Source organism: Gossypium hirsutum, chromosome D13 (genome assembly GCF_007990345.1).
Source record: "Gossypium hirsutum isolate 1008001.06 chromosome D13, Gossypium_hirsutum_v2.1, whole genome shotgun sequence".
Lineage (NCBI taxonomy): Eukaryota > Viridiplantae > Streptophyta > Magnoliopsida > Malvales > Malvaceae > Gossypium > Gossypium hirsutum.
This window is the reverse complement of record NC_053449.1, coordinates 49,479,183-49,551,271: the sequence shown is the minus strand read 5'-3', so window position 1 is coordinate 49,551,271 and position 72,089 is coordinate 49,479,183. Positions and strand designations below refer to the sequence as shown.

The following is a 72,089-nucleotide window of genomic DNA, read 5'->3' as shown; positions in this document are numbered from 1 at the left end:
AGCAGCCTGAGCTTGATTTTGCTACTGAGTTTGTTCCCTTCCTTTGTTCTTGCACACCTTAATATGACCAGACTGTTTACAGCTCCTACACTGAATATCAGGTCTATACCAGCAGTATCTCTCCAAATGTGTGGACTTTTTGCAGTGAATGCATGGTGGAAATCTCTTCTTTCTTGCATCCCTCTTTTGGTTTCTCCCTTTTATCAAGCTATGGTTTCTTCCCTTTGTAGCTCGAACTTGAAATTTCTTTGGCTTTTGGTTGGAAAGCTCCTTCTAGATGCTCCTCCAGCCTGTTGGTCCTTCTTTGCTCAAGTGCATATAGAGAGTTTATCAACTCAGACAATGAGATGGTTGATAAGTCTCTCGAGTCCTCCAATGAGGAGATCTTTGACTCAAAATTTTCAGTGAGAGCAGAGTTGTTATGATACCATTTGTTGGTGTTTTTATAGAAAACAAAGGAGAAATGAAACTAAGAACGAATGCTAAGGAAGATTGAACAAGAAGAAAACTGAAAAAATGATCCCTTTTCATTTCATTAAGTTGAGAAACATATATGATACAAGATAATTACCTAATATGTACCTACTCCCACTAATATTTGACTAAAACTAGGCTTAAATTACACACAAAAGAAGCTGACATATCAGCCATTACATCAAATTCAAATCAACAACAAATCTTACTAACTTGAAGTCAAATTACAAAGCAACCAAGGCAAGTTACAAATGAACAAAATGAACAAAATGCTGCTGCTCCACTGGTTCAGCTTCAATGCAGGTCTGCTGTTGCATTGCAGGCCAAAGCTTAACAACAGTGATAAAAAAATACAGGCATCGAAAACCACAGGCTCTCGGGTGTTCTATGGAAGTAGGGCATTTTTCTAAGCTTCCTTTGAACAAAGGAAGACATACAGGTGACTTTAGATTTAATGGTGTGTAACATGTATCATTGTAATGTATTGTGTTTCTTTGTACATGGTTTAGATGAGTGGGAAAATCATGACTTGCACTGTTAACTAGCTTTGTACCATTGCAACTGCTGGTGTATATGGACCTTTTATAACATGTCTTTGTTACTTACTACTGATTTCAACTTTTTCAATAATTGCAAATTACATTGCGTGTATGTAAACCATATCCAAATTATGCATGTTATCATCTACTGTAATAATTGGACCCACTTTCATATGGTGATTTCAGGCACATAAAAAAGGGGGGATGTGGTTTTGGTGGTGGGGGACCATCCAAAATTTTGCTTTTGCCTGTTCTGCATAATTAGAATTCAAGATATCAGTGAACCTATATTCCTTTAACAAAATATTACAAACATGACACAAATACACGATCATATAATGTAGGCCACAAAATATTCAAGATAGATGGCTTATTGAACTTAACAAGGAGGGGCTTCTTCCTGCAAAATCAACGAAATGATAAGATTGTTCCGGTGTTGAAGGGAGAATGGAATATAAGAACATACTGAAGTTTCTACTAACAATTTGATCCTGGAGTATCCCAAGTTTCAGGTATGACAGTGTGAAGTATACAGCAATCTGGGTGGCCTGATTCCCAGGAAGACATCGAAGAAACCGAACGATCATCGTGTGCAGACAAAGCCTCATCGATTGTTTCCAAGACCTCTGATGTAGTTGGTCTATCTAGTGGTGAATAAGATGCACACTTCAGAGCAATATTTAGCAAAGGAAATGCCCACTGCAATGCGGTTTCAGTGACCTCCTTGTCAAAAACCTCTCCAGTCCATTCTTCCCTCACCATCGACTTCACCCACTTCGGAAGGTCTACTCCGGTTTTTTCCACTGTCTTACCAGTTAGTAACTCCAGTAGGATGACTCCAAAGCTGAAAACATCGCCTTTTTCCGATAAACTTTTCTCGGGTGCTGTATAACCATTGGAGAAAAGGGAATTCTTTTTGGGGTCTAAAAGCCTTGAAATCCCATATTCACTTATCAATGGTTCCATGCTGTCACCCAGCAATATGTTTGAGAGCTTTAGATTTCCATGAGGAATGATCTCGTCTGCATCATTTGGATTCTGATATATGAATGCCAAACCCCTTGCAAGTCCACTTGCTATTGTCAGTCTAAGTCTCCACGGAAATTCTCTTTTCCCTTCAATGTAGCCTGCAAGTTAACAAAAACAGTTTTTAAGAGAGAATTTCAATAGAGTAACCATATTGACTAACATTGGAAGTCCGAAACTTTGGTCACGAGATGACTGGCAGTATAAGTTTCTCGACATACCTTTTAGCAAGTTTAGGAGGCTTCCATTGTTCTGATACTTGTAGAACAGAAGCTTTTCTTCATTTGTACAATTGTAGCCAACAAGGGGTAGGATATTTCGATGCTTCAAGTTCCCGATCCGTGTCATTGTTTGGCTGAACTCTTCAAAAGACACTTGCAACTTCTTCAATCTTTTGACAGCATAAGTGGCATTGTTCTTAAGTATTACCTTGTAAAGGCTACTGCAAATTCCCTGGCTTTGTAAATCAGCCGAGGCTTCGAGGAGATCATCTAATTTAAAGCTTTGATGGTCCTCAACAAAAAAAACAAGCGCTTGGTTTCTATCCTCTTGCTTCACTTCCTGTATAGCATTGATCGGAGAGAGTTTGAGCGGTGTTTCTTTAAGCACCTTTTGTGCTTCTTTCTCTTTCGCTATTTTATCGGCCCTCTTTCTCATATAGTATAAGAACACAAAGAGGAACCCAAAGCCAAGATATAAAGGGATCAAAACAACCAATAGATCGATGGAATTATCTTCACTGGAATCTTTTGAGGCACCTGCAGCTTGTTCATCCTTTCTTCTTGTGTTTAAATGACCATCACTTTGTAATGAAACTGGTTTCTTTAAATACTTATTAGAATGGTCGAATTCCTTTCCAATATATGGACCGATGTTGGTAAAATGATTGTTAGAGATGTCCAAACTCTTGAGATACTTCAACTTGGTTAGAGTGTGAGGAACTCTCCCACTTAACGAATTGCTGCTTAAGTTGAGATACCTCAGCCTAGTGCAGTACGATATCGAGCTCGGTATCGTTCCGTGTATAAGATTCCTCGATAAGCTAAGAACTTGAAGCTTTCGAAGTTTGCAGAGGGCATCTGCATCTATTACACCACTAAGATTCAGATTTTCAAGCCTTATTTCTAATATTGAGGTAGCCTGCAGATTGCACTTCACACCATTAGGCTTATGCAAGCATGGATTTTGTGACAAGTGGTTCCATTGAATCCCAAGTTCGTTTTGTGGATCAACAGATCTAATGAAGCTAAAAAAGGATTTGGATTCATATAACTCACCTCCCATACAGGTTTTGATTAATGCAGAAACAACCGCAATGCATGTTAGCCAGTTGAGAAACAGATCAAACCCTCCCTTTCTCTGCATTTTTGTACAAAGTTTCTTCAAGTCAATGGAAACTTGTTTAAAAGTTACTTCAAAGGCATCATTGTTCCTTCCTCCTTGTTTTTGATATATCTGAAAAAGGACATTTTTTTCTGTCTTAGTTTCCAAAGCTCCCTATTAAATTATACAAAAAAAATGTGGATGAACTTCGAGTAACTCGTCATCTTCAATGAGATGCTACACTCGTACTGGAATTTATTAAGCTATGTTACTCCTACCGTTCTTTTTTTTAAAAGTATTCGAGCTCATGTGCATAACTATAAAGGATACATATATTCACACCCAAGTCCGTGACCACTCCAATATCATGCTCGCAATATCAGTCTTGTTTTCAATAAAGCTGCAGACAAGAATCTAAAACTATTAGTTAGAGTGATTATTTTGGGTGAGGAAATCTGTGAGCAACATCATAATGAAGGAGTAAGTGATAAGATATTGGGACAAAACCTATGTTTGGCGGCTTCGAAGCTTTTCTTCATTTTGGCCACATTCTGTTTTTCTCACCATGACAACAAAATTACGTTGATAACCACAAAGCAACACTGAGTCAGCCGTACACAACCTAACTTTGAGTTTATCCACTTCTTACTCCTAAAACTCTTAAGTGAAAAAGTAGAAATAAAAGCAAATTACAAAAACTAGACCCTCCCCTCTAAAGGAGAAGTCGCAAACAGACAACCTGTAATCTCGATGTTAGACCAATTTGATCAAATAGTCAGCTTCTTAATTTTCCTCTCTACAAATATGCCTGATATCTCATTGTTTAAAACGCGATAGTATTTGATGAATACTTTGAACCAATACAGAGTGGAACCTTACAGAAGATCCATTTTAAATAGCTATAACTGTTTCAAGACAGTCAGGTTAAATTAATCCACTTTCATAAAACTCTTAACTTTAAACAAACTTACTTAGAACTTTTGGCTACTAAATTTACACTATCTTATGAATGTAAATATAAATCATCTTTGCAGTTCAAAAATTGTTAAAATGTGCCAACAATATGATTTTATTAAGATAAAATTTAAAATCATGGAAACTTCGTTTCTACACCAAACCCTATCAAATTTATTTTAAATTTGCTCCCTCGAAAGTCTTACTAAATTGTCTTTATATGTTCTAATTTGATATTATTGTGGGCCAATCCTGCCAGGGCCCATAAAAAAACTAAAACCCAATACAACCAATTACAAACTCAACAAAAATTAGATAGGCCCAAAACCAAAATTTCCCAATTCAAGCCCAATTAGCCTAATACCCAAAAAAATAGAAAAACAAAAGAAACCTTAGTCCGTGCTGCCCCTAACTCCCATAGATCTGCCACCGACTGTGCCACCTCTGCCACCTTTGTCAGCACCGCCCTCCACTTGCACCACCACCTACAAAGACCAAAATCAAAAGTGACAGCAAATATACAAAAACAGATTAAAGTTTTGTAAAATGGCTACATAAGCCATGATAAACCATTGTAGTTTTTTTCCCAGGGGGATTTTTCTTGAATACAATAAAAAACAGATTCAAGTATAAAAACAACAAAAAGCATCAAAGCAGATTGAAGAAAAAAACAAAGTAGAAACGTGCAAAGGTCATTTTTATTTTCTTTATTTTCTAGTTTTTGAAACTGTTCATATTAAAAAATTTCTTTATTTTCCTTTAGTTTAAAAAGAAAAACTGTATATATATATCTCGTATATATATAGAAAAGGGAGGACGAAAACTTACCTGGGGCGTTTGACCACCGTCCACGGCGGAGGGGCGGCGGAGCCACAGCGGTCCCCCTTGCCGGATTCTAGGCTTCGGCCAGAGGGAGAGGGGAGAGCTTTTTCAGTTTTTTTCTCTAAAAACAAAGGCTATATGATTTTTTTTTGTTAAAAACCTAACTTATATAGGCCCCCAAAACGTCGTCGTTTTGAGAGTGGCCTCAAATGCCCAAAACAACGTCGTTTTGGGGTGCCCGATTACCTGACCCATTAACCCCTGGGATCCGCGTGTTTTTAGACGGAAGGGTTAATTGCGCCTTTAGCCCTTTCATTTTTTACTGTTTACAATTAAGTTTCTTTCATTTTTAATTTTTGCCCTATAATTTATTTCGGCTTTCAATTTGGTCCATCTTGAAGCTATGCGTTTTGGAGGGTGGGGATTATTGCCCATTTTGGTCCCTCCTTGTTATTCGCGCGTTCTACTTGGTCATTGTCCTTTTTTATTTATTTCTAATTTGCCCCAAATTTTTGTTTCAAAGTTCAATTTAACCCCCTTTTTTGTTATTTTTGCTATCTTATTATTATATTAATTAATTTAACATTATTATTACTATTATTATTTTCCTTTTTATTTATTTACTTGTTATTATTATCATATTATTAAATTAGTTAGTTTTGCATAATTATTTCTATTATATTTCTTTTTATATTGATTTACCTAATATTTTAAATACATCTATTCTATTTTATCATATTATATTTATTTATTCATAATCTTTTATATGATTCCAAACCTTAGATTATTCATTATTTATTATTTTTATTATCATTCATATTATTCTCATTATTATTAGTATTATTATTTTGAAAACTCTTTTATATCCCATTTATTCATATGGTTCTTTACTATAGTTTTTTATTTTATTTTTTTAGTTTGATTGTTATTTTTCTTTTATCTGTAATCAGTTTGTTTGTTTCGTTAATTCGTTCTCATCTTTCTTGATGTTTCTTAACGCATTTATGTTGTTACGCATATTATCATCGTGATTTATTTTCACAAAAAAATTTGATACATTAATTTTACTCGATACATAAATTATGATTTTAAAATAAGTAATACCTCGTATTTTGAGATTCGAAAGGTCGTGCCCTAACTTACAGGGTTTTGATTTTCTCAATAAATCTGAATAAACAAACATTTTTAAAAAAATTGAATTTTGAATAATCTCGGGAATCAAGAAAAAATCATGTTCTAACTTACAAAATATGATTTCTTTCTAAAACCGAGATAATCGAATATCTTTCAAACTAGTGAATTTTTCGGCGTTTATTCTCGAACGGGAATTTAAGACATTATGTCCTAGCTTACAGGACGTAATTCTCTTTCTCGATTAATGTAAAACATGCCCCTTTTTCAAAAACTTTTCAATATTTTAACAAAGGATCGTATTTTCAATCTCTTCAAGATTTTTAATTCTCGGCACTAAAAAACATGAAGTAATCAACTAGGTACCAATTTTAGACATTACGAGGGTGCTAATCCTTCCTCGTGCGTAACCGACTCCCGAACCCATCTTTCTAAATTTTGTGGATTAAAATCATTATTTTAATAAATCAAACCGTTAATTAAAAAAACACTTTTCGATGTTACCCGATCCTACCTTATCAAAAATGATTGGTGGTGACTCCCATGTTCGTTTTCGTTTTCAAAATGAAAGTCGATCCCTTTTACAAAAAAAAAATGGTTTCGATAGCTTGGCGACTCCGCTGGGGAAAGGTGAAATAAAAGAGTCAAGCCACGAGTTGATTACTTTTTTTCTTTTTGGCGAAAGTGAAAAACTTGGTTTAAATTTACGATCCTTTCGTTGCATTTCATTTGACTTTGTTGCGATCTTCATTATTTTGAATTATAATTGCTTTACTGGGTTGAGTTTTTGATATATTTCTACACATTGCATCGCATAATCAGTCGATTTTACCCTTTTAAGTGGGAGTGAGAAGCTATTTCTTTATGAGATATTCACCTCCATATAGGATAGTGGATCGCATTCGAAATATGTAATGGCCTAAATTCAAGGTTATCGGAACAGTGGTTTTAGGACCACAAATTCGATGAGGAAAAATTTAGTTTTCTTATATTTTTATGGTATACAATTTCACAAAATGATTTCGTGAAAATTTCGTTTGAAAATTTCGACGTTTGGGCACTCAATTTAGTCAAAAGGACTAAATGTAAAAAATGTAAAAGTTGAGTTCTACATGTTAGAGGTGTCCAATTGTTATGAAAATTTAAATTGGAGGTCCTTATATGGTAATAGACCATTGGTTAAGTTGGTAGACAAAAATAGACATGAGATAAGTGAAATAGGAAAATTTTAAGTTAGAGGCAATTTGGTAATCTAGTAATAAAAAGAATTAAAAAGGGAAAAAGATGGCCAAAAATATCTTCTTCATAGTGAACGAAATCAGTAAGGGGGAAGCCATATTTAGTATTTTTCAAGGTTCCAATCTTCATAGTAAGTGATTCTAAGCCCCGTTTTTAATATTCTTTACGTTTTTAAGATCCAGGTAGCTTAATTTTGCTTATTCTAGCAATAATTTAACCTAGGGTTTATATTTGGAAAAATACCCTTAGGTGAAAAGTATTCATTTTGATGTTTTATGATATAATATGAAGCTAGAAATTATGTTAAATAGCTTTTGCTAGTCGATTTCAAGTGAAAACGAGTAAAACCCCAAAATCGGTAAAATACCTAATGTTCATAAATACATGTTAGAGTGGGAATTTGATGTTATCATAGAAGAGAAAAATGTTCAGCATGTTATAAAACATAAGAATAAGAGATGAAGTTTAAGTTCCGAGCCTTGAGGAAAAAATGTAATTATGTAAAAGTTTAGGGGCAAAATCGTAATTTTGAAAAGTTAGAGTCGATGGCTGTTTTGATGAATGTGAGTATTAAGTAAGGTAAATGTTCTATTTTAGATCAAGAAGAACGAAACTCGAGGTTAAACAAAGGGAAAAATAAAGTTGAAGACTAAGTTGGTGAATTGGGCTATATTTGGTACCGAGGTAAGTTTACGGTAAATAAATGAAATATTTCAATAATTATTACTAATGCTGTCATTTTCCTGCAACTATGAATTTATTCCATGAATTTATTTGATGTTGATTCAAGTATAAAATGATAAAGAATTTAATATTAAAAAGTCCCATTGATACATAAGGAAAATACTGGATACGAATGTCATGACATTTAGGTAAAGAGATCCCATGTAAGATCATGTCTGGGACATGGCATTGGCATCCTTGAGGTCATGAGAGGTCCCATGTAAGACCATGTCTCAGATGGCGTTGGCACCGAGATGAGAGGTCCAATGTAAGACCATGTCTGGCACCGAGATGAGAGGTCCCATGTAAGACTATGTCTGGGACATGGCGTTGGCACCGAGATGAGAGGTCCCCCGTAAGACCATGTCTGGGACATGGCATGGGCACCAATATGAGAATATCCCATGTAAGACCATGTTTGGGACATGGCTTTGGCATGTTATGATCAGAAGAGACCCAAGTATCCTTATTATTCCAATGTGGCTCAACGGGCTAGTAAACGAATCATGTACATGAAAGTTTAGTTAAAAGCAAAAATGGCAAGCTCAGGTGAGTTATAAGAGTTAAGAATTTATTAAATTAACAATTGATATTCAACGATTTAGCAAGAGAAGAGTAAGTTATGCACACAAGTATACTAAGTAAACAAGCAAGAGAACTAGAATGAGATTAACTAAAGAGTAAACTAGAGATATTGACACTTGAGTTTAACTATTTGTGTTTAATGTGGTTATTTATTTGCTAGTAAACTTACTAAGCTTTATGCTTACTTCTTTTATTTCTCTTTCTCTTATAGTATTGCAAAGCTACTTCAAGGATCCTAAAGAAGTCGGAGATCGTCCACACTATCAACCACAACAACTCGGTATTTTATGATGAACCATGTTTGGGTTATGACATGTATAGGGACTTAGTTATTTTGAATGTTGTATTATTTTGCTAAAGAATATTATGTAAGTATTTTATGATGACTGGTTGTTAATTATTACTAAGTATGAAGGTGTTTGTTGTCGCAAATGTCTAGGTGATAAATCATGCATAGAAATCATGAAAGTGTAAAATTTGCAAAGAAACAGATTTCAAGCAGCAACAGTGATGTGACTTTGAAAAATCACCTAGGATAGTATATAATTAGTTAGAAGGTTAATGATATATAGATTCAAAGATTATTGAGTCTATTTTCATGGAAAATTAATGGTTTAATAAAAATAATTTTATATTTGGATATATGTGAATTTTAGTGAGACAGGGTCAGATCTATTTTTGGAGTCCCCTGTTCTGAGTTTAGAAAATCATTACAAATTGTAAAAAAATGTTTATGAGTTATAGTTTATATGTATAGATTCCTTATTGAGTATATTTTCTGTATAAACAAGTAATAACTTCATATGAAAATCCTACAGTGAGAAAACTTATTTTTAGTGGCAAGAGGTTAGAACAGTTAAGTGGTGAAACATGGGAGACTTTAACTAATAAACTGTACTAATTGGCTAAACCAAAAATTCTAAAAATTTTATGGTAGGAATATATATAATTCTAGTTTCAGGGAAAATTTCGGAATAAAATTTCAAGTCCCTTAGCTCGAGTTATAATCAATTTAGTAACTACTGCGTGATTGGAGAGATTTGCTGTAAATAGTGAAATTAATTTTCAAAACAAGTTTTTATGCTTCGAATTAGTAGGATAATCTAAGTAATGCCTTGTGCTCGACTCCGAAAATGTTTTCGGGTAAGGGGTGTTACAAAATACATCCGTACCCATGTCTTCGTGAGATTCTCATCTCCGTATAGCCATAGGGAAATGTAGTTCTCTGAACTGAACTTGGTCCATTTGAGCCTATAATGGGTAAGGATCGAGGAATTTGGTAGTTCAGGTACCTTTATGTTAGAACCAAACCCCATATAGCGGACCCTAAGAGCCCACCTTAGGTAGAGCCATACCAAACCCTAGTGGTTACCCGAGTACGTGCTTTATTTATTATTCTTCGCTTACTTTAAACTGTGTATGAAGTACTGACTTGTTTTACTTTTACTATAACTACATGGCATTTTTATAAAAAAAAGTGTTGATTCACATTCGATTGCTAAATAGATAACTTGTCATGGAAAATGGGTTTCTTGATAAAGTAGAGGATAATGCGGTTGTCCGGATATGGGTCGAGACAACGCGACAAGAGAAGGGTGATAGTCTTACAGAGGGGTTCGTGTCAGAGTTGTGGGATTTTACTCGTATTAGCGTAACCCAAAATAATCTTTAAGAGATGAAAGAAATATGGGATCAATGGGATGACGAGGTCAAGCAAATATTCTACTGTAATTATGGTAATTTGCCTTATCTATTCGATATCAAAGTTGACAAGTACTTATTCGGAGCTCTCGCCCACTATTGGAACCCTGCTTATAGTTGTTTTACTTTTGGAAAGGTGGATTTGGTACCTACTGTGGAAGAGTACACGACTTTGTTCCGTTACCCGAAGATTCAAATTGACAAAGTTAATTCCAGAGTTGCCAACATCCTAACGTTCTTAAAAAAGCTGATGAACATCACGGGAATAAGTGAACAGTAGGTTACAGCTTGGATCAAGCAGAAAGGTGATAGTAAGTGCATTCCATGGAGAAATTTGAGATATTTGATCCTAGCACATCCCGATGTGAAGAAGAGGGTTGATGTCTTCGCGTTAAACATTTATGGATTGGTTATCTTCCCTAAGGCTTTAGGGCATATAGACAAGGCGGTCTCCGATTTATTTGATCGAGTTGATAAAAGGGTCACACCTGTTCACACAATTTTGGCCGAAACTTTCAGATTCTTGAACACATGCCAAAGAGCAGGCGGAGAGAGATTCATCGGATGTGCACAACTCTTACTAGCGTGGTTCCATAGCTACTTTTGGAAAGTGAAAAAGGTTTCATATCGAATCTTCTCCGAAAGCTATTCTCCGCTGAAAGAGTTAGTGGTTACGCCGAGACAGGATGATATCATGAAGAAGAAATGGATGATAATTCTCCAAAATCTGCGAGACGAAGATGTCGAGTGGAGAGCCCCTTGGATGGTCCCTGACGGGATTTTATATTGGTGTAGAGATTTTGATTGGGTTCCCCTACTTGGAATATGAGGGCTGTTGGGTATACTCCTTTGCTCGTGTTAAAACAATACAGATCAAGACAGTTTACACCAGTAACACAAAGGTTAGCTCAGTGTGAGTTTGTATACAAGGGAGATAATTACAAAAAGAAAGTTCGTGGAATATCAAACGCGTGGAACCGAACTCGCAGAATGAAAAGGTTTGTTGCTAACCTGATGGTTACCCCTGAGTACGACCGGTGGTGGGGTTAGAGAATCAACGACAACATCTCTATGTCAAACCAAGAAAACACTCGTTCAATAGAAGAACACTTGCAAGTGATCCCGTCTGAGCTAGAGATCATCAAATAGGATTTTGAGAGAAAGTGTTCGGAACTAGGAAAAAAGATAGAGTAATTGGAGGAGGAGAAAATGCAGCTGGGACTGGATGTCAACGTCTAGAAACTAGAAGCTGAGAAGCTTAGAAAGGGGAAGAATAATGCTGAAGAGGATTTGGATAGTTTGAAAGCGGACTACAAGAATTTGCGTTTGTCAATAAGAATTACCGGACTGGGAAAAATGTCAGAACAATGGCGGCAAGAAATTAAAGAGGAAAAGAGTAGAGCCAACCAATGGGAAAGGAAATTTTGAGATGCTCAAGCACGAGAAGATGTTATGCAAGGGAGTTTGGTAGAAAGTCAAAATGAGAAGGTGGCGTTAAAAACTCGGGTGTTAGAGTTAGAAAGATCCCTACATCAGTATCGTAGTCGTAACTTTGTAATTGAGTTGATGGCTAGCCAGAGCAAAATTAAAGAGCTAAAAGGAAAGATAGAAGAACTTGAAACCGTGCTACAAAACTGTGAACTTCGAGTTGACTCCTGGAAGCAAATAATGAGCAGTGGCAGGAGCAGCTTCATCGATCTCAAGATTAGGTCAGGGATAGGGATTACGTTATGGGTGCAGCTTTGACTCAAGTACGAGAGGTGATTGATCAATTACAAACCTTAGCAGTCCAGGCTGATGTACTGAGTCTGAAATACGAGTTAGAGTCAGATCGAGGCTGAGAGTTTGCTTGGCTTCTTAGAAAGGTCAAGGCCTTAAGTATTAGGGCGAGGCCGTATATGTAATCCATTTTATGTAAAGAATTCTAGAAAAGTTACTCTAATGAAATTGAATCAGAATCAATGTTTTTTTTGCATGCATTTCATGCATTCGCATTACATTGCATCATATGCATTAAACCTCACAAAGACACCTTAAAATCATGGCAGTTCCTGGAATATCGTTACGATACATGAGGGAAAACTAAAGAAATGGACCAAATATTGGAATGATTAGAGAAAATGCAAAAAGAAATGTAAGATCAGCTGTAAATATAGATGAAAGAACAATTGGCCAAAATTTAACAAGGTATGAGGGAGCAGATGCTAGAATCCAAAAAGAATATGATGAGCCAATTAACCCAGTTGCTGACTGGAGGGCTAGAAAAAAGAAAGAGCCGTATGCTCAATTTCGGGGACAATAACGAGGACTCTGCTTATCCTCCAAGCTTTACCCCAACAAACACCCAAGCACAACCAAACACATATCCACAAAGGGTGTTCGTTAAAATTAGGCCCCAATATCAGACAGGTACCTCGACATCGACAAGCTTCTCGACAGGTTCAGGCTCCAACCTAGGAGACAATCTAGCAAATCCCGTTATCCCTGATCTTGATGATATAACAAAAATAAAAAAGGCGAGAGTGGAGCTCCCAAAGCAACTTGAAGACTGATGTAGATGTCTAGAAGAGAAAGTCAAGGCATTGGAAAGCGTTGATTACCATAGTGGAATTAATGCTAATGACTTGAGCCTGGTTCTAGATCTAGCGCTCCCGCCCAAGTTTAAGACCTTGGAGTTTGAAAAATATAATCGGACCAGCTGCTCCAAAGCTCACATTACAATGTTCTGTCAGAGGATGATAGGATATGTTAATAATGGTCAGTTGTTAGTTCACTATTTCCAAGACAGCCTGACCGAGGCTGCGGCCAAATGGTATAATCAGCTAAGCCATACCTAAATTAATTCATGGAAGGACCTGGCATAGGCTTTCATGAAACAATATGGCCACGTAACAGATATGACACCCGACAGAATCACATTGCAAAATATGGAGAAAAAGCCAAGCGAGAGCTTCAGGCAATATGCTCAAAGGTGGAGGGAAGTCGCCACGCAAGTCCAGCCGCCTCTGCTAGAAAAGGAAACGAAAATGCTCTTTATTAATACCCTGAAGGCTCCATTCATTAATCACATGCCGGGAAGCATAACTAAGAGTATCTCAGACATAGTAATGTCCGGTGAGATGCTAGAAAATATAATAAGGTGTGGAAAAATAGAAGCCGGGGAAAACACTAAGAGAATGGCCCCGAGAAAGAAGGAAAATGAGGTAAATAATGCGAGTGTGTATGACAAGGGCTATTCAAAGCCGATTACTATAAGCCAGCCTAGGGCAGTGGCTACTAGCCATCAAGTCCCCACAAGGCAAGAATCCAAAACAAGCTAAAATACGGAGAAACTCCAGTTTACGCCCATCCCGATGACATATAGGAAGTTGTACCAAAATTTTTTGATGCACATGTAGTATCCCCTTTCTACCTAAAACCTATGCAACCTCCATTCCCTAAATGGTACGATGTGAACGTCCAATGCAAATACCACGTGAGAATCACGGGACACTCGATTGAGAACTGCACCGCTTTTAAAAAGTTAATCGAAAGACTCATCAAAATGAGAATTGCGAGATTCGATGATCCATCTGGTGCAGAGAATCCGTTACCCAACCATTCTGACAAAGGGTTAAATGTGATAATCAAGAATATGGGGAAGAAAATCAAGATGAATATGGCAGAAGTGAAAACCTCACTGAGAGGGGTTTGGAAGAAAATGGTAGAAAGTGGATTAATCACACAAGATTTAAGGGAGAAATCCCGAGAGGCAAGGAACTATTGTAAGTTTCATAATGAAGAAGGTCATGAGATTCAAAGATGCAGTGAATTCAGGGCCCTAGTACAAGGTCTGATGGACAATAAGGAGCTAGAATTCTTTGAGTATATCGAAGGTCTAGAATGAAAAAATGTGTGCGCTTTAGAAGAAAAATTGACAGAGAAGGTCTATAGGGCCAATCACCCGGTGGTAATCATCTCACGACCAAGAATCAATGAAGCCGGAGCACAAATTGCACCAAGGGTCATAATCTAGAAACCCGTAGCTTTTCCCTATAAAGACAGTAAAAGGGTTCCTTGGAATTATGACTACAATGTAATGACCCCGGAGTAGGAGAACCTGGTTAAACCTCGGAAGAAGGACAAGACGTGGGTTTCTCTACACGCAGCAGAAGGCGTTATGATACCCTGAACATAAAAGCTGGACTTGTTAAAGGAAAATCCTTGGGTATTGAACAGAAGAGGAGAAGCCGGCCAAAATTGAATCGCCTGTTAATGAGTCGGTAACTGAGAAAGAAGCTAAGGAATTCTTGAAATTTCTAAAACACAGTGAGTATAGTGTCGTAGAATAACTACGCAAACAACCAGCTCACATATCAGTAATGGCTTTACTCTTAAACTCAGAGACACATCGTAGCGCGTTGATAAAGGTATTAAACGAAACCTATGTCACTGATGATATTTTCGTAAACAAGCTAGACCGTCTTGTCAACAACATAAGTGCTGATAATTTCATATTTTTTAATGACGATGAAATACCGCTAGGAGGCATGGGATCCATAAAGGCTCTACAGATCACCACTCACTGTAAAGGGTATACATTGCCAGAGGTATTGATTGACAATGGATCTGCACTAAATGTCCTGCCCCTGTCCACACTGAATAGGTTGCCTGTGGACAACTCTCATATGAAGACGTGCCAAAACATAGTGAGAGCATTCGACGGTACTGAAAGGAAAGTAATGGGAATGATTGAGATTCCTCTCTTGATTGGGCCAAACACATACGAGGTAGACTTCTTGGTGATGGACATCAAGCCTTCTTACAATTGTTTATTGGGGAGGCCTTGGATTCACTCAGCAGGATCAGTACCATCATCACTGAACCAAAATCTAAAGTTGGTAAAGAAAGGACGACTGGTAATGATAAATGTGGAAGAAGACATTATTACGTCCGTTACCAGTGATGCACCATACATAGAGGCAGATGATGAAGCGATAGGATGTTCCTTTCGATCACTAGAATTTGTAAATGCAACCTTCATCATTGAAAGAAACAAGTTCCCAATACCCAAAATATCCAAAGCTACGAGGATGAGCCTACAACTGACGGTAGGAAAAGGAGCGTTGCCAGGAAGAGGACTTGGGAAATACCTCTAAGGAAGAGTCGAGGTACCAATCTTGATAGACAAATGGGATTGCTTTGGCTTGGGGTATAAGCTAGATGCAAAGCAAAGGAAGAAAGAGTTGGAAAAGAAGCAAGAGAATAGAAGAACACGATTAAGCAGGGCAGAGGTCAAATGGGAACCAATGACCTTTCCCCATATGTCTAGAATATTTGTGTCAGGAGGAATTATTCACCCTGAACGGACGATGACAAGAAAAGAAACTACTGAAGAAATGATGGGAAATCTAAACATCAACACCATATCTAAAAAGGGAATTTTGGAAGGAAATTTATTGGGCATTCGCCCTTATGTACCTGGAAGTGTTCAGAACAATTGGACTGCAGAAGAGATTCCTGTAGTTTTCAAAGCTAATTCAGAATAATGTTCAAAACACACTTGTTACTCTAAGCTTATGAGTAATAAGAATCCTTTTGTGATATAGACATATGCCTAACATCTTTATTTCAACAAAAAGCATCTTTGCGTATCATTTTGAGCAAATATTCTTTTATGCTTTCATTTCATTCATAATCATACCATACAGATAGTTATTCTTAGATTCTTTTGTTCTTTGGATCTTCCTTCATTCCTATTATAGGTCTTCAGGTATCAATGATATGAGCGACGCTCCTAATGACCCAAAATCTCCTTTTGAGTGAGATTTGTGTCTAGAGGAACCTCGGGACTTTGGAGATGACAGAGATTGTAACCTATCTCCTGATTTGTTAAGGATGATAGAACAAGAGGAGAAACAGATTCTACCTCACAAAGAGTCAATAGAAATTGTGAACTTGGGAGACGGACAAGAAAAGAAAGAAGTGAAGATTGGAGCTTTCATTACCACAGAGACAAATCGGAACCTCATTGAGTTACTTCAAGAATTTAAAGATGTCTTCTCATGGTCGTATCAAGACATGCCTGGTCTAAGTACTGATATTGTGGTACACCGACTCCCCATAAAGGAAGAGTGCAAGGCAGTTCGACAGAAGCTCCGAAGAATGAGACCCAATGTGGTGAAAAAACTAAAAGAAGAAGTTAAGAAGCAATTAGATGCTAGTTTCTTACAAGTGGTTAAATACTTAGAATGGGTAGCCAATATTGTCCCTGTCTCTAAAAAAGATAAAAAAGTATGAATGTGCATAGACTACAGAGACTTAAACAAGGCCAACCCAAAAGATAATTTCCCATTGCCTCACATCAAAGTTTTAGTGGATAATACGACAGATTACTCACTGTTCTCCTCCATGGATGGCTTCTTAGGATACAACCAGATAAAGATGCATCCTGAAGACATGGAAAAGACTATATTTGTAACCATGTGGGGAACATTCTACTATAAAGTAATGCCATTTAGGCTAAAAAATGTGGGAGTGACATATCAGAGAGCCATGGTAACCCTATTCCATGATATGGTGCACAAAGGAATTGAATTTTATGTCAATGATTTGATTGCCAAATCCTGAACAGAAAAAGAGCATGTACAAGTTTTGAGGAAATTGTTCTTAAGATTGAGAAAATTCCAACTAAAGCTCAATCCAGCAAAATGTACCTTCAGGGCTAGGTCAGAAAAGTTGCTAGGCTTTATAGTCAGCGAAAAGGGGATCGAAATCAACCTGGATAAAGTCAAAACGATACAGGAGTTGTCTCCACCACACACTCAGAAAGAAGTCTGAGGTTTCCTAGAAAGACTAAATTACATTGCCCAGTTTATTTCACAACTGACTGAAAATGTAACCCCATATCTCGTCTTCTCAAGAAACAGAACCCAGGTGTATGAGATGACGAATGCCAGAAAACTTTTGACAAAGTTAGACAATACCTGTCCAATACCCTAGTGCTGACGCCACCTAGTCCAGATAAGCCACTGATACTGTATTTGATAGTATTTGAAAATTCCATGGGATGTGTGCTTGTCCAACACGATGAGTCAGGGAGGAAAGAAAGGGCGATATACTACCTTAGTAAGAAGTTCACTGAATGTGAGACAAGGTACTCACCGATTGAAAAATTGTGTTTTACCTTAATTTGGACAACTCGAAGACTGAGATAGTACATGTTGTACTACACAACTTGGCTCATCTCGAAACTGGACCCTTTAAGGTAGATGATAGAGTCGACTGCTTTGAATGGAAGGATGACCCGATGGCAAATTTTGCTTTCCGAATTTGATATAGTCTATGTGGACCAGAAAGCTATAAAAGGGAGTGCAATAGCAGATTTTCTAGCTAGTAGAGCTTTAGAGGATTACAAGCCCTTGAACTTTGATTTTCCAAATGAAGATCTAATGTATGTTGCCACCACTGAAGAAGACTCTCAAGAAAGTCGTCGTTGGAAACTAAACTTCGATAGAGCCTCAAACGCTATGGGTAATGAAATTGGGGCAATCTTGGTATCCCCAAATGGAGATCATTATCCCTTTACTAGTAAATTGGATTTTGATTGCACAAATAACATGACAGAATATGAAGCATGCATTATGGGTATCCGTGCAGCCATAGAACACAAAATTAAAATACTGGAGGTATATAGGGATTCTGCGCTGGTGATCTATAAACTTAAAGGTGAATAGGAGACAAGAGATCTCAAGTTGATCGATTATCGAAGGTTGGCCCTTGAATTAATTAAAAAGTTTGATGATATCAACTTCTGCTACCTCCCGCGAGAAGAAAATCAGATGGCTAATGCCCTAGCAACTTTAGCTTCCATGATCAAGGTGAACAAACAAGAGGATGTAAAACCTATCCAGATGAGTATTTATGAGGCTCCAGCTCATTGTCACAACATCGAAGAAGAATAAAAGGATGATCACCCTTGGTACAATGACATATTGCGGTATGTGAAAAATCGTGAATATCCTAACCAAACAACTGAGAATGATAAAAGAACGTTGAAAGGGTTAGCCAGTGATTACATATTAGATAGGGAGATCCTATACAAAAGAAGAAAGGATCAGGTGCTACTAAGATGTATAGACGCTGTCGAAGCTAAGAAAATCTTAGAGGAAATCCATGAGGGTGTGTGTGGAATGCATGTTAATGGGTTTATGTTGGCCAGGCAAATCATGAGATTCGGGTATTATTGGTTCACAATGGAAGGGGATTGCATCAGTTATACCAAGAAGCGCCATAAGTGCCAAATTTATGGGGACAATATTCATGTGCCTCATTCACCTCTTCATCTTATGACTTCTCCATGGCCTTTCTCTATGTGGGGCATGGATGTCATTGGGCTGATCTTGCCAAAAGCTTCTAATGGGTATTGATTCATCTTTGTGGTCATCGATTACTTCACAAAGTGGGTAGAGGTTGCTTCATACGCCAATGTTACAAAGTCGACAGTCAGTAAGTTCTTAAAGAAGGAGATCATATGTCAGTATGGCATGCCAAAATGGATCATATCGGACAATGCATTGAATTTGAACAACAACATGATAGGAGAGGTCTCAGTCAGTTCAAAATTAAACACCACAACTCGTCACCATATCGCCTAAAAATGAATGGTGCAATTGAGGCAGCTAATAAGAATATCAAGAGGATTGTAGGAAAAATGGCTGAGACTTATAGAGATTGGCATGAGAAGTTACCATATGCTCTTTATGCTTATCAAAAATTAGTCAGGACCTCTACTGGGGCAACTCCTTTCTCCTTAGTTTATGGAATGGAAACAGTTTTACCCATCGAAGTTGAGATTCCTTCTCTTTGAGTCTTATCAGAGCTGAAGTAGGATGAAGTAAAATGGGTCCAATCCTAATATGATCAGTTAAATTTGATTGAAGAGAAGAGGTTAAAAGCTATCCGTCATGGTCAAATGTACCAAAAATGAGTGATGCGAGCTTACAACAAAAAGGTTCGCCTTAGAGAATTCCATGAGGGGGACTTGGTATTGAAGAAGATCCTTCCCATACAAAAAGGCTTCAGAGGAAAATGGATGTCAAAGTGGGAAAGACCTTATATGGTAAAGAAGACCTTTTCTGGAGGAGCATTGATATTGGCCGAGATGAATGACAAGAACCTACCTAATCCAGTGAATTTAGACTCAGTCAAGAAGTACTTCACCTAAAAAAATAGAGGAGAGGCCAAGGTGAAAACTCGTAAAAGAGCACCTTGAGACCAAAGGGGTTTGGAATTGAAAACCCGTGAAAGGATAATTCAAATTTTGATCAAAGATAAGGCATGCGGTAGTCTTAATTTCTCTGAATTAACAAGGAGAGATGCTACATCTTAGGGCATCAACAAAGTGCTCTAGATTCGCCAAACACATGTTGAACTCAAAATGGTCTTCAAGAAATTTGGGTAGAGAAGCTCATGATGCTATATTTGTGGCACCTATTTTCTTTTTACTCATTTTGCATTTCAACAATGTTTGCTTTCTCTGATTAATTTATTCTTCTCAAATTCTGTTCCTGATAAATTTTAGTTTTGTCCATCATTATGATCTTTTTCAAGCATTTTGCGTTGAAATAACGATTAATGGGCTAATAATACTTTCATAAAAGGGTTTTGCATATTGCTCTGAAAAGTGTCCTAAATAGTACAAGAACATGAAATTGGACAATTGGTCAGGACAACCAAATTCAAGAGTTGGAAACATATGGGGAAGAATAGCCCAAATTGCGATTATTTTTTTCAGTTTCCTGTCAAATATACCAGCTGAGCAAGAAGGCAACGTAATATGTCAGTGATAAAACCTCAATGAACAACGAGCAATGTCAACTCAAGCGTTAAAAGGGGATCATCCTCGAAAAAATGACATTCTGCATTCATCATGCATACACATCTAGTTAGGAGCATTTGATTCATTCTGATCATAACATCCTAATCATTTGCCACAAAATAGGCTCATAAAATGAATTTTACAGGTCATGTTACCCAGAGAATAGTGTAACAGATCAATGAAGTTATGAATCCCATACCCCTAAAGTTGCAGTGGGATAGATTGAAGTCATTATGACGAATCTTATCTCCCTGAAGTTGCAGTGGAGCAAGTTGAAGTTACAAGTCTTATCTCTCTGAAGTTGCAGTAGAGCAGACTAAATATAGCAAATCTTATCTTCCTGAGATTACAGTGGAGCAGATTGAAGATACGAACCTCATCTCCTTGAAGTTATAGCGGAGTAGATTGAAGTTACAAGTTTTATCTCCCTGAAGTTGCAGTAGAGCAAATTGAAGATAGTAAATCTTATCTCTCTGAGGCCGCAGCGGAGTAGATTGAAGACACAAATCTCATCTCCTTGAAGTTGCAGCAGAGCAGATTGAAGTTACAAGTCTTATCTCCTCGAAGTTGTAGTGGAGCAGCCTGAAGGTTACAAATATTGTCTCCCTGAAGTTTTAGTGGGGTGGATTGAAGTTATAGATATTATCTTCTGAAGTTGCAGTGGAGTAGATCGGAGATAGTAAATCTTATCTCTCCGAAGTTGCAGTAGAGCAGATTAAAGCTATAAACCTTATCTCGTTGAAGTTGTAGTGGAGCAGGTTGAAAATAAACAAATCTTATTTCCCTAAAGTTGCAGTGGAGTAGATTGAAGATAAGCTCCAAATCTTATCTCCTTGAAGTTGTAATGGAGCAGGTTAAAAGCTGCAAACCTTATCTCCCTAAAATTTCAATGGAGCAGTGTAGCAGGTTAAAAATAAAAAATCTTATCTTTTTGAAGTTACAACAGAGCAGATTAAAGCTACACACTTTATCTCCCTGAGGTCATAGTGGAGTCGATTGAAGACACAAATTTCATCTCCCTGAAGTTGCAGCGGAGCAGATTGAAGCTATAAGTCTTATCACCCTTAAGTTACAGTGGAATGGATCGAAGCTACAAGTCTTATCTCCCTGAAGTTGCAGTGGATTCAATCGAAGCGACAATTCTTATACCCCTGAAGATACAGTGAGTTGGAATGAGGCTACCTGAAGAAGATAAGCACCCAAAGAAGTCAAGACTCGGCAAGACCAGACAAAATTGACCCTTCAAAATTTTTTGCTCCATTCCCGTTACACGATAATGAGCAAAGAGGGACAACTATTGTAGGCCAATCTTGCCAAGGGCCTATAAAAAAATAAAACCCAATACAACCAATTAAAAAACCTAACAAAAACTAGACAGACCCAAAACCAAAATTTCCCAATTCAAGCCAAATTAACCCAATACCCAAAAAAACAAAAAAAAAACAAAAGAAACCCTAGCCCGTGCTGTACCTAACTCCCCTAGGTCTGCCACCACCTCTGCCACCTCTGTCAGCACCGCCCTCCACTTGCACCACCACCTACAAAGACCAAAATCAAAAGTGACAGCAAATATACAAAAACAGATTAAAGTTTTGTAAAATGGCTACATAAGCCATGATAAACTATTGTAGTTTTTTTCCCAGGGGGATTTTTCTTGAATACAATAAAAACAGATTCAAGTATAAAAACAACAAAAAGCATCAAAGCAGATTGAAGAAAAAAAACAAAGTAGAAACGTGCAAAGGTCATTTTTATTTTCTTTATTTTCTAGTTTTTGAAACCGTTCATATTCAAAAAAAATTTTATTTTCCTTTAGTTTAAAAAGAAAAACTGTATATATATATATCTCGTATATATATAGAAAAGGGAGGACGAAAACTTACCTGGGGCGTTTGACCACCGTCCATGGCGGAGGGGCGGCAGAGCCACGGCGGTCCCCCTTCGCCAGATTTTAGGTTTCGGCCAGAGGGAGAGGGGAGAGCTTTTTCAGTTTTTTTCTCTAAAAACAAAGGCTATATGATTTTTTTTGTTAAAAACCTAACTTATATAGGCCCCCAAAACGTCGTCGTTTTGAGAGTGGCCTCAAATGCCCAAAACAACGTTGTTTTGGGGTGCCCGATTACCCGACCCATTAACCCCTGGGATCTGCGTGTTTTTAGACGGAAGGGTTAATTGCGCCTTTAGCCTTTTCATTTTTTATTGTTTACAATTAAGTTTCTTTCATTTTTAATTTTTGCCCTATAATTTATTTCGGCTTTCAATTTGATCCATCTTGAAGCTGTGCATTTTGGAGGGTGGGGATTATTGCCCATTTTGGTCTCTCCTTGTTATTCACGCGTTCTACTTGGTCATTGTCCTTTTTATTTATTTCTAATTTGCCCCAAATTTTTGTTTCAAAGTTCAATTTAACCCCCTTTTTTGTTATTTTTGCTATCTTATTATTATATTAATTAATTTAACATTATTATTACTATTATTATTTTCCTTTTTATTTATTTACTTGTTATTATTATCATATTATTAAATTAGTTAGTTTTGCATAATTATTTCTATTATATTTCTTTTTATATTGATTTACCTAATATTTTAAATACATCTATTCTATTTTATCATATTATATTTATTTATTCATAATCTTTTATATGATTCCAAGCCTTAGATTATTCATTATTCATTATTTTTATTATCATTCATATTATTCTCATTATTATTAGTATTATTATTTTGAAAACCCTTTTATATCCCATTTATTCATATGGTTCTTTACTATAGTTTTTTATTTTATTTTTTAGTTTGATTGTTATTTTTCTTTTATCTGTAATGAGTTTGTTTGTTTCGTTAATTCGTTCTCGTCTTTCTTGATGTTTTTTAACGCATTTATGTTGTTACGCATATTATCATCGTGATTTATTTTCACAAAAAATTTGATACATTAATTTTACTCTATACATAAATTATGATTTTAAAATAAGTAATACCTCGTATTTTGAGATTCGAAAGGTCGTGCCCTAACTTACGGGGTTTTGATTTTCTCGATAAATTTGAATAAACAAACATTTTTAAAAAAATTGAATTTTGAATAATCTCGGGAATCAAGAAAAAATCATGTTCTAACTTACAAAATATGATTTCTTTCTAAAACCGAGATAATCGAATATCTTTCAAACTAGTGAATTTTTCGGCGTTTATTCTCGAACGGGAATTTAAGACATTATGTCCTAACTTACAGGACGTAATTCTCTTTCTCGATTAACGTGGAACATGCCCCTTTCTCAAAAACTTTTCAATACTTTAACAAAGGATCGTATTTTTAATCTCTTCAAGATTTTCAATTATTAGCACTAAAAACCACGAAGTAATCAACTAGGTACCAATTTTGGGTGTTATGAGGGTGCTAATCCTTCGTCGTGCGTAACCAACTCCTGAACCCGTCTTTCGGAATTTCGTGAACAAAAATCATTGTTTTAATAAATCAAACCGTTTATTAAAACAACCTCTTTTCGAGGTGACCTGATCCTACCTAATCAAAAAAGATTAGTGGCGACTCCCATGTTCGTTTTTGTTTTCAAAATCAAAGTCGACCCCTTTTACAAAAAAAATAGTTTTGACAGATATTATTGTAAGTAACTATAATGATTAGAGTTGAAAGAGTTTCGGGAAGTATATACTCTTTTAATGGGTTTATACAGATTGATCACTGAATTTATTCCAGAAGGAAAAAAAGTTGAAAGAGCTCTCAAACCACTAATTAGAAGCATAGTGTCATAAAATTAAACTATGTTATTTAAATGAATTTAATTAGTATGGTTTCAACAATTATAGTTTGAAAAATTTAAAGGTTACGATTTGCTTTAGAATTTTTGGACTTTCGTATATTTGGAATTTAATCTCTAGACTTTTATTTTCAAGAATTTAATCTCTTTACATTTCAAATTTAAAAATTTAGGTTTCTTTGTTAACACTACTAGAATTCTTTTGTGTTGGTGTGACATTTTGAAAAAAAAAACACTTGACATCCACGTAACAAAAAAAATCGTACCAAACTTGAATTTAATAAAGAATTTTAACAATACTAACAATTCTTAAAAAATCACATCATCATTTTAATTAGAATAAAATATTTAGACTAAGTAATGACATTATAAAAAGTTAAGTCATTAAATTATGTCTAAATTAAAATATATAGATTAAATATCAAATTTGAGCAAAATATAATGTTAGCTTGATTAATCACCGGAAATAGCCAAGAGGAGGGGGTGAATTGACCTTTAAAAAATTTGTGGAAGCTTGAAAGAAAGGATTGAAAAATTGAACATAATGATTTATAGTGGTTCGACCCCAATTGCCTACTCCACTACCTTAGCTTTCCACAACTACTGGCTTTCTCAAATTCAATAATTTGACAACCTTTGAGGATAAGATTTAACTTCACAACTTCCTTAAGATTTCTATCCAAATCTTAATGTTGCAACTCTCTTAAGGTTTCTACCCAAACGTTAAGACTCAACCCTCTCAAAGAGAATAACAAATAAGAAAACTAAGAAATAATCCACACAAGATTAGGATGTTTTCCAATTAAGCACAAATACAAAGAAAAACACTTGAGTTGAATGAATACAATGAAAACTCACAAGTTTTTACAAGAAGAAGATAAAGAATTGAAGCACAAAGTGATTGGTAATGGATTTTTTGATGTATCTTGAAGCACTTGATCTATTGTAATCTCACTTCATGTTGTAAGACCTTTAGAAGTTGGAATTTATACCCTCTAATTGATTTCCAACTATTGTGGTTGTTGAAGAATTAAATAGAGCCGTTGGAGATGAAAATATTATATCATTAAATTCACCTGCAACCACGAGTATCGATACTTGCTAACAAAGTATCAATACTTTTAACAATTGATGCAAAATTCAGTGAATGTTGGAGCTAGAGATATCGATACTAAAGAAAAATTATTGATACCAAATAAAAGGTATCGATATTGGATTGATACTTAGCTAGATTGTTTGAAAGTTAGAATTTCAATTTAGTATCGATTTTTGGAGAGGTATCGATATTTTAGAAACTATCGATACTGACCAAAAGGTATCGATACTTTTTGACTTGGAGCAATACTGCCTTGTTTTAAAACAACTTTAACTTGATTGAAAATGTTTAACTTTATTGAAACCATTTTAACATAATTAAAAGTTGATTCAAAAAGTTTTCTAAGAGTTTAACATAGTTGGTTCAAAATTATATCTCTTAGACATAATTTGAAATACAATTTTGCCAATTTTTGTTCAATTTTAACTTTTATCCAAACATATTTTAATTTGTCATATCAAAACACATTATCAAATAAAGCTTGGTTTAACAATCTTTCTCTTTTTGATATAACAAAATATTTGGTAATTTTGTTTTTGAATAAGTTGCTCCCCATTTCTAAAAGTCATTTTCAATTTAAGACTCGTTTTTATTTTTGAAAAACTGGTCACAAAATTGTTGAAATTAAATATATTATCAACTAATAACCAATTTACCTTTTTTTCTCCCCCTTTGTGTTATATCAAAAATAAATAAATAAAACTTAAAAGGAAAAGAAAGTTGTTAGTCCAAAGATAGATTTTAAAAATAAAGAACAAGTGAACTAACATTTGCAAAATAATTATTAAAGTATCTCAAAATACCAAATAAACATTAAGGTGCAATCACATAGAAATAGGAAAAGAAAAATAATTAAATGGATGCAATCACTTTAACAATTTCTAATGATTTCATACAACTAATTGTATAGAATTAAAGCATGATGTATATGAATCATAAAATATGAAAAAATTGAACATTTACATAAAATAAAGTCTAATTTAGCATACTCAAAGGCATTCAAAAATTTGTATACTACACCAAATAGGTCAAAATAGATTAAACATGCAACATTAACTCCCTTAACTAATTGCATATAAGAGCCATAGAAATTATTTGTTCTTGCTTTTTTAGTCAATTTTAAGTCATAAAATATTTTGAAAACATCAAAGTGTATAAATTAATTTGAACAAAAAATCAAGGCAAGATAGTAATACCTAATTCTCTCCTAAGTGTCCAAAATCTTTCTTTATCTAAAGGTTTTGTAAATATAAGCTAGTTAATGCAAAGTGTCTACATACTCTAGAACAATATCACCTATTTGGACATGATCTCTAATGAAATGATGTCTTATTTCAATGTGCTTAGTTCTAGAATGTTGGATGAGATTTTGAGTAAGATAAATAGCATTGGTATTTTCACACTTGATAGAAATAGTATCGATATAAATTCCATAGTCCTTAAGCTGTTGTTTCATCCATAAAACATGAGTATAACAACTACCAGCTGATAGGTGCTAAAAGTAATAGATTTTAATCTCATTCTTAATGCGTTTTTGGGTGATTATTTGATGTTATGGCGAAATTTATGCTCCTAATCATTTAAATTCATATTTTTATACTTAGGAGAACTTTTGGGAGCAAAAGGAGTGAAAAACGAGTGAAAATTGGAAAATTGGAGCAAGTTGCAAGAGCCACACAGGCTGGACCATTTCATATGGCCATGTGGCAGGCCTTGTTGATTTCATGAATTGCACTCTAAACAGTGAAAAACATGATTTTCATGGTTTTTCAGGTATTCAAAGACCTATATATGAAAAAGAATAAGAATATACGAGAGAGACATCATAGGATATTCAAGAAAACAACTCGAAAAATACCATTGAAGCGATTCTGAAGTAGATTTCCATTAAGATTGAAGATTCCCTTTTGATTTATTTGGAGATTATTATGAGTTTCTTTGTTTCTTGTGGTTATACTGTATTTTGGATGTTTTTATTTGCTAGCATGAACTAAATTTGTAAATACCTTCGTTTGATTTTTATTTTAAGCAATAAAAACTTAGATCTTGTTCTCAATCATGTGTGCTTAATTCTTGGTTTAATATTTCTAGACTATTGATCCATGTTTGATGTGCTTAAATCAAAGAAGGAATAGACCCTGTGTAAGAGTAGATCTAGCGTAATTGTGTGGAGTTGCATGAAATCCTAGAAATAGGATGACATAAATCTATCGGATTAGAGTTAAATCTAATAGGGGAATCCATAAATCAAGTTAACACGATAATAGGGGTTTTAATTAGAAAGAAATTTCAATTAATAAACCTAGAGTCAATTACTATTATTCTTGAAGAGAGATATTAGCATAATTTAGAGATTTCTATGGATTAAGATACTAAGTGAAAAAATTGCGTAATTTAGATTGATAATGACAGATGAAATCTATGTGAATTCTTTCTTGGGTATTGTTTCACTTTTTGGTTATTATTCAATTATTTTCTTGATTTGTTCTTTGTCGCATTCATAGTTAATTAATCTAGTTAATTTGAGTTTTAACCAATCACTAGAATTTATCGGTTAAATAATAAAAGACAATAATTACTAGTACTTTTAGTCTTCATGGGAATAATATCTTTGCTCACCGTAGCTATACTATTAATTGATAGGTGCACTTGTAGCGCCTTGATTTATTAAACCCTGTTTCTATGAATTTTGACATAAGTAAGTATATACTTCAGTGGTTAAGTGTTGTTGGTGTGTGTTGGAGGTCTTGGGTTCAAGTCCCACTTTTGAAAATTCTGTTATTTTTGTTCCTAGCTTTATTCTTAATTGCTGGACTTATATTATATTTTCGGTCAACTTATATCAGAATGAGTCTGCTAGTTCAGTGGTAAGGTGTTAGCTTATTCTATGGTCTTGTGTTCGAATCCCTGAGTGTACGTTTGGCAATAATTTTTGCTTCGATGTGTGTGTTCCATTTGTGTAGTAGAAGTTGGATGGAATTGATATTCTGTGGTAGTTGGAGGAGAATTTTGAAGGGTTGGGTGGTTAATGAGGATAGTGGAGAGTTGAGGGCATTATCTTAAAATTTATTTATTTTTTCGAAAATTCCCTTCTTTTCCACGTTTGTCTTTCTGCCAAATTCCTTTGACGTTTTCTTTTCTGTCTTCCTTTACCCTATTCTTTTTGTTTGCTTTCTTCAATTCTATCATCTTTCTACTCGATTGAATCACTGTGGTCAGGATTCTTTTGTTTCTTCTCGCGGTCTGGTAAGTGGGGTTTATGGGGTTTCGTTCAGTTTAGGGATAATTTCAAAGTTCATTATGGAATCGGTGTTGTTATCTTTTTGTTGATTATATTATTGGGTTGGTTGACAGCGGTGAATCGTGAGGATCGAAACTTCCTCATTGTGGATTAGTGGTGTTAGGAATCGTTATGGAAGTTGGGTAAGTGTTTGAACGTTTGAGATGTTTATTGTGGCTAGTGTATTATGTTGGTTAATTGGGGGAAATGTGGCTAATTAGAATGTTTATTACTGATTTTAGGTACTGGTGGTCTCGTAGTTGCTTCCGTATCAAAATCGAGCCAGGTGTGTAAAGAAAAACTCGAAAAACGGCGATTGATGAAAGTCGTAATTGGAGCCTATCGACGCCACACGACTATGTGGTTGGCTGTCTGGTAGGCCGTGTGTGACGCATGGCCTAGACCATTTTGGACTATGTGGCCCACATGGGCTAGGCCATTTTGGGATACACGGGATTTAATACGGGAACCCTAAAATCCTGTATACAATTTAAATACACAAACTTACCTTGACACTTTCTCGTGTACAAAATCTACTGATTCGATACTTTTTCTTTTCCTCAATCTAACTCCTTATTTGATCTTTTCGAATCTATATAAATGAGTTTAACATCAATTTAATACATTTCATACTCAATTTAATCCAATTCACATTTTAGACAAAAGTACCATTTTGCCCCTATACTTTTGATTAATTTTTTTTCTTTCCACTATCTCTAGACAGTCTCTTATTGACTTCTCTTTTCTTTCATTCCAGTTCTTCTTTTATTTGTTACTTAAAGAACTCAGACCTTCTTTGCTTGTGGCTTAAAATGTACCTTCTAAGTGATCCTCTTGCATGCTTGCTCTTCTTTTCTTTTGAGCATAAATAATATTTGTAAGCTCTGACAGAGAGATTGTTGACAGATCTTTCGAGTCCTATATAGATGAAATTTTGGACTCATACTTCTCATGGAGATTTGTGATGAATTTTTCAACAATTCTTCTGTCACTAAACTGATCTCCAAGCAGTCTGATATTATTAACAATAGCCATAATCCTGTTTGAGTATTGCTTGATTATTCCAGTTTCTTTCATCTTCAAGTTCTCAAAATATATCTTTAAGTTGATGAGCTATTGTTGCCTTGTCTTCTCTAACCCTCGATACTCTTCCTTTAGCTTGTCCCAAGCCTGTTTTGGAGTTTCATAGGCCATAATCCTAGTGAAAATCACATCAAACACTCCATTTTACAAGCATGACATGGCCTTGTACTTTTTGGCACATTCATCACTGTGCTGCTTGATCTAAGCCGTAGTTGGATTGGCACTGAAAGGTGGTGGATCCTTGTCAGAATAGACCATATCCCAAAATCATAGGCTTGGAGGTAAGTCTTCATCTTCACTACCCAGATGTGGTAGTTTTCTCCAGCAAAAATAAGAGGTGAAGGCGGTAAAAAGCTTCCTGATGACATTATAAAAGCGACAACAAAAACAGGCTCATTCTTTCTCAACAAGAAACGTAGACAAGAAAAACAAAGGCCCTCAAAGATAGCAGCTCTCAATACCAATTGTTAGTGTTCATAGAGAAAAGAAAACATAGAACTAAAAGAAAATAACCAAAAGAAACTAATGCAAATTGATATCATAGTTCATTTCATCAAGTATTACATCTTTTAAAGTCAATCAACTATCAAAGACAAACCAAATGCTAACTACTACCACTAACTATCTTGAAAATTACAAAACATAACTTGTACATAAACTAAACATATCAATCAACACCTAACAAATCAATGCATAAACTGATCAAAGTTCAATCTTAACAAAATGAATTACATTTGGACTAAATCGAACTAGCATGCACCAAAAAACATTTAGCTGCATAGTTGGCACCATTCAACACTTTGCAAATGAGAATTGTAATGCATATAATATCATCCTACAAAGTAGGACTTGGTTACAACAATAAAGAGTAGCGTTAGACAAAACATGTTAGCGAAAAAAATAAATTAAATATAAATAAACACATATCAAGTAAAGATAGAATAATTTATATTTAATTTGTCAAATACGAAAAAAATCAAAATAAAAATAAAATAAGAGTTTAAATCAGGAGGAATAGGGATTTTACGAAACATTGAGGCCTGTCAAACACAGTTTCATTAAGATAGATTCGTTTGCTCCTACGATACTTGGAGTAACGTTGGTCGAATTTCTCCCAGGATACAATAACGCAGTGATCACAGTGGTAGCACCTCTACAACGATCGGCGAATAAACAATGTCTTTTTCTATCACTGGAATGTTTGAAAATACGAAGAGGAAAAGGAAAAGTTTTGAGAGCAACATATTTTCAGTAAGAGAAAACATCAAAGAGTATTTTCTTGTAAAAAATCCTTCGAAATCATGGCCTTAAGCAGATTATGTCTGCTGAGGAAAATAAATTCGTGTTGGGCTAAAATATCCGCAAGTCCAAGTGCGCGCCCCAACCCTTTAGGTTTGGACCTACACTCCCTTGCGCACGTGGCAAGAGTTCAAACTTAGTCATTCAATTATTTTTTAAGAGAGTTCACATATATAATCACATCTCACACTTGGTATTTAACCAATGTGGGATCTAAGCTTTTACTTTTCCTCAACAATATTTCCAAGTAGTTTACTTTGAGCATCAATTTCTCATTCATCACTCAACCATTTTGAGCATATGATATACCGTTGTAAAGTTCTCATGGGGTAGAATATGAAACCATAATTTTATAATTCAACTCTCTACCTTTACATATTGAGAATATGCCTCAAAGTTCCCATAAAAGTAATTTTTCCAACAAATAGTTCTCTCATAATAGCAATAGATCAAGAAGAACCATGATGGGCATTCGTTGGGTGCCACCAAAGGATGATTGGGTTAAGATTAACTCGACGTTGCTGTCAAAGGAGTTGAACAAAGGGACTTTGTCGGTGGAGTTATTCGTGATAGGCAAGGCAATTGGATAAAAGGTTACCGCAGAAACATTGTTATATGTTCTGCTCTTCAAGCAGAAACATGGGCCTTTTATGATGGTCTTAATTTGGACTAGGAAACGGGTTTCAAGAAGATACTCGTAGAAAGTGATAACATGCATATGGTGCAACTTTTAAATATAATAGAGGTGATCTCCAATGTTGGGCGGGTGCGAAGCATTGTTGAACTGAGGGATAGACATCGGACTGTCAAGTTTTCTCATGTTTATAGATTACAGCTGATTTTATGGCTAACTTTGTTGCATCTTTGGGTCCTGGACTTCATTTGTTTGACCGGTCTCCTACGAGTGCCATAAACTTAGTTTTAAGTGATATTCTTGGAATTTCCCATGAAAGGGATTGTGTAATTTGAACATTTTAGTTGGATAGTATCCTTTTCTTTCCAAAACAAAAAAAGTAATTTTTTTAATATAGATAAACATATCTGTCTTCGATAACTACATCTGAATTCAATCAACGTAAATTAAAATATTAAGTAATCATATAAAAACTTAGCAATTTGCAGTCATATAATTTGATGCCAAATTCTGCAAGTTTTTTTTTTCTCTCTCTCTCTCTCTTTGGAAATGGAAAACCAGTGAGGCAAGATAAGGGGTAGGCTATGGCAATAATTTCCCAACAAATTTGAGTGTGACAATATTAAATTAATTAAATAAAAAGGTTTCTTTCTCACCCAACTTCCTATGATAAAATATATGTTCCCTGCTCCACTTCAAGAGCTGCTTTTACATTATATTGAAAGGTTATTTTATTTCATTCCCATAATTTCTTTGCTTGCCTCTTCCATTTAACCCTTTCAATGATGTATCGACCCTTTATTTAGTTTTGCTTTAGCTTTACTTCAAATACAATCCAAATCTGAATTGATTTTTTACTTGTTTCATACTTAGACTTCTCAACCTTTTTTTTATTTTAAATATTGTATCAGATAGGAAACAAAAAACCAACAATTTACACAAAAATCTTCCTCACAATGCAAACTTAATATTGTATGATTAAAAAAAATTATGTACAAAATTAAACATAAATCAAACCCTTCACTCTCCAAGTTATATCCAATTGAACAAATTGAAAGAGAAATTTGAAGGGCAAAAGGCAATCCTATGGCTAATTGAGTGATATACTACATTAATTAATTAGGCATTTTCATCATCACCGTCATCGTCATCATCAACAACTTCATAAAAAAATGGATCCTTAAGCAGCTCGGCGGCAGACGGCCTCGACCTAGGCTGAGCCAGGCATCTCTCGATGAATGCTTTAACATCTTCATCTCTAACCTTGCTCATGGCTTGAGGCCTCACACCACTTGAAACTTTCTTGTAAATCTTGGCTACATTTTCACATTCACTATAAGGGATTTCCAAGGTCACCATCTCTAGCAGACACATCCCGAATGAGTATATGTCGATGAGCTCGGTGTAATGTTCCTCGTACAACTCCGGCGCCATGAATTCCGGTGTCCCGAGGATTGAATGCGCTGAATGGCTCTTTCCCACAATCGCAGCCATTCCCAAATCACCAATCTTAACCTATACTGTTCATCAAATTGCTAAGATTTTACTCATTAAAATCTACTTTACAAAACCAACCGGGATCGTAAAGCATACCTGACCAGTGTTGCCATTCACAAAAACATTGCTGCAATTAAGATCTCTGTGGATAATACAAGGATCGTGAGTATGAAAATAATCCAAGCCTTTCAAAATCTGCTTTGACCATTTCTTCAATGCCTTTATTGAAACTTGCCTATGTTTTTTCCTATACTCCCTCAAATTCCCTGAAGTGCAAACTTCAGTTATGAAGTTCAATGTGTTATGTTCCTCGTCTCGCCAAACATTGTACAACGAAATTATGTTCTTGTTGGTTAACGATCTTAAAAGACGAACCTCCGAATAAAGCCTGTCGATCATCGAGGGATCGTTGGAAAAGTTTCTTAGTTTGACTTGGTTCCATGCAACTTCAATGCCTTCTTCTTGATCAAATGCTCGGTATACTTTTTTGACAGCTCCGGACCCCAGAAGTTCACTGTAACGACCGTAACGGCCGGTCGGATCGATCTCGACAAAGGGTTCGGAATCCTTGTCGGATTGGTCTTGATTGACACCAGGCATCTGATCATGAAAATCATGCAATTACATAAGTGAAAAGTATTTAAAAAAGAAAAAGATCTAGAGAATAATCTTAAAAACCGTGAATAACCCATAAAACCTAAGACTCGTTAAAGCTAAACAACAATTTATTTCATCAAAAACTAAAGCTTCAAGTCTGAAGGGAAAGAAAGAACGAAAAAGGGTTTATTGAGAGCTCACCATAAAAAAAAAACAGATGCAGAAGAAAAATGGAGTGTCACCGAACACAAAATAAAGGGTTTTGAAGATGATATTTATAGGAGAGATTTTTTTAGGTTATAAATTAGGTGGAATAAAAAATATATAAATGGCATTTTATCATTTAGCTTTAACTTTCAAATTTTAATTAAATTATTTTAGCCAACTTTTAAAATTTAATTTAATTATTTTATTTTGAATGGAAAAGTTGAATGAATTATTAAATTTAATCACATTGACATACAATTTACATATGCTTCATGGATAATATTTTATAATTTTTTTAAATTTGTCAAAATTTTAAATATTTTTATTAAAATTTTAAATTTTTATGAAAAATATACATTATTTTTATTAAAATTTTAATAGTTGAGTCAATTTTTTATATTTAAAGTGATAAAAAATTTAAAGCTAAAATGGTAAAGGCAATACATATTTCAGAATAATTTTATCTTATGCGAATATAAATTTATAAAATTTTAAGGTAAGTATAATTGGATTAGGAATTTTGAATATATTTAGGTTATTAAACATGCGATTTTGAAAGATTTTTTTTTGGCGATTTATAAATATATGCTTTTTTTGTTTTAATTTGAGAATTTATGTTATTTTTTTAGTTTATTGATATTTGTTATACATCCTACAGTCATTTTTTAGGCCAATGGTAACTTTTCCCCAACAGTCACAATCGCAACGACTACAATACCCCCAATAACTATATTTTTTTCTTATACAAACTTGTCCAAACTTCATTCTTTTCAACTCAATTCTCACTTCTCAAATTTTTTTAAAACTTTCTCTAAATCCTATTCTCTTCGATTTTATTTTATTCTTTATAATTTGTAAATTGGAAAGTTAACTTATTCGTTTGGATGACGAGCACATCTTCGACGTTCGATTACAAATTGTAAGAAAATATTATTAAATTATTTAATTTTAAATAGTTAATTATTATGCTGCTAACATTATTAATTTTCTTTATGTTTATATATTCAAGTTGAAGATTGGATTTTAGATGCCATTTATAGACACTTGCGAGATGCGAAATTCTTATGCGTGGCTCACATACTCGGGGGAACTAAATTGGATCCCCCACTTATCAATGCTTTGGTGAAAAGATAGAGACCGAAAATATACACATTCCATCTTTCCTACGGTGAGTGTACAATTACACTCGAGGACATGGTTTACAACTCGGTCTACCGGACGATGGCAAAGTTGTTACGGGGCTAGTGGCGAGTGCTGATTGGAGTGCAACATGCGAACAACTACTAGGGAAGGTGCGAAATAAGTTTAGGGGTAGTCGGATCGAGATGAGATGATTGGAGGACAACTTCAAAAATATTGAGGCTTTAGCAAGTGATGTTGAAAAAGAACAATTCACGCCGCATCCATCTTGAGGTTGATCGGGGGTCTGCTTATGTTAGATAAATCTCGAAATCTAGTACATTTAAGGTGGCTACTACTAGTAGTTGACTTGAAACAAGCGGGACGACTTAGTTGGGGATAAGCGGTGTTGGCGACATTGTACCGAGAAATGTGTCAAGCGACAAAACTAAAAAAATTAAAATCGACGGTTGTATGCTCCTTTAATTGTGGGGATGGTATCGACTACCATTTTTACGCCCTCGAGTGGTTCCCCCTTGTGAATTCCCACTTGTAATATGGTAAAATTTATTTGATAATATCATTATCATTATAATTTTTCATTATTGTAATTTTGAAATAACATATTGTTTGAATAGGTGGAATAGTTGTGCGAGACACATAGGTATACCAACCAAGCTCGAGGATATTTAGCTAGCTTTAGATCAACAAGCCAAAGAGGAGGTTAGTTTATGAATTCAAAGTTATATAATATTGATTCTAGCATTTGAAATTAAATTTTAGGCATGTGACAAAATTTATAAATTCGTACTACAGTTTGTATGGATGCCATATGTGGTTTTGAGAATTCAAGAGTGCGTCTCGGTCGAAATTTTGGCCAATCGCGTCCTATAAGAAGCGTTTTCACTGTCATGTCAGATGAAAATGTGCCCTGTAGTGGGCGTTTTCTCTCTGGGCGTTTCAACCCTAACCCTAACTTTCAACTTCTGTCTCTGAGCCCACTATAACCTGGGATTCCCGAGATAAAATTAAAAATTTCTTTTTTTACCCCCACTCCGTTCCCTGTATAAATGTTTGTTTCCATCCCCCTACTTCGTCATATCTCTGTCCCTTTAAATTGTTTTCTTTTTCTTGCATGTTGAAATTTCCAGGTTTAAAGATTTATTTCTCTTTTTCTTTAAAGGAGACATAGTTATAATTTTAAGTTGTGTTTGGGTTCACGGTAATGTCGTGGAGCTAGGTAACCTACAATTTTCACTTGTCGTGTGAGTTTGGAGTATGGAGTCATCACTTGAGAAGCCGAGATCGCATTGCAATTCGAGGTCCAAGTTGGCGGTGATTATATGGTTTTGGGTTGAATTGTAACTAGGTTTCAAGTTTGCAAAGGTTATGCTATCAAGGGATGGAGCATAATTGAGGCCCTAGTTGGCAATGGTTATGTGGGCACGACAACAAGTTTCACCCCATCAGAGGAGGATGCTTTATAAATCCCATACAGAAGATAAAGACAAAAAATACAGGGGCTTTTCAGAATAATCAAGTAATACGTTTTGTTCATCTCCACCGAAAGTGGTGAGCCCGTTACTATAACTTGTGACAAAGTTGGGGGCAACAAGATTTTCGGAGGGGACGAGTTATTGTGCAGTGTAGAAAAGATGAAATGTGAAACAACCGTTGTCGCCCTGATTTACGTGTCATCTTTTCTGCACCCTTGAAAATCTTATTGCTCCCAATTCTATCACAGGTTATAGTAACAGTCTCACCACTATTGGTGGTGATGGATAAAACAAATTACTTGATTATACTGAATCACCCTTGTGTTTTTCGTCTTTGAATTTTGTATGGGTTTTATAAAGCATCCTCTTCTGATGAGGTGGAACTCATTGTCATGGCCGCATAACCACTGCCAACTGAGGCCCTATTTATGCTCCATCCTTTGATAGAATAACCCTTGTAAACTTGAAACCCTAGTAATACTTCAATCTGGGACCATATAATCACCGTCAATTAGGACCTTGAGTTGCAATGCGATTCGACTTCTCAGGGTTTGACTCCATACTCACATGGCAAATGGAATTTGTAGGTCACTGAGCTCCACAACGTTACTGTAAGTTCAAACATACCTTCAAAATTATAAAAATGTGTATCTCAAACACAGACAAAAATAAATCTATAAACTTCTAATTTCCAATTGCATGAAAAAAGAAGAAAGAAAATAATTTTTAACAAAGTGAAAAAACATCTTGTAGGATGCATTTTCCTTTCTCTCTCCAATTCAACATATATCAATAAATTTAAAAAAAAACAACAGATATACTTAAATATCAAAAGTTTTCAGTATATATGGGTAAATCAACCGTTTTTTTAGCTATTGTTTAGGTTTTTTTTTCATGTCCATTTTATGATAGATGCTCGTGGTTTGAGGCTATCATTCTGAACAATGTTTTTTTAAGGTTCGAACTTATGTTCTCCTCTCAAAAATGCATGTGTCTTACCAAGTTAATTTTGGCACATTTTTTTATGATATACTGAATCATGACCATCCACGTAAACATATGAGTGCATTCTGGATGGCTTTGGGACGGTCTAGATGAAGCTAGCGAGGTGTTGTGAGGGGAAGTAGTCTACTTCGAGTATATTACTTTTTGAATAATCATGTTTTGCATTTTGATTTCAGTAAACTGTGGCTAAAGATGATGAACGAGACCTGGGCTTTGTCGGAAAAAATGTTGTTTTCTTTCCTTTTTTTAGATAAATGAGGCTTTTAACTCATAGTTATTGTTTGATGTATTTTACGTAATGTTTATATTAGATATATAATTAAATTGTTATTGAAATTTATTTCAAATATATAATATTGTATATTTAAATTTATAATGGTTTATTTTAATATTAAAATATAATTTATATATTTAAATTAAATTTCATAAATACTTTATATTAACTGCTTAAAAAATAATTAAAATTTATATTTTATATATCAAAATATGAGTTATAATAAATTATTGTCATATATTTTATTGTAATATAATAATATTAACAAAATTAAATATTATTTAAATACATATTTTTATTGTACAATACCATATTTAAAATAGTCCTTTTATCTTTTCAAAAACATATTTAACAACAATATTATACATTTAAATCTTAAATTCAACTTTTCAAGATCCACGACACCTTTTAAAATCAATGCTAAATTAACCCTTAGATCAATTGATAAAGTTATTGTTGCAATAATAAATTTAATGCAAGGTGTTAAAATGGATGCAAAATGGTTGAAATCAGAATCCAGAAAACTGAATCAAACAATATCAAGTATCTTGTTTCTTACTATGTATAACCTGTGTTATAAATTGGAAAGTGTTTTTCATGCAAGAAAGTTGGTTAAAGATGGTCAAATTTGGTAAAAGTTATTTTCGTAAAAAATTTAGGCCAAATTGGAATTATGGGGTTACCAAATATGAAATACTAAATGGGTAGGCATCAATTCCCCCAATAAATAAATTAATTAAATTCAGTCACATGTTAAAAATGTTGAGTTAGCATATGACAGGTTCTTGTGATAATACCCTAGACTTTTGCTATCTAAATTATTAAATCATGAAGGAACAAAGGTCCAACTTGTTCTGTCCCCTCTTAATGTTGCATGTGAGTAGCATATCTATATCTATATATAATAAAATCAACTCTTAATGAGTGAATAGAGGTAAATATTCAAATAATAATAATAGACACAATTTAATATTAAAATTTAATGAAGGTAATTCAAGCATTTTGAAAAAAAGAGTTCCATAAAAAATAATTAGTTTTTATTTAAAATTTAAATATTTTGAAAAAAGAGTTTTTAAAGTTAATTAGTTTTTTTATGATTTTAAATTTTATTATTTCATTTGAATTATTTATGATTTAATCATTATTTAATGTCCAACCTTTTCATTTTCCTCTAATTAATTGTTTTTGTTTTTAATGATATATATAATATTTTCAGCTCCATCTATAGTCATTAGAATAATAGGGTTAAAATAGAAATTTAAGGTTTTTTATCAATAGGTTCGAATCATATCTACACTTTTTTACAACTATCCATAACTCCTTCCCAACCCATAAATAGGAAGATAATGCATTTCAGCGTACTTGAACTCACGTTCTCTTGCATTGGTAACAATGCCCATGCCAGTTAAAACTTAATCAGGTTAAATAGTAATTTAAGTTTATTTATTAAGATTGATAATAATTGATAAGACTAGAATGATTGTTTATTTTATTTCGGATAAAGTACACTAATGGTCACTCAACTTCGATTAAAATAACAAAATAGTCACTAAACTTTAGTAAAATAACAAACCAGTCACCAGTAACCATTTTCCGTTACGTCAGTAATGAAAATCTGACCTATTATGTTAACTGGCCATGTTGGCATCCCATGGTGGAAACGACCCCAATTTAAGAACTCTTGTTGGGTTGGGCAGTAGAAGAAGAGAAGAAGAATAGAATGAATGGAGATGTCGATCATGATTACGATGTGCTACTATGGAAACTTAGCCAATTTAAGGACTTCTTGGTCCAATGACAACCCAGGTAGAAGGTTTTTTTGGTGTAAGAAGTATTGTAGTGGGTTTCAAAATCCATGCCGTTTTATTTTTGCTTGGTTTGATCCACCATTGACGCCCCCCGTTCACGAATTATGTTGTTGGGTGTTTTAAAAAAAGTCAAGACATTGGAGGATCCAAGGAAGAAGGAGAGAAAAACATGGTTGATGGTGTTTTTATTTTTTAAATGAAAAACCAACTTATGTGATTGTTGGTTTTAGTGAATGTTGGTATTATTGTTGTTGTTGACATGGAAAACCAACTTTATTTTTTGCAAAAATAGTGTTAAATGGTTAAATGGTTTTAGTGACTGCTGGTATTTATGTTCATGAAAGATGCCGTGTTTAATTTATGGAAACTTTGATTGGAAAGTTTAAATCCCTAATTTGCTTTATGGAATGGATTAGAAATAGGAAACCATATTTTTTATATATGAAAAAAAAGCGTAAAACATTGCAAAACATTGTAATTCATTCATTAATGAAGGCCAAATTGTTTACAAAAAGAAAATCATAGAACTAGGCCAAATTTGCCTACAATTCAGTACAATTGAACTTAGTTGAACTGTAGGCAATTTTTAAAAAATGTAACTATTTGCCTAAGGTTAGATATCAATAGCAATAATAGGAAAATTTACAAAAAAAGAATCTGCCTAAGTTAAGAAATCAATAGTAGTAATAGACAAATTTACACAATAAGCTCAAAGCAGTGAACAAAATAAAATTCCAGATTGCAAGTTTGGTTCACAGTGTCATCAATGGGTTTGAGACAAAGGACTCTTGAGTAGAAGGCATCTATCTAACAGTGGTTGGTTGTCCAACTAGTTTCCTCTTGAATGGAAGTTTTTCTCTTCGAACAACTTCATGGTGAGTTGGGGCAGCTTTTTGATGAGTTGGAGTAGCCACTTGGATATGAACACCAACTGTGTGTCTTGTGACCTACATGAACAAGTCAAATCCATCAAACACATTGCATATGAAAAGTAAAGTAACGAAGCCAAGGCAAATGAATTACTAGATGGTTTTGGCCGACTTCCCCTCTACAATTCCTCTTATTGTGGCCAAATTTCTTGCATTTACTACACTTCATACCCACCTCTTTCTTGGTAAGTTTTGTTGTTATTTATGGTTCATTAGGTTCTTTCCTTGTCATCTTAGTAGGTCTTCCAAGTGGCTTCTTAGTGGAGGAGGCAGTATTGGCAGCATGTCCGGCACAAGCTCCCATTACTTAGGACCTCTTACTGGCCTAATGAAGTTAGAGTAAATGGCAAGCTAGGTTTTCTTGGTGTACTTGGTTTCTACATAAATTTTAGGGTTCTCATCTTTTAGATGAATGACAACTACTGCTTGATTGCAAAGGATGTTAGTGATCTCCTAATTCCTACAATAGAAGGAATTCTTAACTAAGTCCACCATATGCTAGCTTCTTGGACCACATTCAACCTAATATCTCTCCCTATTAGCATGTGATGGAAAACATTTAAAAAATAGTTTAACATATCATACTCAGAGTAAAGGCAGCATGTGACGGGCCCCACCAGCAAGTGATTGTAGAATAAAGACATACATAGATTAAAATAATGATATATTTACCTAATTGAATCTTTGATATTGGCATCCAACTTTTTCTTAATCTTTAAATACAAGTTTCCTTTAAATTTTTCAGTTTTTTCTTTCTTCTTGACAATCAACAACATAATATTGGTCATAATTGTTTCCATCATAGTTAGAATGGGCTTCCCTCTTTCTTCCAATATCAGCTACCAATAAGTAAAAAAAATGAATATCAGACTTGCTCCTTAATGAACTGCATATAGAAAATAAATAGGGTTTACCTTGTTAAAGCATTCATAAAGTTTATTCACCATCATGTCAAACTTTCACTTTAATGAGAACTGTGACCTTGACCAGTGAGCAAGGTTCTTTCCCTTCAATCAATCATAAGAATCTTGATTGGTATTCTTCAGTTCAACCATGGCATTTTCAAAATCCCTTATAGTGCTTGCTCTAGCAGCTTTCCAAAGAAAATATTTAAATGCCTTTGTTTTAAAAAAAGCTTACTTAATATTGGCATGTAGGTGTCTAACACAATGTCTTGTTTCTAGATTAGGAAACAGCATGAATATTGCTTTTACAAGTCCCTGAAAATAGAACAAAAACAATTTAATTTTTTAGCATACATCATAAACAAAAAAAGCAAACAAAGTAAACAAATGAAGTTTTACCTTTTGTTTGCTAAACCTGAAATATATTTGATATGAGCTCACAATTTCCAAGTCTAATGAGAGCAACTCCAATAACCAGCACCATGATGTTTGGTTTTCAATTTCAATCGCAACATATAAAATAGAATAGATGCCATTATTTACATCTATCCCAATAGTTGCCAGTAGATAACCTCCAAAGTAGCCATTCAAGAAATATCCATCTAAAACAATTATCCTTCTACAACCATCCTTATACCCATCTTTGCATGCCTACAGACATACATACATCCTTTAAAACATCTTGTTATCCAGATAATAGTATGTGTTGTTCCAACATTTTGGGTCCTAACCTCTAACATATACTCATATATCTTCTCATATTGTGCCTTATAACTTCCTTTAAATAATTCCACTACCCTAAGTTTAACCCTCGTAAATTTGGTTAGTGAGACAAAGCAAATGAAATCTCTTTTGACATCTTGTTGCAATGATGTCAAAGAATAATTAGGATTAGCAATGAACTTCTGTTTATAATGTTGAGCTAGCCAATTTGAGGTTATATTCCTATTTTTAAATACCTTAGAGCAAGTATGGTTAGGGTTTAAACTATTAATTTGCCAAGTCTAGTCAGTAGGGTCAAGTGGGTTCAGTTTAGGGGCCCATACGTACCAAGAATAGTTTGACTTCCAAACTGCCTTTAATCTATTTTGATAATTTTTTGGGAACTTAATAAAATAACTATTCAACCTACCATACTGCTTGGCAGCTTCTTTTAGGCTGTCTTTGTTTAGAAATAACAATCCAACCTCAAGTTTTGGATTATTCATGTCACTTTTTAAGTAGAACTTGGGCCAATTTTTGCTATCTGAGTCAAATTCATGTGCAACATTTAGGGTTTCAGAATCATCACTATCAGACAATTCCCTTACTTCTATATCATTCATGTTTAAGCCATCTAGATTAACTCTAATGTTATCACTTACATTAATTCTAGCATTAATTAATTTTTCATAATTATCACTATCAGATATATTAAAATCAGACAATTCTTCTTCACTCATTAAATTGATCATCAAGTAAACTTGCCAAACAAATTTAACATTAATAAAGGCAGTGGGGTCTTTGGCATGCACAACCTAGGTAGTGGCAGACAATAACCAAGAAAAGGACATCACACAATACAATACGCATTTCTGTCATGCACATGCCATACACTTTAATGCAAACAAATCCATTTCTGTCATGCAAATGGCAGACAATAACGAAAGAAATCTAAACCTGCCATACACTTTAATAACCAAAGAAATCCAAATATGTCATACACTTTAATACAAACAATAATCATATTTCAACAAATAAATCCAAACCTATCATACACTTTAATACAAATAATAATCATAAACCCATGCCACAATAATTATTCACAATAAAGGCATGGGGTCTTTGGCATACACAACCTAGGTCCACATGTCATACAATTTAATATAAACAAATCCATTTATGTCATAAATCCTAAACAATTTTTTAAACAAAATCCAATAAGAAATCTTAAACCCATTGAATACAAACATACACAGTGCATAAACCCATGTGAATGCAACATATTTCAACAAAGAAATCAAAAAACCCATAACCCAAATCCCTCTAAATCTAAAAAATCATAAACCAAAAAAGAAACTTACTTGTTACAATGGATGCAACACCATCAATTGGTTCTATTTTATTAACCATTCTGACAGTTTCCTCTTCAATCCTGGTATCTTTTATAGTGTTTTTTTTCTCCCGATCACTTTTCTCCAATATTTCAATCATTCAATTGTTTTCTTACCCTAAAAATTTCAACCATTCAACCAATATTAACTGGTAATATAGAGTAAATAGGGAATCGTCCCACGAAGAAGCTCGTGTCAAACCTATTTGAAGAGAATTGAAATTAAGGTAATGTAAAACGCATGCAAGAAAAGAAAGGGGGGTTTATGCTTCTATGTTTGCTAAAAATGACCTAAGTAACGAACAAGTTTTTAACTTCAATTACGAATGCTAAAAATTATCAAAACAAAGAGAAAGAATGCTTAGTTATTGACTCCTTAATCCGCCAAGCACAAGTTCTTTGCGACCTCTAATTATCCTAGTACACTAATTCGGCAACAAGGCTGAAAAATCACTTACGAAGCGACTTCCTATCCCCAGTAAATTTTTATTCAATTAGAGAACATTCAAAATTGAAGACCTACCTTTAATTATCTCTTTGTTGACTAATTAAAGGTGCATTTCGTATTTTAGAGACTTCACCTAGCATTAACCAAAGAAAATCCTCCAACGACTTCTAAAATTAAATCTGAAGTTGTTTTAATTAGCTACAGGCCAATTAGTCATCATCAATTCTAAGTTTAATTAAGAAATTCGATTACTCAATTTGCACTTAGATGATTATAAGAAAATTTCTAAATTAAATAGGTGATCAATCCAATTGATTTAGAAAAATTCCTTGATCAATAAAACAAACAATTCAAGAATACCGAATTTGAATTTAAAACAAAATAAATCTTCAAATCCCTTATGCTCGGTTTCATAAGTGTCTAACTAAGCTTAAGTAATTTAGCCACTCATAGCAAGTAAAACAAGGCAAGAATCAATTGTAAACAACATGAATTACGAACTTAATCTTGTAAAAGAAAACTTCTCAAATTGTCGAGCTTCCCTCCTTTCAACTAGCTAAAATTTTGGGGCTGCTATTCCAGTTGCTTGATCGGCCTTTGCTGGTTCAATTAGAGACTTTTTTCTTGCTTGAGTGCCACGAACCCCCTTTGCTATCTGTTCTCTCTGTTATTGACTCCCTTTTTAAGCTGTTGAACGCCTCTTTTTATGGAACAATAAAATCCAAAAATCAAAACCTGATATGCTCCCTTTTCTTATCCCGTCGCACAAAAATAGCTCCAGCTCACTAGAGTTTCACTTCAATTTTACTTCTCAAGGCTGAAAAGGGGTCCCCTTGCTTTAATTAGAATCGGTCACCACTCCAAAATGGGAATTAAATAATTCCCTTGCCGACTTTGTCGCACATTCGACCTGCTGCACTTCTAATTGGACCGAATTTTCTTCTTTTGTCCCAATGTCTTTTGTGCTAATTTTGGTCACTTAAATTTTATATTTTGACCATGTCAAATTAATTCTTCAAAGCCAGCATATGATCATCCTTATCCAATAGCTTCATTCATGAGAATCAGATTTTAAATTGAACCCATTCGAACATCCAAATATCCCTAACCTGCGCATGGCCTAAAATTAACATTAAATTGTTGAATTGGAGTGAAAGTAAATTATTACGGCAAGGAATGTACTTAATGTAATTTAGGCTGGTTTAAAATCCAATTGATCAAAGATTAATAAAAAAATTAGATAATTTAGTTGAATAAGTTAAGCTTAAAATTGAACTTAACAAACTCCCCCATACTTAAACTATTGATCGTCCCAGAGCAATCAAGTCGAATAGAATCTAGAAGAATTTCAAAAATATCAAGACTAATCAAGAGTTGTTGCATTGCTCATGCTTGGGATGAATTTTGAAATCAACAGTCCTAGATTTTGGTTTATTCAAGAGAGGAAAATCTACTTTAAATACATATTATATGGAAGAAATTAATCATGCTTCTTTGATCAATCCTCACCGGAAAGAGTAAAATTATTAACACTCATCACTGAATGTGATTAGGCTAGTCTTAAATTGAAATCGACCGTAATTAACCACCATAGGCTTGCTTGTCCATCTTACCTATAACATAACACATAAAATTCCATAAATATAATCGAGGCTAAATAAAGGTTGTAATGGGGCCGAGGTAATGTTTGGCGTATGGGAGGAATTTATTTAGATGGTGGAGCTAGTTCTCTTAGGCTAGTAAAACCGTTCGGAAGTCATCAATGTCTCTTATTTCTTTTTTTTTTCAAGAGTAGATAACTAATTCAATCAGCCTTTCATCGTTTCCATTTTCATACCGCTTGATTCGGATCCACTCCATTGTGATCACATAATTTAGTTTAATAGAAAGGCTGTAACTTACTGATTTTTCCTCAAGAAAATCAGCCCCTAATTTCTAGCTAAAAACAACCCCAAATCAGCCAACATATGTCAAAATTAAGATGTACTTCCAAACTGAATTAACTAGCCTAAGAAGTTGAGTTGATTTAGGCTTTGGTTCAATTTCTAGAGGTACATAAAAAAATGGGAAATTAAGGCTTCAAATTGGCTAACTAATTGGAATAATGTCAAGGTCGGCTTTTATAAGTAATCGTGGCTTAATTCCTAATGCCTCTTAAATCATATTAATGTAAATCAAATGTATTACTAGACTTAATAATATCTAAAGCAAGTTCTAGAGTAATTGACAGTCGATAACAATAAACACACATGAATGAATAATAACCTCTCAAGTTGGCGTGGGTGTCCCAACTTTACTCTCTAGGCTCAACTCTTCACAAGGACCACATGATTGATCAATTAAGCAAACTAATTTTTAAACCCTCTTCTATTTTAAAGTACAAAATCAAGTTTGTTTTTCAAGACAAAATCAGTTAATTGAAAACAAAATTTAACCCAACCAATCGACCTACGACAACCACAATCAACTTGAATTCATAAAATACATCTTCATTCTTTTATTTTAAAATTTTCCTAAAGAAATTAAAAAAAATTCTTCATGAAATCTGCTAAAAACAAGCATCAAATATGTTATAAAATTAATGAATTGATTCTCCCCCATACTTAATGTTTGCATTGCCCCTAATGCAAAAGAAAATTAAAAATTACCAATGGAAAGAAATAATAATAATGTAAAAAATAAAAGAAAAACTTCTCTGAATAAGTGGGTTGCCTCCCACAAGTGCCTTTGTTTGAAGTCGTTGGCTCGACATCGCAATTCCTCACAGATCCTCAAGATTGATCTCCTCCAACCAAGCTGCTTGCTCCCCTTCATGAAAATGATTCAACCTGTGACCATTCACCTTGAAAATTTTATTAGTTTCGAGGCTCCTAATTTCGATTGCCCCATGATGATACACCTCGGTTATTGTAAATGGTCTAAGCCACCTTGATTTTAACTTACCGGGAAACAGTTTAAGCTTAGAATTAAATAATAATACCTTTTCCCCCACCTTAAATTCCTTGCAAATCAACTTTGAGTCACGAAATGCCTTCGACTTACCTTTGTAGATGACCGAATTGCCATATGCCTCTAAACGCAACTCCTCCAATTCTTGCAGCTTCAACTTACGCTCTTCACCTGCCAAACTATAGTCCAAATTGCATTGCTTAACAGCCCAAAATGACATATGTTCTAGCTCTATGGGAAGATGACATGCCTTTCCGAAAACAACCCTATAAGGCGACATCCCTATTGGCGTTTTGTAAGCTGTTCGAATAGCCCACAATGCTTCATCTAACCTTTGGCTTCAATCTTTCCTATTGGGTTTAACAATTTTCTCTAAAATTCCTTTAATTTCCTTGTTACTACTCTCGGCTTGCCCATTGGTTTGAGGGTGATAAGCTGTCGATACTTTGTGGGTGACACCAAATTGTGCAAATAAGGCTCTCAAGGTTCTATTACAGAAATATGTTCCCTTGTCACTAATTATAGCCCTCTATACTCCATATCTATTTAAGATGCTGGTCTTAAGACATTTCACCACAGTTTTAGCATCATCGACTCTAGTTGGAAATGCTTCTACCCATTTCGACAAGTAATCAACACACACAAGAATGTATAGATAACCGAAAGAAGAAGGAAAAGGCCCCATGAAATCAATACCCCATACATCAAATATATCACAAACATAAAAATTATGTAATGGCATTTGATTTTTGCTACTTAAGTTGCCAATTTTTTGACATGAGGCACAATTTTTGCAAAATACGTACGAGTCCTTATGAATAGTCGGCCAAAATAACCCACTCAAGTATCTTATGAGCTGTTCTCTTAGGCCCAAAATATCCCCCACCTTCTCGAGAATGACAAAAATTAAGCACCAATTCTATCTCACTATCATCAACACAACGCCTAATTATTTGCTCACTATAAAATCGCCAAAGGTATGACTCTTCCCATAAGTAAAATCGGGCTTGACTTCTAATTTTTTCTCTTAAATGTCTAGGTGCAGTCGTGGGAAACTCTTTAGTCACTAAGTAGTTCACTATGTCGGCATACCAAGGCAAAACACTAGACACACTATAAAGTCTCTCATCGGGAAATAAATCACTCAACTCATTCCTCAAAACTCCAGTCTCTATCCTACTCAAATGATCAACCACAAGGTTCTCTTTACCCTTCTTATCTTTAATTTCTAAGTCGAATTCTTGCAACAGCAAAATCCACCTAGTCAATCTAGGCTTGGCTTCTTTTTTATGCAACAAATATTTAAGAGCACTATGGTCAGAAAATACAACGACTTTGACTCCTAGCAAATACGCTCTAAATTTTTTTAAGGCAAAGACTATGGCATAGAGTTCTTTCTCGGTTGTGGTGTAATTACACTGAGCTGGGTTTAATAGCTCACTAGCATACCTAATAATATAAGACTCCCTACCATTTCTTTGTCCTAATGCCGCACCAACAGCCTTATCACTAGCATCACATAAAATGTTGAAGGGTAATGCATAATTTGGTCCTTGAACGATAGGTGCCGTGATCAATTTTTGTTTCAATTCATCGAAAGATTTTTTACAATTCTCATTAAATTCGAATGTGACATCCTTACCTAGCAATGCACATAAAGATGAAGATATTTGAGAAAAATTCTTGATGAACTGACGGTAAAACCCTACATGCCCCAAGAAGGATCGAATTCCTTTCACAGTACTCGGATAAGGTAAGTTTTTAATCACCTCAACTTTGGCTTGGTCGACTTCTAATCCTCTAGCTGAAACGACATGATCCAATACTACACCTTTCTCAACCATGAGATGACATTTCTCAAAATTCAATATCAGATTAGTCTCAATGCAACGCCTAAGCACTAACACAAGATGATGCAAACACTGATCAAATGAATCACCATAAACAATAAACTCATCTATAAACACTTCCATTAAATGTGAAATAAAATCTAAAAAAATACTTGTTATACATCGTTGGAATGTGGCTGGTGCATTGCCCAATCCGAAGGGCATTCTCTTGAAAGCATAAGTGCCAAATGGGCAAGTGAAAGTGGTCTTCTCTTGATCCTCAGGTGCGATGGGTACCTGTAAATAACCTGAATAGCCATCTAAGAAACAAAAATGTGAGCGACCAGCTAACCTTTCTAACATTTGATCCATGAATGGGAGTGGGTAGTGGTCTTTTTTGGTGGCTTTGTTCAGCTTCCTATAGTCTATACAAACCCGCCAACCGTTCTGCACTCTTGTAGGAATTTCTAGCCCTTCTTCGTTGGTAACTATTGTGGTTCCTCCTTTCTTAGGGACAACATGAATCGGACTTACCCATTTTGAATCTGCTATAGGATAAATAATATTAGCTTCTAACCATTTTAAAATTTTAGTCTTAACCACCTCCATCATTGGTGGATTCAATCGGCGTTGGGGGTCTCTTTTAGGGATTGAGTTTGGTTCTAAGGCTATCTTGTGAGTGCATAAAGTCGTACTAAGCCCCCTAATATCAGCTAGTGTTCACCGAAGGCTTCTCTATGCTCCCTAAGAGCTCTAAGCAATTTGGATTCTTGGATTTCGGTTAGGGTGTTTGACACTATTAATGGCAAGGTTTGATTTTCACCTAAAAAGATGTACTTTAAATTTTCAGGCAGCCCTTTTAACTCCAATTTAGGTGGTGAAATCAGTGAGGGAATTTGCTTATCAGTCACCGTAAGGTTAGGGAGGATCGGCTAAAAGCGTGTCAATTGAGGCGAGCCTAATTCACAAACCGAATTAATTAAAGAATCAGAAATGATAAATTCATGCTCATCGATATCAAAAATTCTTTTAGCTAGAACACTTTTTAACTCGTCATCCTCTCCTAATTCATAAAAATTTTGAACAAAATTATCAATTACATCAAGGACAAAGACAGAATTAATATCAGTGGGATATCTCATAGCATCAAATATATTAAATTTTATTATCTCACCATCAAATTCCATAAATTCCCTTTATGTACATCAATTTTCGTTCTAGCGGTCTTAAGGAAAGGTCTACCTAAAAGTAAGGGCACATCAATCGAATTATCATTAGGTCCCATGTTTAAAACATAGAAATTGGCTGGAAAGACTAACTCATTTACTTGCACTAGAACATCTTCTAAAACGCCATCAGGGTAGGCATTACTCCTATCCGCAAGTTGAATTATCAGTCATGTTTCTTTTAATGAACCTAATTGTACTTTTTCGTAGATACTTCTAGGCAGGACATTTATAGAAGCTTCTAAATCAAGCATAGCTCTATCGAGTTTAAGGTCTCCTATCTTACAAGGTATCGAAAACATTCCCGGATCTTTGCATTTAGGTGGGAGTTTCTTTTGAAATACCGCAGATACATTTTCGCCCAAACTAATCTTCTTATTTCAAATTAATTTCCTTTTAGATGTGCATAATTCTTTCAAAAACTTAGCATATCTAGGCACTTGTTTATTGCATCAATTAATGGAATGTTAACTTGTACCTTGCGGAAAGTTTCCAGAATTTCAGCATTGACGTCGTCTGACTTTTCCTTCCTCAAGCGCTGCGGAAATGGAGCTTTCAGCGCATAAAATCGCTGCTGGTCATTAGCGTTCGAGTGTTTTTCCACTTGAGGCTCAAAGACCTGCGCTTCCTACTCAGAACTTGCTGCCTTGTGCGAAACAGTGGGCTATTGTAGCTGCGATTTTTCTGCCTCCCTTGGGGCTTTTCGTGAAAATTGCGAATCAGCCTTTGGCATGACTAAATTCTCCTCTGTTTTATCATTGAATCAGACCTTTTGTACCTGAGTCTCGCTCTCTTCATCGCTGTTTTGGACCTTTTCAATATTGGTCTTAATTCCTTTCCGCTTCGCAAGGTTACAGCACTAACATTATCCCTTGGATTCCTCACTGGCTATGATGGCAATCGGTTATTCACTTGTGCTTGCAAGTTCCCAAGATTAACATCGGTTGATGAGGCTCTAGTTTGCAATTACTTTACGACTAATTCTAACACTTGGAATCTTCCATCGGTTTCCTTCTTTTGGTCAGACATCATCTTCATCATTTGTTCAAGCATAGTATGGGTCTTAGTTTCGGCACTTTTGATGGGGTTGTTGTGACATATTATATGGTCAGGAATTTTACTACTCAAATCCCGGGGGTGTGGCTCGGTTTTGATATCTAAAACTAGGGTGATCTCTCCATCCCTCGTTATAAGTAGCTGAGTATGGGTCATACCTTCTCTGATTTGGAAAAACAGGGTTAGCTTCCCCTTCCTGTAATGTCGGACACATATTAGTGGTATGTCCTTCCAAACAAAAAATACCACACAGTGAAGCTTTCAAATTACTTCCAGTCATCAACTTACTTACCATAGCCGTTAAATTAGCTAATTGAGCCTCCATCATACTCGATTGGCCCTCATCCATTCGTTTACCCAAATCTGACCTCTTGAGACCGAATTGCTATGTATTTTGTGCCATATTAGCAATCAAATTTCGGGCTTGCTCAGGTGTTTTATCAACCAAGGCACCTCCACTCGTTGCATCGATCATTCCTCGATCTTGTGGCGTCAACCCCTCATAAAAGTATTGCACTAAGTGCTGCTCACTAATCTGATGCTGCGGACAACTCGCACATAATCGTTTAAATCTTTCCCAATACTCATATAATGACTCACCTACCAGCTGCTTAATTCCACAAATTTCTTTCCTAATTGACCCTATCCTTGATGCCCGAAAGAACTTCTCAAGAAAAGCTTTATGTAACCCTGTCTAAGTCGTGAATGAACCCGGCGGCATATAATATAACCAATCCTTTGCCAAACCTTGTAATGAGAAAGGGAAGGCTCGAAGCTTGATTTGTTCCTCTTCAATGCCATCTGGCTGCATAGTTGAACAAGTAATTATAAATTCATTAATATGTCGGTAAGGGTCCTCACCTGGTAGTCCATTGAATTTCGGCAACAAAATCAGGAATCCCGAGTTTTAATGGCCTATCAAGGGTGGGATAAGTGATAGATGGTGGTTGTGCAGCTAAGTTAGGTGTAGCCAATTGCTTCAAGGTCTGGTTGTCCATGTCGATATCTTCTAAAACATTAGGCTTAATATGGAGGTTGTGATATTCGGCTTGCTGATCAATGATGTTAACAGGGAACTTCGATGTTCATCGTCTGCTCCTTAATAACATATACTAAAGGAATTATTCTATTTGCCTAAACAACAACAAGAAAACAAAATAAGTTTGAAAATCAAATAGATTTGACTACGTCGCTTCCCCGGCAACGGCGCCAAAATTTGGTAGCTGTCGTTATGACCATCGAATTAAATCCGCTATTCAACCAATATGAACTGGTAATATAGAGTAAATAGGGAATCATCCCACGAAGAAGCTCGTGTTAAACCTATTTGAAGAGAATTGAAATTAAGGTAATGTAAAACGCATGCAAGAAAGGAAAGGGGGTTTATGCTTCTATGTTTGCTAAAAATGACCTAAGTAATGAACAAGTTTTTAACTTCAATTACGAATGCTAAAAATTATCAAAACAAAGAGAAAGAATGCTTAGTTATTGACTCCTTAATCCTCCAAGCACAAGTTCTTTGTGACCTCTAATTATCCTAGTACACTAATTCGACAGCAAGGCTGAAAAATCACTTACGAAGCGACTTCCTATCCCCAGTAAATTTTTATTCAATTAGAGAACATTCAAAATTGAAGACCTACCTTTAATTATCTCTTTGTTGACTAATTAAAGGTGCATTTCGTGTTTTAGAGACTTCACCTAGCATTAACCAAAGAAAATCCTCCAGCGGCTTCTAAAATTAAATCCGAAGTTGTTTTAATTAGCTACAGGCCAATTAGTCATCATCAATTCTAAGTTTAATTAAGAAATTCGATTACTCAATTTGCACTTAGATGATTATAAGAAAATTCTTAAATTAAATAGGTGATCAATCCAATTGATTTAGAAAAATTCCTTGGGCGATAAAACAAACAATTCAAGAATACCGAATTTGAATTTAAAACAAAATAAATCTTCAAATCCCTTATGCTCGGTTTCATAAGTGTCTAACTAAGCTTAAGTAATTTAGCCACTCATAGCAAGTAAAACAAGGCAAGAATCAATTGTAAACAACATGAATTACGAACTTAATCTTGTAAAAGAAAACTTCTCAAATTGTCGAGCTTCCCTCCTGATACGGGGTTGCGCGCGGACCAAGATCGAGTTGCCAAGTCACGAGAAACTCCTACGAAAACCCTAAACAATCAGATCCGAAACGAAACAGAAAATTAAAAGATTAGATTTTTGAATTTTCAGATCTGAAATAAAATCCCCAAAACAGTAAAGAATCAAATAGAGAATAGAGATAAGTGTTAATAAGGAATCTTGAAACCCTAGAAGAGATTGCGATTCTGCCCAATTGAACACCCAGATAGTTTTCCCCAAATTTCGGCAATCTAATTTCTCCCAAAAAAGAGTATGGATGAATCGGTAAGAACCCTAGAAATTGGGGATTTTTGGGCTAATTCCTTAAGATAGAAAAAGGCTGAAAACACAATAAGAACAGAAAATAAATTAGATAAAGATTCGGCACAAGCAGAAATAAAGAAAGAATTGACAGTAAAAAATTAAAAGATAAGTCCTAAGAAGCCTTGAAATCTCGAAAGATCTCACAACTCCCTTCAAACGGCTCTAATCTCCCCTCCAAAGAATATCAATGGCAAGAAGAAGGTTGAAGATGGCTCCCACAATCACAAGATTGTTAAAACAACTTCTAAAGAAAACTCAAGAGAGAAATCTTGGAGAAAACTCAAAGAAAATTCAGCTCTCAACAAATCTGAAATTTTAATAATAATGATAAGTGTTTAACAAGGTGGACAGTCATGCCTTTAAATAGGCCTTATAACTAGTCCTAATCTAATTAGAAAACTAAAATAAAAAAAACTCCTAATTATTTTAATATGGAAATTCGGTCAAAGGTCATTTTATCTGGGACTCTTGGACTGAATATTGACATAAAAATTTAAACTAAGTAAATAAAAAATAAAAATAAAACTTTACAACTTGGGCCACTTTGACAATTTGGCCTGATTTTCAACTAAGTATGGATGGATTTCTTGATTGGGCTGGGAATTTGCTTATTGGGCCTCGCCTTCAAGAATTTGGGCTTTTGTGACTCGTATCATTCCCCCCTTCCTCAAAAAAATTCGTCCTCGAATCTGAAAAATCAAATGAACTCGACTTTCCTCTATCGAACGGGACTAATGGCAATTGAGTCCACTGAAAAGAATAGCCATGAATAGTAAATAGCAACGGAAACAAGCTTGTAGTCCAATCATAAGCATAACAGAACAGGTATAACGCATGTGAATGGACAGATTCAGATTACCATGCAAACAATCTAATTTACTCACCACTGCCTCGTCAAATATTTGAAACAAAGATGGACATGTTTTAAGGCATTCAGTCGTCTCACATTGTTCCCACAAACCATGAATAAATTGCGAGTAATAAATCAAATGGTAAACATAATCGTCACAAGTAGGTATTTGAAAAGATTCACATGGTTCACAGAGTTGCATAATCATACCATGCATTAATCGACGGTCTATAGATTCACTCACACATGCATTATCAAAAACAAGAATCTTTTTATCAACCATCAAAACAGATAGATCATCAATAAATAAAATAGGACAGTCAAGCACGTTTCGATCTAAGTGTTCATCAACACGATCTTTATCACTATCCGAGGAGTACAAAAGTGTTTCAAAGGTCTCAAGCATCTTACCTCGATAAGCAGAAGAATAAGGGTCGATTTTACCTTTTTCATTTAAAACAAACCTTCGGTTATCGGGGGCATAGTGTAGTCGAATCTCCGTTGTTGAGTTAACCTTTGTCAAATGGAACTCAAACTTCATGTACAACCACATAAACTGTTTAAGGCACGAATATAAATTGAAAACAAATTTGGAAAATTTCGTTACCTTATTCTCCAAAACAGATTTGGACAAATTCGAGGATTTTACACAAGGTAAATCAAGAGAATAACAAATCACGCTTCTTTTCGTAATGACTTTATCAACCACAATCGAAGAGTAACAATTAATCGGATCAAAATGAGGGGATCTTTTAAGAACTAAGTCACCAAAAGTTTTATTAATAATTTTCAAATCTGCACTGGACTCGGTTTCTAAAATTTCCTTACCTTGCTTACCTTCGGGATCATGTAGTGTGATTTCATCTTTGCCTAAGTTGATCGTATGAAAGCGTCTTTCATTTGAGAGGTATTGAAGTTGAAAGTTATCTTTCGATCTTTCAGGAACCTGAAAAGTAGCAACACAAGAAAAATTCATATCTTGGTTAGTGGAAACATTCCTCACTACCCTTTCCACGTCTTTTTCTTTTGTTTCTTTTTCTAATTCATTTTCTCTTCTTTCTTCAATTTCTTTTTCACTCTCAATCTCTTTTTGCTCTTTTTCATTCTCTTTTTCTTTTTCCTCACTTGTTTTAATAGAATTTTTCAGTTTGATTTGGTCCTCATGGACTTGTTCCAGAGTGAGCGGCACTAAGGTGAGTTTCTTTCCTTGATGCTTGAAAGAATACCTATTGGTACGACCATCGTGAGTGACTTTTCGATCCAGTTGCCATGGTTCTCCTAGCAACAAATGGCAGGCTTGAATAGGCATTACGTCGCACACAACTTCGTCTTGATACTTACCGATAGAAAAGGCGATGCGCACTTGTTGAGTGACCCTAAATTGGCCTTCGTTGCTAAGCCCTTGTAGTTGATAAGGTTGTGGATGCTTGGTAGTGGTTAAGCAAAGCTTTTCCACCATCGTCGTGCTGGCTATGTTTGAGCAACTTTCACCATCAATAATAACTCTACAAAGCTTACCTTGTACATGGCAGCGAGTATGAAAGAGATGTTCTCGTTGCTGCTCGCTCTTTGGTTTTGCCAAATATGATTGTCCACGATCATGAAAATCATCATCCATTCTAGGGACACGTTGAGGGCTGCACCTATGGGGCTGGTTATCCCTATCTTCCTTAATTGGATCTCGATATTGATGTTTTTGATTCAACCGCACCTCATTGATAGTAGCAGTCAACGCTCGAAGTGCAACAGCCTGTTCGTCCAACTGTTGTTGGAATTTTTTAAATATGTCACTAGTATTATCACCTGTAGACATTTTTTTTAAAACCTGCAAAACACTCAACACTCAAAAATAAAAGTTATCAAACCTCACCGTTAATCACTCAAAAAGAAAAAATCAAATTCTCAATGAGGTCGAATTCAATCTTGTGAGTTCTTTATCAGAGTTTATATCAACCAATTAGAGAGTGTGAACCAAACTACCAAAGAATCCTAATTTGCACTAGGATGCCAAAAACTGACGAGACACCAATTGATTCGTGTTGCACTGAGGAAGAAGTTGTGCACACGTTTAAATCCTACTAACACAAGAAACAAGAAGGTGTTAGATAACGTAAAGGAAGAATAAAGGGAAACAAATGAAAACCTACAGCTAAGAATCAATAAAAATTGCTGAAAACAGAAAACTCGAAAAACTGCGGAGTAACTTGACAACTTCGTTCGAGGTGTTCCCGATCTCCAAAAATCACGAAATTAAATCTGGAGTGTCCTTATATATTGAATTTTTGATCTGGAAATTTTGGGCACCAAATTCAACCCGCTAAATCTTTTTTTAAATTTTTATTGAATTTCGTATTTTTTTATTTTTTTGACTTTTTTGACTGATTTTTTTGCGGGAATAATTTTTTTATATTCAATCACAGTGCCAAAAACATGTATGTAAAATTTCAGATCAATCGGACAATATTTACCCACTCAAATGAATTTTTTTCAAAAATTTTTCTGGGTAAAACTGCTGTTTGTAATTTAAAAAATAGAGATCAGTTTAGAAATCAACCAAGAACACCCAAAACGCCCAAAATCTGATACCAAATGATACGGGGTTGCGCGCGGACCAAGATCGAGTTGCCAAGTCACGAGAAACTCCTACGAAAACCCTAAACAATCAGATCCGAAACGAAACAGAAAATTAAAAGATTAGATTTTTGAATTTTCAGATCTGAAATAAAATCCCCAAAACAGTAAAGAATCAAATAGAGAATAGAGATAAGTGTTAATAAGGAATCTTGAAACCCTAGAAGAGATTGCGATTCTGCCCAATTGAACACCCAGATAGTTTTCCCCAAATTTCGGCAATCTAATTTCTCCCAAAAAGAGTATGGATGAATCGGTAAGAACCCTAGAAATTGGGGATTTTTGGGCTAATTCCTTAAGATAGAAAAAGGCTGAAAACACAATAAGAACAGAAAATAAATTAGATAAAGATTCGGCACAAGCAGAAATAAAGAAAGAATTGACAGTAAGAAATTAAAAGATAAGTCCTAAGAAGCCTTGAAATCTCGAAAGATCTCACAACTCCCTTCAAACGGCTCTAATCTCCCCTCCAAAGAATATCAATGGCAAGAAGAAGGTTGAAGATGGCTCCCACAATCACAAGATTGTTAAAACAACTTCTAAAGAAAACTCAAGAGAGAAATCTTGGAGAAAACTCAAAGAAAATTCAGCTCTCAACAAATCTGAAATTTTAATAATAATGATAAGTGTTTAACAAGGTGGACAGTCATGCCTTTAAATAGGCCTTATAACTAGTCCTAATCTAATTAGAAAACTAAAATAAAAAAAACTCCTAATTATTTTAATATGGAAATTCGGTCAAAGGTCATTTTATCTGGGACTCTTGGACTGAATATTGACATAAAAATTTAAACTAAGTAAATAAAAAATAAAAATAAAACTTTACAACTTGGGCCACTTTGACAATTTGGCCTGATTTTCAACTAAGTATGGATGGATTTCTTGATTGGGCTGGGAATTTGCTTATTGGGCCTCGCCTTCAAGAATTTGGGCTTTTGTGACTCGTATCACCTCCTCTCAACTAGCTGAAATTTTGGGGCTGCTATTCCAGCTGCTTGATCGGCCTTTGCTGGTTCAATTAGAGACTGTTTTCTTGCTTGAGTGCCACGAACCCGCTCTGCTATCTGTTCTCTCTGTTTTCGACTCCCTTTTTAAGCTGCTGAATGCCTCTTTTTATGGAACAATAAAATCCAAAACTCAAAACCTAATCTGCTCCCTTTTCTTATCCCGTCACACAAAAATAGCTCCAACTCACTAGATTTTCACTTCAATTTTACTTCTCAAGGCTGAAATGGGGTCCCTTGCTTTAATTAGAATCGGTCACCACTCTAAAATGGGAATTAAATAATTCCCTTGCTGACTTTGTCGCACATTCGGCCTGCTGCACTTCTAATTGGACCGAATTTTCTTCTTTTGTCCCAATGTCTTTTGTGCTAATTTTGGTAACTTAAATTTTATATTTTGACCATGTCAATTTAATTCTTCGAAACCAGCATATGATCGTCCTTATCCAATAGCTTCATTCATGAGAATCAGATTTTAAATTGAACCCATTCGGACATCCAAATATCCCTAACCTGCGCATGGCTTAAAATTAACATTAAATTGTTGAATTGGAGCGAAAATAAATTATACGGCATGGAATGTACTTAATGTAATTTAGGCTGGTTTAAAATCCAATTGATCAAAGATTAATCAACAAATTAGATAATTTAGTTGAATAAGTTAAGCTCAAAATTGAACTTAACCATCGTCCAACCCTTTTCCCTAAAAATTTCAATTAATTCTAATCGTCTCCTTTCTTATTTTTTTTGCACACCCGTCCCTAAACCCTTAAAGTTAAAACCCTTCAACTCCTTATATCCAACTCATGTCCAACGTGGCAAGTTAATTGACCATGTCATGTTCCGTTAGGCTTGTAACTGAAAATGTTAGTTGGTGACTGATTTGTCACTTTTTTATAACGTTAGTGATTGGTTTGTTATTGTTCTAAAGTTTTGTAACTGAGTTGTAACTTTTCAAAATTTAGTAATTGTTTTGTTATTTTAATCAAAGTTGAGTGACTACCGATATATTTTACCCATTTTATTTCATTTAACTTAATTCTTAATTAAGATCATTTTTACTCCAAAATTTAAAAAAAAAACCTTATCAATAAAAAACCTCCTTCCCACACCTATTAATCATATTTTTATTACATTTGAATTATTATTTCTAATTTTTGAGTTTAACTTTTTTTTACACTTTGAAACAATATGTAATTAACATTACAATTAATTTTTTTGTCAACATAATCATGTAAATATAGTATTCGCACATCTTATTTGAGTAAATAGGAGTAAATGAGATAAAAAGTAAGAAATAAGATTTAATTTGGTATTTAATGTTTTGATTAAATATTAATATTTAATTGCATGTATTTAGGTTGCTTATTATTTTTCTTTTAGGGAATAAATAATAGTTTTTAGGATGATCCTAAAAAATATAGTTTTTAGGTACCAATAAAATAGTGACACGCCATAAAATTTTAAAGATAACAAAGTACTATTATACACTCATCCATATCTAATATCTTCTTCAACTTAATTTAACTTTGATTAAATTAATTAAAATAATTATTTTTTAAAATTATAAACAAACATCTTTTCTACTTTTGCAAATTTTAATCATTCTATTTTTTTCATAAGTTAATATTTTTTATTTTTGTGCAACCAATTTTTTCTTTAAATTTAGTAATTTTTGTGCAAATATTTCTATGTCATTAACACATAATTTTGGTGATTATTTTACCCTAAACCCTAAATCTTGAGGTTTAAGGTTTGGGGTTTGAGTTTTAGGTTTGAGTTTAAGGTTTATGTTTAGGGTTTAAAGGTTTAAGATTTAAAGTTTGGGTTTAAGGTTCAAATGTTTGGGGTAATGACTTATGAGTTTAGGGTCTAGGGTTTAAAGCTTGGGTTTATGGTTGAAAGGGTTTAAGGTTATGAGTTTGAGTTTATGGTTTTGGCTTAGGGTTTAGGGTTCAAGATTTGAGTTTTAGGTGTTGGGTTTGAGTTTGGGGTTTGGGATTTTAGGTTTTGGGTTTGAGTTTCTAGAGTTAAAGTTTAGTGTTTAGTGTTTAGGGTTTGAGATTTTAGATTTAGTTTTTTTGGTTTAATGTTTAGGGTTTAAGATTCAATATTATGGGTTCGAGTTTAGTTTTGGGGTTTATGGTTCTAGATTATTGGTTTGAGATTCTAGATTTAAGGTTTATGATTTAAGGATCATGATTTAGGGTTATGGGTTTTAGGGTTTATAGTTATTAATTTTAGGTTTAATGTTTAGGGTTTAGGTTCATGATTTAAGGGTTAAGGTTATATGTTTGAGTTTAAGGTTCGTGATTCTAGATTTATGGTTTAGAATTCAAGGTTACGAGTAAAAGTTTAGGGTTAGGCTTTTAGGTTTTTGATTCAGGGTTCGAGATTTTAAAGTTAATAATCAAGGTTTTTTATTTGAGTTTAACGTTAAGGGTTATGGTGTTTAGGGTTTAAAGTTCATATTTATGGGTTCGAGTTTTGAGTTTGGGTTTTAAAGTTTAGGGTTAAAAGTTTGAGGTTCTAAGTTTATGCTTTATGGTTTAAGTTTAGGGTTTTGGCTTTTAAGTATTTGGTTTAAGGTAAAAATTTTATCAAAATTGTTGAAATGTACATGTTTATTTATCATAATTTTGTTAATTTTTTATCCTAAATCCTTACTAAAAAATTAGAGCCCTAAACCCTAAACTCAAACACAACCCTTAACTCAAAACCATAAAACCATAAAACCCTAAATATAGAATATCAAAACCATGAACAATAAACCCTAATCCCAACCTTAAACTCGAGCCCATAACAATGAACCCTTAAACCCTAAACATAAACCTTAAACCCCAAATTTGTAACTCATAATTCATACCTCAACCCTAAATCATAAACCCAAACCCTAAATCATAAAACCAAAACCCTAAAACACAAACCATTAAACCCTAAACCTAAACAATAAACCCTAAACTCAAAACCCAGAATCAAACCCTAAACTTTAAATCCCACACCCTAAACTTTAAGGTTCAGGGTTTAAAGTTTATGTTCAGGGTTCGAGTTCAAGGTTCAAGATTTTGGGTTTGATTTTTAAGGTAAAATAATTACCAAAACTATGTGTCAATGACATGTGAAAAATTACACAAAAATTACTATTTTTTAAAGTGGTTGTATAAAAATAAAAAATATCTACTTATGGAAAAAAATAAAACGAATAAAATTTGTAAAAGAAGAAAAGATGTTTGTTTATAATTTTAAAAATTAATTATTTTAAGCAGTTTAATTAAAGTTAAAATAAATTGGAGAAGATATTAGATTGTTTTTCATTACAAAAAAAAATTATTTCATACCAACAATTATATATTGTGGTGGACTCTAATCTAAATAGGTTTCTTTGGTAAAAAGGGACAGAATGAGGAAATGGGACGATCCAGATTTATCAGAGCTATCCAAGAATTTCAAGCTTTGAATTGAGGGTTTTCTCATAGTGTAAAACTTATTTGATTGTTAGAATTTTTTTTCTTAAATCACTCTTGAAATTTTCTAGGACGGTATTAAGGATCCCATCAAAAACTTACAACATCTTGCCAAACAAAGGCTAAGAGAAAAAAGAGAACAGGTACTACTAACATAAAATCTATGATTGGATTCAAAAAAGCATAGGCCTCGGGCAATTTGGCGAATAAAAAACCACTCGAAAAAAGGGTTGAATTAAAATAGATACGGATCAAATTAAAGATATTAAGCATAACAAAATTTTGTTCTTGGAGATAATTTTGATTGAGTTATTAATATGTTTTTTGATATAAGGAGAAAAGAAGGAGAAAGGAAACTAAGGTAGACTAAACAATACTTCTTTGAACTCACCCAATCAAAAAGCCTTCAATTCTTACAACAGAATAGAAGAAATCATACTTTCATACAATATCTTAATTGAATTCTATGTAGTGATCAATAAATTCAATTTAATTCTCTATCCATACGTGCAAAAATTGTAGCAAGAATCTAATCTATTCCATAGTTATAGCTATTTGGAACTGGAATTGACGAATAAGGAATACTCATATTAGTGTTTAGTAGTTTCAAATAGAAATCTAAATGGGGCGTGGCCAAGTGGTAAGGCAACGAGTTTTGGATGAGTGTATAATAATACTTTGTTATGTTTAAACTTTTATGACGTGTCACTATTTTATTGATGCCTAAACACTATAATTTTTAGGATTATCCTAATATAATTATTCCCTTTTTTTAATCTTACATTTTAAAGTTATTTATAAAAATTACAAATTTTATACATTTTAAAATTTAAGATTTAATATTTAGCAAAACAATTTCATTTATAAAAAGTACAAATTTTGATATATACATTTTATTTCTACCGATGATTCAAACTAATCAACATAGATAAAATATTGTTGGTATATACTTCGTAACTATTTATTCTTCTTATCGTATATGATATATGTTTTTCATATGATCTTCACTTAATTAATAGTGGTTTTTTTCTTTATTTTTTAAAATTTTAAGCATGTTGTTCTATGATAACAAGTGACCTTTATAATTTGTTATTTTGTATTTGATTAGATATTTATTTGTAAATGTTGACAGCTTATCTCTTAACATCACATTGATAGCTCACAAATCTCAGCTAATTTCATATTTTTGATATTTGGGGATTGGATTAATGATGACTCTAAAAAATATATAAAATTGTTTTTAGCTCTTTCAATCATAACTCTTATGAATTTCTGGTGATTTATAATTGATTTTTCAAAATTTTATTTAAACTATTATTTTATTCGATTGAGACTCATGAGAATTAAATTATATTGTTTTATTGCCAAATTTCACGAATTTTTACTTCATTAAATAATTGGTAAACTTAATGATCAAAACTATGCGATTAGAATGAATTCCGATGTGATTGGCCCCTAAAAGGTGACATGCATGGCCAACCAAGGGGAGCTGAATTGTTAGTTGATCCATACATGCAAGATGAACATATTACACATACAAATTAGCAAGGAAAAATTACTCTACAAGTTCAAATAAATTCATCCCGAATTGAGAGTTAAATTTTCCAAAGGTGAAGAAAGGAAAAGGCCCGAAATGATTAATTGGAAGGACTTATGCATTAAGGAAATCAATAGCCCAAACCGTCCATATAATTTCCCATTTGAACTATTTTTTAACTGATTTTAAACTTTGCAAAAAGGCCCAAAAATTCACTTCAAAACCATTACAACCCCTCCACTTTCCATGCTTATTATTTTAGTACAAAGCCAAAAATAAAAAATTCAATCAACCCTTTTTCTCCCATTAAGGCATCCCTCACTTATTCTCTCATTCACTCTCCCTTTTTTCTAAGCATTTTCTCTCTTTCTTTTCAAAAGAAGAAAAGCTTCTTCAAGTGTGAGTAATTCGGTTATAAGCTTATTCATGCTTATTTGTGCTGTTCCAAAGAGAATGAACAGGAAGAGTCGTATGCACCACTATGACAACCACTTTGAAACACCTAGAGTTCTTCTTTCCCTTGTTTTTTTCTTGTTGTGTTCTAGCTACTGAAAACATGTTTATTTTGTGTTCTTGTGTTTTCTTGCCAATCACTACATTCTAATCTTGTTATGATGGAATGAAGCTTTATGTTTATGATTCAATAAAATCTTGATGGAATTATTTTGTGCATTTGGTGGTGTTCACTTAGTTGAGTAAAATCTTGTTTATTTATTGACGCTGCGTGATGTTGATAAATAATTGAGTTAGTTAATTTAATCCGAGAGGATGATTGCTAATTGACGCAATACTTGAGTTTGATTGATTAAAAGATTAATTAGTTAAATTAATTAATTATGTCAAGAGTTACTAACCTTACATAACCTCTCGAATGTTTGATTAAACTTGTTTCAGTATAGACTTAATTATTGTTACTTCAAATATTCTTTAGAGTTGCATTTGACATAGGGATATGCGATAAACCCATAGGACTAAATGTAGTAACTTCGGGAGGAGCATACTAGTGATTAATTTGTTGTAAGTTACACATATATTGTTACCTCATTCTATTTTGTAGTACCAATGCTCGAGAGGGTAGCTAGAATTAAGGTTAGTGGCTCACCAATTATGCCAAGATTTTCGTAATAATTTCATTTGGACTAAATTGAATAGAGGCAGAAGTAGATTATATTCTAGCATTATTTGATATTAATAACCCATTTTTTAAAGTACTCATTAGTCTATTGAAATTTGCATACATATAGGATAGAATCATTTAGTTTAATTAATTGCAAAATCCCTCTTTATAATTGTTTTCTTTCTAAATTCTTATTTAAATTATTTTCACAAATCTTGGCTACATGTTCAGTCCCTGAGGAGACGATACTCGTATACATACTATTTTATTACTTGTTATGATTGTGTACACTTGTATATAATTTTCAATTATTTTTACACACCGAGACAAGTTTTTGACGCTGTTGCCGGTGACTATCATTTCTGTTATTATTTGTGAAAATTATTTTAAAATTATAATTTAATTTAATTTAATTTAATTTAATTTAATTTTTCTTTTCAGGTGTTTATGAGCATTGATTAAATCACTGATTTACTCCTAGTATACCCTAAAATTGAACAAACCTTTAGACAAAGAGGAAGACAAGCCAAATAGATGAATCCTAATCAATATCAAGGAAATAGAGTTGCTTATGCTCGTAATCCAGTCCTTATTGCTAATGACAGGGACCGAGCCATCAGGTAATATGTCGTGCCTCTTTTCAATGAGCTCCACTGAGGTATTGTTAGACCCGAAATTAAGGCACCGCAATTTGAGTTGAAGAGTGTTATTTTCCAGATGCTTCAAGCATAGGTCAATTTAGTGGAATGCCCACTAATGATCCACACCTTCACCTTCGATTGTTCTTGGAGATGAGTGATTCTTTTAAATTAACTCGGGTGACAGAAGATGCCCTAACGTTAAAATTTTTCCTATACTCCTTAAGAGACAGAGTCAAAGCCTAGATCAATTCATTACCACCTGGTCCAATTTCTACATGGCAAGAATTGGCGGAATGTTTCCTAAGTATTTCCCACCGAGCAAAAACGTAAAACTGAGGAATGAGATCACAACTTTTTAGCAATTGGATGATGAATCCTTATATAAGGCATGGGAAAGATTTAAAGAATTATTACGAAAATGCCTTCATCATGGGATTCCACACTGCATTTAGCTGAAGACGTTCTATAATGGTCTCAATGCACATACGAGGACGGCAGTAGATGCGTCTGCAAATGTTGCTCTCATTTCTAAGTCTTATAATGAGGCTTATGAAATTATTGAGAGGATTACATGCAACAATTACCAATAGTCAACTAATCGAGCATCTTCAGGAAGACGAGTAACATGAGTTTATGAAGTTGATGCATTCACTTCACTAGAAGCTCAAGTATCATCTATGTTGTGCGGAAGCGTGTAAAAGAGTAAAATCATTATACTAAAAAATCACACTAAGTTCAATTCCCAGGAAAGATAGGTGGATCACAAGGATCGCTTAAGTACCAGGTCTTTCCTAGCCAGAATATCCCTCAATCGTAATTTAATAGCACAATAAATCACTACAATCACACACACAATTCATGCAGAATAATACAATAAAGAACACAAGAATTTAACGAGGTTCAGCAAAATTTGCCTACGTCCTCGGGCACTACCAAATATATTTCACTCCAAAATACAAGTGAGAATTTACAAAGAGAGAGAGAGAAAACAATGCCTTAAGTAGAGATGGCAAGTTTGAGATACAGAATGAGAGATGGTCATGCTTATTTATAGTTGAGGTTCAGGGATCAACTTGCAAAGTCACTTTACAATTAGGGACCATATATTGTAAATATCTCAGATTTTATTATGCCAATATCTCGATACCCATATCTTGACTTTCCAATATTTGATACCCATATCTTTGACTTTCCAATATTTGATACCCATATCTTTGATTTTCCATAAATATAGATAATTCCCAATAATCTATCTTTTCAATGCTTAAAAGATTTACTACTAATGGTCTTAATAGTGTTACAGTATAGCCACCAAGTCAATTTGAACCCATTTTCTATGTGTATTTTGGGGATGAACATCAGTTTGAAAATTGCTCATCAAACCCTAAGTTCATTTATTACACGGGTAATTAGAACCAGAACAAAAATAGGCAAGGACCATAGTTTAATTTCTATAACCCTTCATGGCGAAACCATCCAAACTTTTCTTGAAATAACCAAGGAACTGGACCTAGTAACACCTATATGCAGTTAGATTAAATCAACCACTTGGATTTGCCTAGAAAGTTTAAAAACCACCACAAGTTAAATCTTCCAATAATTTAGAGAGCTTGTTGAAGGAATATATGGTAAAGAATTATGTCAACTTGAGGAATTTGGAGTATCAAATGGGCTAATTGGCTACTAAACTCTGGGTTAGACCATAAGGAGCTTTTTTAAGTAATACGAAGATTCTAAGAAATCCTAGTAAAGAGCATTGCAAAGCGGTCATTTTACGAAGTGAGAAGACTTTGGAGCTTAAGGTGGTTGAGGTTGAGAATAAGCCTATAGAAGAAGAGAGAGTTCAACCGGAAGTTGAAATTTTTGCTCTACAAAAGTTGAATTTCGAAAATTCTAACAAGGTAAATCCTAACTTAGTCAATTCTGATAATCTAACACCTGTGTCAGATGCAAATAGAAAACCTCGAAAGATTCATCCAATCGAAACCAAGGTTCTACCTCCTCCACATCCGCAAAGGCTGAAGGAACAAGAGTAAGAGGTACAGTTAAAGAAGTTCTTACGAAACTTCATATCAGTATTCCATTGGTCAAAGCCTTAAAATAGATGCATAATTATGTTAAGTTCGTGAAAGATATTTTTTCCAAAAAGAGGAGACTTGGGGAATTTGAAATTGTCGTGCTGAGAAAGGAATGTAGGCACATTTGTGCAAAATAAGTTACCCAAAAGATGAATCACTACAGCAAAACAGACGTTTAGCGGCGCTTTTAAGTGCCACTAAAAGTGAAAGCACCGCAAAAAGTGCCGTTATAGACAACACCGCTAAATTTAACTGCGTTTATGTGAAAAAATGCTGCTAAAGATCATGGCCTTTAGTGGCGCTTTTATCACAAACGCTGCTAAAGATCATGACCTTTAACAGCGCTTCTATCACAAACGCCGCTAAAAATCATGACCTTTAACGGCGCTTCTATCACAAACGCCGCTAAAGATCATGACCTTTAGCAGGGTTTTTTGTCACAAACGCCGCTAAAAGTCATGCCCTTTAGCGACGCTTTTGTCACAAACGCCGCTAAAGAACATGACCTTTAGCGGCGCTTTTATCACAAACGCCGCTAAAAAACAAATCTTTAACGGTGCTTTTCGCAAAAATGCCGCTAAAAACATAACCTTTTAAAATATATATTTTAATCAAATAATATTTATTTTTATGATAAATATTATTTAAATTAAATTTTCTATGAAAATTTTAACTTTAAAACTAAATATAAAAATTAATGAATTTAGTTTTAGAATTTAAAATAATAAATTAATAACACAATTAAAATCCAAAAGTTAGAACTCAAGTTGTCGTAAATATTAAAGTAAAAATAAATATTTAGAATCAAAACTAAAATAAATAATACATATGAGAAATAGACTAACTAGTTGAACTTGCCTATGACTATACACATTGCAAGGTAATAAAAAATACAATGCAGTCTGCTGCACCATCTTTGATCCGCAAGTTTTATTGAAGGCATTCCAAACTATATCTTGCAATATAAACATGCATTACTCATAAAAAAGATAAAGGGTACAAACCACACATGTAGGGAGAGGAAAAGTGATAGAAAACATAAATTTATGCGTGTAAATACAAAATGCTTCAAACACAACTTAATTGTGATTCATAATAGATATTACCTCCACTTCTGCTGATGAGTAAGCTAGATCCAAGTTCTGAAACAGAATAAGTTTTCCAAACTCGTGTGCATCCCGCAAACTTTCTTCCCAACGCTGAAACAATGTAGGAAGCAGTTTAAGATCAGCTTAAAGAATGTAGACTAATTTTCCCACAAATAACAACAATCAAAGTAGGCTATGAAAATAATTTAAACAACTGGTTTAGGAGTAACAGAGGAGTGCTTACGAGTTCTCCAAACCATTTGCTCCTATCCTGTAAGCATGAATAAACAACAAAATGTAAGTACTTCTTCAAAGGAAATATCCTCATCAAAGAGAACAACAGAGGGATAACAGGATAGTAAATCTGCAATAAGGGGGAAAGCAGAAACTTGCAAGCATGATATTGTACAGGATGATGAGGATTAAACAAATAAATTTATTCATCCAAAAAGAAATATGAGTAGAAGCAATAACCAAGTAGGAGAAACAATAAAATGAGACCACATTATTCTTCCAATAAATGTTAAAAGAAATTGAAATTTGAGATCATGTGATTTAAAAAAAAAAAGATCCAACGCAGGAGGGAAAAAATAGGCTATAAAGTGAGGTGAACAAAGAAAGAAAAGGTGTCACAAGATTTACCTATCACCTATATAGTAATACAAGAACTGCAACAAAGCCATCACGTCAAACAATAGCATAATAACAATTGAATTTTGCAAAATAATCACATCTTTCTGAACAAATTAGTAATTGTCATTGTATCTCAAAATAAGGCATGTATCTCAAAATAAAGGATACTGATTCATCAAAGATGTCTTTCCCACTCTAAAATACAAGAAAAATATCAAAAGGAATTAAGGATACAACAATTACAAACAAATCAAGACTGCAAAAATAAAATAAAATAAAACATACCCACTATCACCTAGAACAATTACAGAAAATGTAAAAATATAACTTAGATAAAAACCAACCATAAGCTCGAGTAGGATAATTTGCAGAAGAGATTTCAGCAGTTCCTTTTGGATTGTCTGAATGGCATACAGCTACAGGCTTGTCATTTAATTCAGGATGGCTCCTGATAACCACCGAGACAAAAAAAAACAATCTTGAAGCAACATTTAGTATCAATCCAAAACCACATGTACAGAGAAGAGAAGGTAGTCCTCCATAGACATCTACATGTTTGTAACTCATCCTAAAAGTCTAATCCCATATACTCCATTATCAATTATGAATTATCAATACAACTATGGTATTAAAAAAGTAAGAGGATAGACAACAAAAAGTCAAGGTTAAAAGCTCAATTACCATGTCAATATGGATAATGGGAGTCTTTTGAGTACCAGCAGAGACATTCGAATGAGACTTCGTAAAACATAAATGAAAAAGAAGTGTGATTGTCGTAGGTGTATTGACTTGGTGTTGTTGGAAATGGGAAATTTGGGGGCAAAGTTTGAGATAAAAAGGGAAAAAGAATCGATCAAATTCGACGACTAGCAGCTCCTCTGCCTGTAAAATTAAAGAACTCTCTAATGAGCATGCAAAAACTAAATCCCCACAAAAAAAATCAAATTCTAAAAGCTCCTTCAAATTACCCTATCTTCTCAAAATCCACAACCCAATAAATTGAGAAATTAACAAAGATTCTTTCAACATCATTTCCAAGTAATCCACAATACACCCAAAAACCCACCCTTTTACGCAATCAAAAGACCAAAAAAAGACCCAAAACCAAGAATCGATTAATCAATGACAATTGAAACAAGAAATTAGATTTCGAAAAAAATACTAGAAAGGGGGAAATGGAAGAAAAAGAATTGACCTTGGTAGTGGGACCCTTTGAAGGGGCCCATTGTAAATTAGAATCCTCATTCTCGAGACTGTCGAGGGAATCTCGATTGGAAGAATATTAGTAATCTTCATCGCTGCTCGCAGAATCCTCCATCGACAGATCGATCAATCAAACACGAACCCAAATTTTATCTCTACTATGACAAATTATTATTATTCTTGTTATAATATCTCAAAACACAGAAAAAGAAAATGAGGTAAAAAGGGGGAAAAGAGAGAACTTTAAATAAAATTTTCTGTAAAAATCATGAATTTGTTGAAAAATTTGAATCGATTCTCTTTTCCAGCTATAAATTTAACTATTGAATCGAAAAAAGAGTGTAAGAGAAGAAGGCGAAAGGGTAAAAAGGGTCTTGAGCTTATTGTCGTCTCCTGGGTATGCTTGATTTTGCCTAGCTTCGAATCTCGGTTACCCAAGATCCCATATATATCCATCTTTTTCGTTACTTTGGTTTCTCTGTTGTAATCCAAAATTACTTGGTCTCACCTCTCAACTCTTGCAAGAAAACCTCAAAGTGAAGAAGAAATTAGGAGAGGCGCAGTTTTTAGGGTTTGGATTTGGTTAAAAAATGAGAGTTTTTTTAACTATAAGAGGGAGGTTGTTTGCCTAAGATTTAGTACGGCGCCGTTTTTCTTTTCTCGAAACAGTGTAATTTATAATTGATTTTGGGGAAATGGCGCAATTTTTTAAACTAAAATAATTTTTGCTCCGTTTTTGGAAAATTTCGTTATTGCCTAATTTTTGCGGCGTTTTTTATAAAAACGTCACAAAAAATTATTTCATTTTTATTAAAACGATGTTGTTTTGTTTTGCTAATTTTGCGGTTAAAATTATCAATGTAGCAATTAAAAAATGGTAAAATAATTTTGTAATCTTTAATGTTTGTAATTTATATTAATTTGGTCTTTTCTTTAAAAGTATATAAATATTATAAAAATAAAAGTTTAAAATCTTTTTAAGATTTTAAAAAAAAATTAAAATCTTTTAAAATTTATTTTAAAATTTTAAATCATGAAAAATATAAAACCTTTCAACATTTAGAAATATATATGTTATTTACTCTTTAAATGATAATTACAAATGTTCACTACCCATACAACCCACCTAGTCCAAAATATGGTTAGGCTTAGATTTATATTTTTTAAGCTTAGGCTAGCCGAACTTAGCCCGTTTTACCATTTAAAATAATAAAAATATAAACAGATTATATTGACATTATTCTTAATAATTAAATTTAAATATAAAATAATTTTTATTGTTTTTAAATAATGAAATGGGTGATTCGGGTAAAACGAGCTTGAAGTTGGAAAAGTTTTTAAAATTGGGCATTGGCACAGCCTGGTCTGGCTTGGCCCACTAATATTTTTAATAGTAATAAAACCTTTGCAAAGTTTAAGCTATTCAATCAATTCTTGTTTGATCACGGCGGGGGCAAGGCAAAATAGAAAAACTCGCATTGGGTTTAAGGATAATCAGGCTCGAACTGATACTTCTACCACGTCAAGGTGACACTTTACCGCTAAGTTATATCCCTTCCCTCCCCCATCAAGAAATGGAACTGACTAATCCTAAGCCAAATGATCGAGAAACTCAACAATGCAAATTCTTATTAAAAAAAGGGATATCCTGGAGCAGAATAAGAATGAAAATTAACCCTGTACTTGTTAAAACGTTGCGAAACTATTTAATGTCAAATTCTTTGAAAATATTTAAAAACTTAGTATTACTGTTTTCTTATTCCCTCAACAAATATAATGCAGATTTAACAGTTTTAAATACACCGAAATGATTTTAAAGAACCAAATCTTCACACAATTTTGAAGAACTAAATTAATATTATCTCTTTTACAATTATATAAGAAATTAATTAATATATAAATTAGAAAAAAATAGTTAAATTAATCTAAACCATAAACCATAAACTTAAATCTTAAAACCCTAAAACCCTAAACCCTTAACACATAACCTCTAAACTTTAAACCTAAGCTTTTAAACCATAAACCGTAAACCCATAATCCATAAACTTTAAAATAGTAACTCCTAAACCTTAAACTCTAAACCATATACCCTAAACCAAAAACCCTAAACTATAGTGATAATTAATTCAATATTTTAAAATTAATACTATCTTTTTTACGATTATATAAGAAATTATTTCATATATATATTAAAAAACAATCAGTAATGTGCCCAAAAAACTTTAAAATTATTTTAAATAATAGTATTTTAATTTTTCCATTTTTAACAAATATTTTAAATTATTTTAAATCCCTGAGCATTAGCGGCGCTTTTTAGAAAACGCCGCTAAAGCCTCGAGCATTAGCAGTGCTTTATCAAAAATGCCACTAAAGCCCCGAGCATTAGCGACGCTTTCTTAAAAATGCTACTAAAT

The 72,089-nt window shown here is 34.1% G+C and overlaps 2 protein-coding genes, 1 long non-coding RNA gene and 1 other non-coding gene across 4 annotated transcripts; all 4 read right to left on the bottom strand.

The window, feature by feature from the left end:
- Window positions 1-1,289: 1,289 nt before the first annotated feature.
- LOC107919486 (probable leucine-rich repeat receptor-like protein kinase At1g68400) lies at window positions 1,290-4,084 on the bottom strand. The gene is made up of 3 exons (XM_041109020.1): window positions 3,870-4,084; window positions 2,261-3,762; window positions 1,290-2,140 (listed from the first exon to the last, which is right to left on the bottom strand). Exons 2-3 carry the CDS (start codon window positions 3,402-3,404, stop codon window positions 1,491-1,493), a joined length of 1,794 nt encoding a protein of 597 aa, XP_040964954.1. The 5' UTR covers window positions 3,405-3,762; window positions 3,870-4,084; the 3' UTR covers window positions 1,290-1,490.
- A 28,404-nt stretch (window positions 4,085-32,488) lies between these two features.
- On the bottom strand, window positions 32,489-33,900 carry LOC107918845 (probable serine/threonine-protein kinase WNK11). The gene is made up of 3 exons (XM_016848428.2): window positions 33,837-33,900; window positions 33,135-33,638; window positions 32,489-33,056 (listed from the first exon to the last, which is right to left on the bottom strand). Exons 1-3 carry the CDS (start codon window positions 33,837-33,839, stop codon window positions 32,661-32,663), a joined length of 903 nt encoding a protein of 300 aa, XP_016703917.1. The 5' UTR covers window positions 33,840-33,900; the 3' UTR covers window positions 32,489-32,660.
- Window positions 33,901-40,006: 6,106 nt separating this feature from the next.
- LOC107920731 (uncharacterized) lies at window positions 40,007-70,323 on the bottom strand. Its single transcript, XR_005922946.1, has 10 exons — window positions 69,668-70,323; window positions 69,154-69,354; window positions 68,817-68,920; window positions 68,084-68,110; window positions 67,858-67,950; window positions 57,862-58,427; window positions 52,302-53,088; window positions 41,614-43,672; window positions 41,388-41,480; window positions 40,007-40,491 (listed from the first exon to the last, which is right to left on the bottom strand). It is a non-coding gene; the product is annotated as an uncharacterized lncRNA (long non-coding RNA).
- Window positions 65,003-65,109, bottom strand: LOC121225838 (small nucleolar RNA R71). The gene has a single exon (XR_005923741.1). It is a non-coding gene; the product is annotated as a small nucleolar RNA R71 (small nucleolar RNA).
- Window positions 70,324-72,089: the final 1,766 nt, after the last annotated feature.

Bases quoted from the DNA above. Each gene is read 5' to 3' on its own strand.
- LOC107919486 (XM_041109020.1), bottom strand. From the start codon at position 3,404: ATGCAGAGAAAGGGAGGGTTTGATCTGTTTCTCAACTGGCTAACATGC. The intron at 2,141-2,260 runs GTATGTCGAGAA...GTTAACTTGCAG, and splicing joins CCTCCTAAACTTGCTAAAAG to GCTACATTGAAGGGAAAAGA.
- LOC107918845 (XM_016848428.2), bottom strand. The intron at 33,057-33,134 runs GTATGCTTTACG...TGAACAGTATAG, and splicing joins TGAATGGCAACACTGGTCAG to GTTAAGATTGGTGATTTGGG.